Source organism: Quercus lobata, chromosome 11 (assembly GCF_001633185.2).
Source record: "Quercus lobata isolate SW786 chromosome 11, ValleyOak3.0 Primary Assembly, whole genome shotgun sequence".
NCBI classification, from domain to species: domain Eukaryota; kingdom Viridiplantae; phylum Streptophyta; class Magnoliopsida; order Fagales; family Fagaceae; genus Quercus; species Quercus lobata.
Window position 1 is genome coordinate 7,162,904 of NC_044914.1, and position 58,568 is coordinate 7,221,471.

The window sequence follows — 58,568 nt, forward strand, 5'->3', positions numbered from 1 at the left end:
ATCATTAAGGACTGCTGGAACAAGTAGTTGGTCTAAAGCTGTCATGAAGCTTAATTAAGTTGAATTACGCCTTCTTCTTTTTTGGATAATGAAATTGGTTTAAGTCAGATGCACTGTACTAGCTTCTGAGTGGCATTAGGAGACTTTAAGGTTTGCAATAGCTAGAATGTTTTAGTGTCAGTGTATGGGCTGGTAGCGGATTCAGTTCAACAGATTGATTTATGGCTGCCCTGTCTGAAAATGGTCACAGGCCATGTGCAACATGTGCCTAATTAGAATTGAGAGATGTTAAACTATTTGAATCATTGAGGGCCAATTGGCATTCTGTAGACAAGAAGTTAGTTACATTTTTGGAAGTTGAACTATTCTGTTATCTTATTCTATATATAATGCTTTGTTTTGATAAGAATGGTAGGTGTTTGTCAAATACGTCCAAATAATGTCTTGTTTTGTAGGTGTGCAAATTTCATACCCAAGCAACATTAATGTAAGCCACCAAAAAATATGTCACTGTCCGGCCCAAGCTTCACTGAAAACAATATTCACTGATGAGAATTTTGGGAGAAGGTTTTGGAGTTGTGGCAAATACAAGCAAAACGTAAATTGTGGGTTCTTTGAATGGGAAGATCCAGAAATGTGTCTGTACGGACGAAGAGTAATACATCAACTACAAGAATGCTTGGAGAAGATTGATAAGGATAAAGTTGATCAAGATGAGTTAGTTATGCTTCGTGAGAAAGAGAGGATGCTCTGTATTGAACAGGATAAGTTGAAGAAGTTATTAGCCGTACATCATAAAGAAAACAAAAACTTGAGGATTGCTTTGTTGTTTTCTTGGATTGCCTTTGTAATTATTGTGACTGTTCTGATTTGGTGCAAAGGGGCTAGAGTGGAGCACAAAAAGATGTTGCCATAAGTTTAGCTAATTTTGGGCAAAATGTATCGCCTTTTTTTTATGTTATTGTTATGATTTGCAATGTATTTTGTCATCTATCTAATAGATGGTATATTTTATGTTATTGTCATGATTTGCAATGCGTTTCCTTTTTATTATTTATTTTATTTTTGTTCGCTTGATATTATTTAAAGCAAAAGATGATATTCTGGTTCCTATCTCAATCTAAGAAGACACCAAATCAGGTATAGTTTGCTAAGAACAACAAAAATTACCAAGCCATGCATATTTAGAAAAATTATTACTATTTCACATAGAGTCAAGTATATAATCATAAATGGAACCAAAAATAATGAGTTCATAATTACCATGCTAGCTCTAGCAACAACTGCAGCCCCAACTGGCAACAGATACCATGTAGCTGCTTGCTTAAGGAGTTTTATTGATGTGTTGTGACGCCTAAACAGTCTCAATGCAAACCTAAACAAAAAATCCTCAGTCTCACGCACGGTCACAACTGGATTAGTTACCAAGTGGGGTTTGGGTTTAGAAAGGTTGTGGATTTCTTGGGTTTAATAAAGTTATACTGTATTAGTTGATTGGGTTTGGCTTGGGGGAATTTTCAGAATTTAATAATTACTAATCGCGAATCCATGTGTTGCGCGTGATAATTATTTTTATGGTGGTTTTATTATTATTATTTTTTTACAATTTAAACTAATTTAATAATGAGTAATGTATTTTAGAATCATATTTTTATTTATTATAGTAACAATCATAAATGTAATATAGGAACAATCATGAATCATAAAAATAAATTTTGTCATACCAAAATGAAAATAATACAATTTTTCTCAAAAATTCAAAAGGCAAGTTAATGAAAATATTCATTTTTTTAATAAAAGTTATTTATAACATTTTATGAATCATTTAAAAGAATGTAAATTTTGGAAATTATTCTTTTAGTTTTAAATAAACTTTCTCAAACCTTATTTTTTCAGCCTAAAATCCAAAACACTGAAAAACGTAACTAAAAAAATTAATAAAATTTAACAATAATTAATTAGACCAATTAGGAAAACAATTTGTTGTTTATAATCAATTATGGTTATTTTCTTTGCAGAAATTGTAATTTTGTCCACCCAAAACATATTATCAAATAAACAATTATTAGCAAAATCTAAGAATTAAATTTCAATATATGCATTGTTATAAAATAATAATAATAATAATAATAAAAATAAATTTGCAAAAACTAAAAGTTGTTACCCATCCGATTATTTTCGTTTGGCTAACCTTTACTTTTCTCCAAATAAATGGTATTATAGAGTACTTCTAATATAACTATTAAGAGTACTTTGTCTACCACAAAGGATTAAAAAATAAACAAAAATTAGTAAAGTCTCATAGTTTAACATCTAAATTAAACACTATAAAAAATTATGCTATGTAATAGAATAAATACCAAATTACAATAAATACCAAATTATCCAAATCATGATATGTAATAAAATAATATTATATTTTTATATGATATATTTGATCTTTATAACGCAATATGATAACATTTAACAATCAAAGAGAACCCCACCCCGCCCCCCCCCCCCAAAAAAAAAAAAAGCGCTACAACAACAAGAAGAACAATTTAAAAAACAAAACTAAATTGCATTAACTCAAAGTAGAGTTTTAAAGAATAAAGGGGCATATCACTCATTTCCAAAACATAACATAAGGAAAGAAACTACCGGTTTCAAAAATTAAGGGGGAATTGTTAACAACCCCAAACATAAAGGAAGGAAAGGGCTTTCCTCCCCTTATATATATATATATACAGAGAGAGAGAGAGAGAGAGAGAGAGAGAGAGAGAGAGAGAGAGAGAGAGAGAGAGAGAGAGAGAGAGAGAGAGAGAGAGAGAGAGAGAGAGAGAGAGAGAGAGTTGTCATTATTTTGTAATAAAATAAAAAAAACAAATATAATATGTATCACTTTGATATGAAGGGACAAATAAATATCAATTTATAATTACAAATTATTATTATAGAATAAATTTAAAGAAGTAAATTTAGTAGTATTATAGACTTTTTTTTTTTAAAATTTTACAATGAATTTTAGTTGGAGAAAATTGAAATTTTTACTTACTTAAAAATTTTAAAAACAATTAATTAATGATATACGAAGAAAAGAAAAATACCCACAGAGTTGCATATACTTCATTTGTTTTTGGAGGAAAACTTTTTAATAGTTATTTTTTATTTATTTATGAAAAATCTACTTATTTCCTGTGTTTGGAAATTGGTTGCTTCCTAAAAATAAACTAGAAAACCTTTTTTTTTTCGGTGGGGTTTAAAATCATTAATACATTTATGAGGAATAATTATACGCAGGGGCGGAACTACAATAGCCCTTCCACACACACCCAACCCCCCACCCCCCCCAAAAAAAGTTCTCAAACAATGCTCTGCCAAAAAAGAATTGATTACAAACTACAAAGTAATAGTCCTAGTAATTATAGAATTAATTAATGTATTTTTTTCTCAGTTTCATTTTCTTTTTAGTTTCATTTGTTTCTCAACATTGTCAACAATGCACTTAAAGTTTTGGTTCATAATTTGAAGACTTCATTGGATCCATTGGAAGTTTTTTATTCACTTTGGTAGATAACTTAGTAATTTATATTGCAAATAAAATATAGTAACAGATGAATTTTATTGTATGAAATATCGTCATCAAGATTTATTTTATACATTTTTAAGATTTTGAGTTTTTTTTTTGGTACATATATTATATCAAACTAGGCAACATTTATATAATTACTAAAGTCGAAAAGATGATTAGTCCTCTTTAAATAGGATGTGTGTGTGTAATGTATTATTATTATAACTTGGATATTATGTGTGTATATATTTATCTCAAAGGTATAGTACTCATGTTCCTTTCTTTCTGTTGATAACTGATGTTGTATGGATATTTTACAAATTTTGTTCATGAGGCTAACTTAGGCGGAAAGTTGTATGGGGAATTTTTTTTTTCATTAGTGGGCTCGACTTGTTAGCCAAGTTTTTTTTTTTTTTTTTTTTTTTTTTTTTTTTTTTTTTTTTTTAAAAAAAAAAAAATTAAAGCATGCAGGGACTTAACAAAGGAAATTGAAACCATTTTATTTTGGTTGAGGAAGTGTGAGTGTAGTGGTGAAGGAATAATCTCCCTCTTGACTTGATCATTCTCTCTCTTTGAGGAGTTTTTTAGGCTATGAAAGAAAATATAGTGTCTTGCTCTAGTAGTAAGAACATCATTGGGTAACTAATGATGACTCAACTTGTTGAAGGTTTACTTTCAGATGATGGAGATAGCAAATAATGTAAAACTACTGCTGGAGCCTAGTTGCAACTTTTGCTAACTTTTGCTATTCGGTATGTTCCTATTAGCACCATTTTCTAAAAAATAACTTACTTCTGCTTGGTTTCAAGAATTTTACAAACTAATTCAACCTGAGATTATAGCAATTTAGGAGAGATGGTAATAAACTTGCTCATAATTTGGCTAGGTATTCTATTAATGTCACAATTCAATTTAGGTTTTCTTCTCAAAAAAAAAAAAAATGTTAGGGTTGGAATTTGTTATGTTTATTTAATTATATATATTTTCTAAATAAATTTGCATAACCATTAGAGACTTTACCAATTGAACTAACTGGAACCCATTATATTAATGTATGTATTACTTTCCATTTATATTAGCATTTAGAAGACTTTATAGCACGTTTGTTTGGTTTTTTTTTTTTTTTTTTTGGTGGGGAGGGATGAGGTTTTAATGAAATTATGTTGAGATTTTTGTGGTTTTTGGGTTTAAAAAAAAAAAAAAAGATTTATGAGGTAGATTTAAAGTTTTATGTTTTGATCTTGGACCTAAAATCTCTCTCTCTCTCTATCTTTCCTGAATAAAATTTCAACTCAAGGAAGTGCTTTAAAGTATTTAGCTTTGCTTTTCTTGATTATTAAGCAACTTTAATCAAAGCTATGCTTAACGCTTAGCAAGCAGGCATTTCGCACGGCTGATAATCAGGGAACATAATCCTCTCCATCTCCGATATTTGGGACAAGTCATAACTCCACCTTCCGTGAATTTTGAACTCACAAGTCACAGCTCCACCTTTCCACACAGCTCCTGCTAGAAGAGACGTAACATTTGAACCTGAACTCAATAACCTCAAGGCCAGACCATTTCATTTCATGTAAGACCAGGGCTGCTTGGTGTTCTAGTAGAAGAGGGACTTCTAGCAATTTCTTCCAACTTCTAACCAACAGCAACCTACCATAATCTTCAACTCACACAGCTCAATCACATTTGGTACCCAGTTGCCTATATTCACCTCACAGCTATGACTTCTTTCAAGTTCACTTTCATTATATAGCCAAATCTGATTACAACCAAACAAGCATAATCCATTTTAAGAAAAACATAATGTCTTTTTGAGGGTTTTTTTTTTTTTTGGGGGGGGGGGGGGGGATTAAAGACAAATGAGAGAGAGAGAGCTGCATTTCTCAAGAAAGCACAACAGCTAACCAAGGTATAGGTTAATACATAGCAGAGTGAGAATTATACATACACATCAATCTCCTTTTCTATCACTAATTCAGCAAATGGAATACATTCATGTTGAAACACCAAAACCAAAAGTTTTGTCATACCTTTTCCTTTTTCTATCTTCAGAAAGAAATTCCAACTCATAAATACACAAGGCTACAATGCAATCACCTCCTTCTGCCTCTTTTTCTCTTTTTTCCAGTTTCTTTTTGTACTTTTTACGTTCTGCTGATTGTTTTCTCATTTAATATTTTTCTGATAGGATCACTCCATTGTCCTAGGTTGGCTCATGCAACACCTGAAACGAGCCTTGCGGCCAGTAGTCATTATCTCTGTCTCTGCGTTCTCCAGCATTCTGGCGACTTCCACGAAAGGTGGCCTGACATCAGGGTTGGCATCCCAGCACCGGGTCATGATATCACTGAGAACAGGTAAGCAGTCACTAGGTATTATTGGATGAACTCCCTTGTTAGCGACTGCAAATGCTGCCTGCACGACTGTCATGTTCTGGAATGGTAGCATTCCTGTTATGAGTTCCCAGAGAACAATCCCAAAACTATACACATCCACTTTCTGTGTGTAAGGCCTGTGCTGGATCATCTCCCTGCATAGCCAGATAAAAAATAATAATGCACTCAAGTAATCCTCAGTGAAGTTTCAAGAGAGAGAATACCAAAAAAGAATCAGTAAATTTGTCAGATCCATCGAACAAGAAATGTCATACCAACCATCAATGAATAGCAAATTGTTAAGATTCTCTAGATCAAAAGAGAATGGAAACATACTAAACAAGCAGATATTTAGTTAGTATCTAATATATTAATGTAAGAAGCAAAGCTGGTGATGAAAATGACAAAAAGATAATCTAAAAACTTCTCTTTTTTTGCTATTAAGAATCTAACAACTTTTCAGTTAGCAGTCCTTTGAATAAAATAATGATCAATGAAGTTCAGGAATATCATACAATACTAAATACCACTAAAAGATGATCAAACATATTTTGCTTTTACTTCGACCTGAACTACCATTACAACAAATCCAATTAATACAACATGGAGAAATTCAATACATATCAAAAATGAAAACCACATGACAAAATCTATAAGCCACAAAGATAGTCTCCCATTCACTAAAGGTAAAACAAAACAAAAAAAGCAAACTTTCTTCCAAAACCTCAGAGAGAATGGGAAACAAAGTCAATTACAATAGGCAAGTAGGATCAAAGCCAGACCAACTACTCTATAAGCACAAATCCATAACTACTAAAACATAAAACTAGCCGGCCGCTTTATTGCTCAGCAGAATATAATGATGGTTCTGGAAAAACCAAACTGCAACGTTTAAACCATTTTGCCAATCAACCTTATTCACCAGGACCCCAACCTCTCACTAGATAATAGCACCAGAAAATGCCGTAGACATATGTAAGGTTGAAATTAATCAACCATTTTGTTGGCTTTATTCCGTACCAAATTTACTTATATTTCAGCAATTAGTTACCCTGTATTTAAGTGGATTTGTTGTAAGGGTAGTAAGTGAGATAGAGTGATTGAATGCTCAAGAGTGTGCAAGAAAACAGAGTCTCGCGGCTACAAGCCGCCAGAAGCAGCACACGTGCCAAGCATGCCAGAAGTTGAAGCGTCATGCTAGCTGGAGCACTACAGGACAAAATAGGACAATTGGCCGTTCTGTTATCATGCGGTTGGATCTCGCAACTCAGTCAAGCCGCGAGTCCAAGCCGCGAGATACCCCTGTTTTGAAAAACCTGACGTTTCACATTCTTTTCTCACCCCAGTATAAATACCCCTTATACCCACAAAAGAATGAGAGCTTCTAGAGAGAATTTTGAGAGAGAAACCCTAGAGTAAAACAAGATTGATTCATCTACAATCTTTACATAAGAGTCTTTTCAAATTCCTCAACTCTCTTCCTCTCCATTGTTAAACCCTTGAGAGGCATTTTACCAAAACCTTTCCTCACCATATCCATTACTGTGGGAGGGCTGTTTGGTGTTCTGGGAAGCAGTTAGGAAGGAACCAATTTACATTGGTTGATGCTATGGTCAAGTAGCGGAATCCGGGAAGTTAGAAAAGAAATAGGTTCGATGCAATCTTGTTGGAGCAAGAAACTTGGAGGGCTTAGGTGCACTGGGTAGATTAGACTTGGAGAGTCTATTGATGTCCATGTATCCCAACTACATTTTCTAGTGAATTGTTTACTGCTTGGAGGGCGGCGGAGAGGTTTTACGCTAAGAGCTTCAGTTTCCTCTTCGATAACACATCACGTGTTGTCCGTGTGTTTGCATCTTCCTTTCCTTTTATCTTTGCCTTTTATTATCTGCTGTGGGTTGTGATTTTAAATTGGCTTAGATTGTTTACCAATTCTGTTTTATAGTTTTTGTTCATTTTCCTTACACTTGTTGTTTGACATAAAACTTGAATTGGTTAATTTGTAAATTGGGGGTCTAAACGTTCAAGGGTGTTTTTACACTATTTGAACTCTCAATTGGTATCAGAGCGGGTGCACTTGTTGTGGTTTAATTACCTAGGTGCGATCCTAGACTCCTTTGTTTTGGATGCTGTTATGGAAAATACCATGCTGAATTGTAGTTTAAGTGTTTGTGAAAATGACTCTATGAGTATGTTTGAAGGGTGTCTTAACAATGAACTCGTAGAGTTGTTAAAAACAAAGAAACATGCTAGAATATTTGTTCACATGTTGAAATATTTTGAAAATCAGAATCACATCTTACACAGTAGCATATCTGACTCCAAATCGTTGATTAAGAAATACAAAAGAAAGAATAGAATGTTGTGTGAGATGATTGAGAGTCTGAAAATGAAAGGTCAATCTAACAGAAGCATGAAAACTGATGATAAGATTCTGTTTGAAGGTTAAGAATGTTTGTCTCATGTGAGCTTATTTGTGCATACCTTATTGAAGGTATTTAATTCATGCTTGTGGTATCTTGACAGCGGTTGTTCTCGTCATATGACAGGGGATAAGTCACTATTTAAGACACTCAAAAAAAAGGTTGGTGACTATGTGACTTTTGGTGATGGAAGTCATGCTTAAGTTCTCGGCAAATGGACTATCGAGATACCTGAATTACCTCTGTTGAAAGATGTGTTATACATCAAAGGGCTGAAGGCAAATCTTCTAAGCATCACTCAAATATGTGATGAGGATTTCCTAGTACAATTCTCTAAGAAGGGATGCTTAATCATCAATGAAGAAGGGATTCAAGTCTTGAAGGGAAATCGAACTACAGACAATTGCTATGGAGTAGTTCCCACGGCACCTATTTCGTGTAGAAGTGCTCGTGTTGACATGTTGGAACTTTGGCATCACAAATTTGGACATGCGAATTTCAAACAAGTAGCTAAAGTGTCCAAACTTGAAGCAGTTGAGGGACTTCCTAAGTTTGGAAAGGTGAAGAAGACTATTTGTGGTGCATGTCAAATGAGAAAGCAAACAAAGGCAAGTCATCACAAGGTGAATGTGATTGCTATTTCTCGGTGTTTAGAGTTACTTCATGTTGATCTAATGGGGCCTACCAGAACTAAAAGTCTAGGAGGAAAGAGGTACATTATGGTCATTGTGGATGATTACTCAAGATACACTTGGGTTGAATTTCTTAGAGAAAAATCAGAAGCATGTAAAAGGTTGGAAATTCTGTGCAAGAAACTACAAAAAGAGAGAGGGGTCCCTATTGCCAAGATAAGAAGTGATCATGGGAGGGAATTTGAGAATGCAAGATTTGAGTCTTTCTGTGAAAAGAATGGAATCAAGAAGGAATTTTTAGCCCCCAAAACTCCCCAACAAAATGGAGTGGTAGAGAGAAAGAATCGGGTGATTCAGGAAATGGCAAGAGTCATGTTACTTAACAAGAGAATACCTCAAAAATTTTGGGGAGAAGCTGTCAACACCTTGTGTCACATTGGCATTAGAATATTTTTCTGAGTAGGAATAAAGAAGACCGCCTATGAGATTTGGAATGGAAAGAAGCCTAGAGTAAAGTATTTTCGAGTGTTTGGAAGCAAGTGTTATATCCTAAATGATCGGGAGAATCTTAGGAAGTTTGATGTGAAAAGTGATGAAGGTATTTTTCTTGGGAACTCTACTACGAGTCGGGCGTATAGAGTTTTTAACAAGAGAACTAAGACAGTGATGGAGTTTTTAACAAGAGAACTAAGACAATGATGGAGTCCATCAATGTCAAGATTGATGATGCCTTATCTAAGGTGGAGATGATTGATGATGGAGAAGGGCCGAGCACCAAAAAACCCGATGTTGAGGTCGAAGCTCTTGATATAGAAGTTGAAGAATCTACACCAGAAGAAGAATCAACTCCCATGAACCCAAGAATGGAAACAAGATCGATGTCTAGAACATCAAGTCCTCTTACTCCTCCGAAGTCCATCCTCCTATCTCATGGAGTGATGAAGTCTCTACATCAAAGAAGCCATCTTCAAGAGTGATTAAGAACCATCTAGAAAGCAACATCATAGGGTCTCTAGATGAAGGTCTTCGCCTCAGAAAAAGAAACATTATTTTGGCCAATCATGTAACATATCATTACTACCTTGCTTAATTTGAGCCAAAAAGAGTAGAAGAGGCTCTTCAAGATGATAATTGGGTTGAGTCAATGTATGAAGAGCTGAATCAGTTTGTGAGGAATGATGTGTGGGAACTTGCTCCAAGGCCTGAAAATGTTCATGTCATAGGCACGAAATGGATATTCAAAAAACAAAATCGATGAAGATGGAGAGATAATACGGAATAAATCTCGGTTAGTAGCTTAAGGATACACTCAAGTAGAAGGAGTAGACTTTGATGAATCCTTCGCTCCTGTGGCAAGACTTGAGTCTATTCGAATTCTCATGTCCATTGCATGCACTATGAACTTCAAACTCTATCAAATGGATGTAAAATGTGCATTTCTAAATGGATACTTGAATGAAGAAGTGTTTGTTGAGCAACTAAAAGGATTTGAGGATTCTCACTTTCCTGATCATGTGTTGAGATTGAAGAAAGCTCTTTATGGCTTAAAACAAGCACCTAGAGCTTGGTATGATCGGCTTACACATTACCTCCTAGATAGAGGATTCAAAAGGGGATATGCCGACCGGAATATGTTTGTCAAAAATGATGAAGATTATCTCCTTGTGGCACAAGTTTATGTTGATGACATAATGTTTGGGGCTACCATTGAAGATCGAGCTATTGAATTCTCTGAGGAGATGAAGAAAGAATTTAAGATGAGTATGGTAGGGGAACTCACATTTTTCTTGGGCCTTTAGGTCCAACAACAGAAGGAAGGTATATTCGTTTCACAAGAGAAGTATGCTAGAAATATTGTCAAGAAGTTTGGACTAGACTCCAAAAAACATGCCTCCACTCCCATGAGCTCGTCTACTAAACTGAATGTTGATTCTTCTAGAGTGGAAGTAAGTCCTACCTTATATAAGAGTATCATTGGGAGTTTACTCTATCTTACAGCTAGTAGACCGGACATTACATTCAGTGTTGGTGTTTGTGCCAGATATCAAGCTAATCCAAAGGAATCACACCTGACTGCGGTTAAGCGAATTATTCGATATATTAATGGAACTTCAGACTATAGTCTATGGTATTCAAAAGACTCAAATGCTTGTCTTGCCGGGTATTCAGATGCTGACTGCGCTGGTAGTGTGGACGATCGGAAGAGTACTTCAGGAGGCTACTTCTACCTTGGTAACAATCTTGTCTCATGGATGAGTAAGAAACAAAATTCCGTGTCTCTCTCTACTGCTGAAGCAGAATACATCGCCGTTGGAAGTTGCTGCACCTAACTTCTTTGGATGAAGAAATTACTTCATGATTATGGAATTCCTCAAGAGACGATGTGTGTCTTCTGTGACAACACCAGTGTCATCAATCTTTCCAAGAATCCTGTCCAGCATTCAAAATCTAACTCATAAACATACGTTACCATTTCATTCGAGATCTGGTAGAGGAAAAAGTTGTGTCTTGAATTCATACACATCGACAATCAAAAGGCGGACATCTTCACCAAGCCTCTCGATGGTCCACGGTTTGAATCCCTCCGTTAGACCATTGGTGGTGGTACAATTCCTTGAATCTCTTGTGTGATGTGTGCTTTACATATTTACAATGTGTTAGTCTTGTTTGTGTTGGGGCACACACTACTTTGTTGGCTTTTTGTATAGCATGATTCTGTTAGATGTTAACTGCTTTGTTTGCTTTTGTTGTTTTTTACATTGTTGTCTTTGATAAATCTTTTCTTTCTTATGTGTCAAAAATCCAAAAACCACATAAAAAAATAGAAAATCAAAAAGTTTGATTGACATTGTTGAGTTTTGTCTCAAAACTCGTTTTGCTCTGTACCTTTGTGCTAATGACTTTGTGCATTTTCGAGCGAAACTTGTTTCTTTGCACTCTTATCACGGTGAAAGAAATCTTGAAATCTATGTGACTGTTGTAAATAGATCTTCAAACTTGTCATGAATGATTAGTGAATGGTTATGTTGATCTTGAGACTTGCATAGACTTGTGCCTATATATCTTCTCACTCTTTATTTTTTTTGCTAAAAAGAGTTCACCAAATGTAAATCTCCAAATGAAAAGAGATATTGAGCTGCAAAAGCCTGTCGCACATATTAGTATTCGACTAGGAAAAAAGGAAAGCGACTAAAAATTAAAGTGAATGTTTATTCAAAAAGCCAAAGGCTATCTCATCAAGGTGAAATATCAAATATCACTCTCACAATGAGAGGTGATTGTCTTAAAAGGACCAAAAAGATCAAATGTTATGATTGAAAGTGAAGTCAAATGTAAAGCTCCAGGTTATGTTATCAAGTTCTGTGGGAGGTCATATATGCATACTTTTATAATTGAGATGAGTCTCATGATCTAATGTTAATTGTGTATGCCTTGGTTGAATTGATTATTGAAACTTCACATTACACTAAGGACAATCTCATTGTTGATATCCACACGCAACACACAAGTTTATATTCAATAAATGCCATATTCATTTGTGTGATTGTACTTGATAAAATGTGTTTTCACATGCTCAATCTTTGTTGATTCAAGCACAAAAATATTTTTGAGTGTTTTAAGTGTTTTTGGAAAGTATTTTGTTCTTCAAAAACTGAAAATTTCAAAAAACATTTTTGCCCTGTTTTGGCGACTCAGTCGCGGGTAAGTCAAGTCGTATGCCACAGTCGCGACGGGTCAATTTTGGCGACTTATTCGTGAGTGAAAGGTCCAGTCGCGAGGGGTACACAGAGATTTTCGTGGCTCAGCTTGCGGCTCCCTCGCGAGTAAGACTTCTAGTCGCGAAAAACACTTAGCAAAAATTTTTCAAATTTTCGATTTGAAGTGTTTTGGCGGGTAATCTTGGCGACTCTCTGGCGACTTACCTCAGTCGCGAAAATCAAGTGTTTTGCAAAATGAGTTCATTTTCAACACTTTTCTCAAAAAGGGGTTCTCATTTGCTTATCTTGCACTCTGTGTCTGTTCACTTTTTGGTCTTACTTTCACTAATTCAACATTAACGTGGTAATCTTCAAATTCTTTCACCAACTTGTTACCATTCAATCTATCTTCAAGGAAAGGTATGAGTTTTGTCCTCTACTCTTTGTTTTTCTCAGTTATTGCCTTTTCATCATGGTTTTTGTGCTCTATTTGGTATTCATATATCTCTTACCCGTGTTTGGTTACTTGAGTGTCTGATGTTCTCATTTTTGTGTGGTTTTAATCTGATCCACTTTATATTGTAGCTACATTTGGGTCATTATTGTCCCTCATTGTTATTTTATGGTCATTTCCATCTAGCTCTTAGGGTTTTCTTCATTATCCATAATTTGACACTAATCCACTGCTAATAATGTCTGTTGGATTGTGTTTTTTCTTTTCCTCTATTACATGATACAGACTGGAAATGTCTCCATTCAAGAAAGCAGCTGTGAAAGGAGGTAGTTCCAAAGGAAAGGAACCTGTCATTGATGTTGATGACTACTCACCTCAAACAAAAGGGACTCGTTCTTCATCAAAAGGGTTTGATCCCAACAAGTTCAGATCCTATGCTGCCTTTCAGTCTCATGAGAAGTATTTCCGAAATGCTACACCATTATTGGAAAGACCTGTTGACCAATCATCACTTCATGACACTGACATTCCGAAATGGTTTGCTCACAAGGATTGGAATTACCTTCTCTCTGATCTGGATAACGCTTATGAGAATTTGGTAAAGGAATTTTATGCCAATGCGATTGTGGAAGGAGAAGAACTTAAGTGCTGGGTTAGGAAAAAGAGTTTTTCAGTCTCTCCTGCTTATTTGGCAGAGATCCTTCACATCAACCGACCAATGTTTTGACACTCACCGGTTTATGATGATCTTTGTCCTGATGAGGAACTCCTTAAGGGGGGTCTTGGACAAGACTTGGAATTCTCATCTAATGGAAACTCCGTCAGTGTTTCCTCTCTTCCTCCAAAATTGAGAGTGCTTACAATTGTGATGTTTCACAATTTGTACCCCTATTAAGCACTGGGTATATAAACCTCGGACGTGCCTTGTTTCTTCATGACCTACTCTCTGATGTAGAAATTGACATCTGTGCTCATATCTTTCATGTTCTGCGCCAAACGGTTCTACAAACTGAGTCCCGAATATGTGTTCCTTTCTACTGTCTCATTTCAAGGATCTTGAAACTCAAAGGAATTTATCCAACGGCAGATGAATCTCCTTGCTCAAAACCGAGTCCAATTAACATGCGTACATTCAATGCAAGCATTGGTCATAGTCGGAAGAGGGCCAAACCGGAAACTTCCACATCTCACAGTGGTTCGCATTTCAACACCCTCTCCCTTAACGAAAAACTTGATCACATTGTATCCTTTGTACACGAGTTGAATACCAAGATGTCCGGACTCACATCTACTCTACACCATCACAACACTCGATGGGATATGAAGTTTACCTACTCTAAACTCAATTGGATCAGATTCAGAGGAAGCTAGAAGAGAATGTGTAGCTATTCCATGACAAAAAGGGGGAGATGATGTCATAAGGGATGAAAGGGGGAGTAATAACTTGATCAGAGGGGGAGGATATTACCTAAGGGGGAGTGTTTTTGCAAGCAGTTTCAATACTTTACTTTAAGTTGTTTTTCAGTTTAAGTTGTTATTCTGTGTATATTGTATTTTGTACCCATGTTGCTTTTGTAAGCTTTTAGGGTTTATGTTCTTTTCTTGTAGGCTTTATGGTATGCACCATGCTTTATGCAACCTCTATGTTTTTGTTAAATCAGTACTTCTATCCAAATGTCATGCATTTTCTGGTTAAGTATTGTCACTCTTGTGCCCTTGTAGGATTGTTCCTAGATGCATATACTTAGTATATTATGCATTGGTTAAATGTTGGGCATACAAGTGACTTGCATTGTTCTTGTTTGCTTGTATGTTCAAGTGTTCATTCCAAGTGTGAATGAGCATTGTGATCACTACCTTGTAGTGATTACTTGTTTGATCAAGCCATGGTTTGTTTCTTAACTTCATCCTTGCTTGATCATCTTATGCCTGTTTCATATGCATACAATGATCATGGTGTATTGTTGTGTTTCAGGAGATTCATGCTCATATATTCAAGTGCCCCACAGTTTCTAGAATTAAGTGTGAGTGAGTTTTGCTCAACTGTTTTCAACTCACATGTTAAGTCTAGAGTCTGTTTTAGGGTTTTGTCACGGAATAGCCAAAAGGAAAGATTATAAGGTTGAAATTAATCAACCATTTTATTGGCTTTATTTCGTGCCAAATTTGCTTGTATTTTAGCAATTAGTAACTCTGTATTTAGGTGGGTTTGTTGTAAGGGTAGTGAGTGAGATAGAGTGATTGAATGCTCAAAAGTGTGCAAGAAAACAGAGTCTTGCGGTTTGATCTCGCGGGTGACTTGCGACTGCAAGCCACCAGAAGCAACACACGTGCCAAGTATGCCAGAAGTTGAAGCGTCATGCTAACTGGAGCACTACAGGACAAAATAGGACAACTGGCCGTTCTGTTATCGCGCGGCTAGATCTCGCGACTCAGTCAAGCCGTGAGCCACCCCTATTTTGAAAAACCTGACGTTTCACATTCTTTTCTCACCCTAGTAGAAATACCCCTTATAACCACAAAAGAATGAAAGTTTCCAGAGAGAATTTTGAAAGAGAAACCCTAGAGTAAAACAAGATTGATTCATCTACAATTTTTACATAAGAGTCTCTTCAAATTCCTCAACTCTCTTCCTCTCCATTGTTAAACCCTTGATAGACATTTTACCAAAACCTTTCCTCACCATATCCATTACTATGAGAGTGCTGTTTGGTGTTCTGGGAAGCAATTAGGAAGGAACCAATTTACATTGGTTGATGCTATGGTCAAGTAGCGGAATCTAGGAAGTTAGAAAAGAAATAGGTTCGGTGCAACCTCGTTGGAGTAAGAAGTTTGGAGGGCTTAGGTGCACTGGGTAGATTAGGCTTGAAGGGTCTATTACTGTCCATATATCCCAACTACATTTTCTAGTGGATTGTTTACCGCTTGGAGGGCGGCGGAGAGGTTTTACGTCGAGAGCTTCGGTTTCCTCTTCGATAACACATCGCGTGTTGTCCTTGTGTTTGCATCTTCCTTCCCTTTTATTTTTGCCTTTTATTATCTGCTGTGGGTTGTGATTTTAAATTGGCTTAGATTGTTTACCAATTCTGTTTTATAGTTTTTGTTCATTTTCCACACACTTGTTGTTTGACATAAAACTTGAATTGGTTAATTTATAAATTGGAAGTCTAAACGTTTAAGGGTATTTTTACACTATTTGAACTTTCAACATAAAACTGCAGAAAACGAAGTTGATCCTCAGCACAATCACAAAAGCAGGCCCGGTTTACTAATGTATGACAAAGGGATAAGAATAAGAAATAGCAAAAAATTGGAAAGAGTAAAAATTAGATGAAAGATTGAGATTCTACTTTTACCATGATACCCAGGACTTTCCTATATAATAGCATCTAAACTTGAACGTTCCAAAAATGAAAGTCGTTCACAATAGGGAACTATATCTCAATGACAATATTTTATACCCATATTAGTCAAATTGATTGAATCCATTACTCCCTAGTATACCTAATCCAACTTTTTCATTAGATTAATAGAGAGTTAGGTTTCACAATAACATTTTATAGATAGCAATGTGATTCTAAAGCTTGGAAAATCGGAAGTAACTGACAGTGCACCAAGCCACCAGCCTACTAATATTTCTACCGTGTACTAATGACAACCATATCTGACCAACTTAAGCAGATCAGTCAAAATCTGATTACAATTAAATCCCATTAGCTCCATAACCCAAAGATTTACATATTATTATTTTTTGATAAATAGCAGAACTTAAAAAAAAAAAAAAAACAAAAAGAAGAAGGAGAAGAAGATGCCCCGAGTGTACAGGCTGTATACTATGAGACCATCACAATCACAACCCAACTCTCAAGTTAAAAACATCAATTAGCTTTAAGAAAGAATTAAAAGAAAAGAGCCCAAGAATATCTTCTTTTTTGAAAAGTAGCCCAAGAATATCTTCCGTAAGTAGACACAAGAAAATTCAGAGAAACAATCATATTAAAATTCTGAATCAAGTTTAAAAGGGAAAAAGGACAAACTTATGTCGCCTCTGACAGACACTGCAAAGTGGGAAATATTAGCAATGCACCTCACACATTTTGAAAAGGATCATCCAATTTGGTTGTAATGATGCTAGAATGACCACCATCAAACTTCTAATGAGATCTGAATTACGATAACCTCTCCACTATAAAGAGACCCATTACAATTCTCTTTTGACAATAATGGTAGTAATCAAAACTTTTCTCCTACATGCTGGTCAAAGTTTGAAATAAGCAAATGGAGAACAAGAATTTTACATCCAAGCACAATTTGAATAAAAAGAACGTATTGTTAAAAGCCAAGGAAATGAAACAACCTGAAGAGCTTATATGAAAAATATATCGAACAAGGAAAGCAAAAATTCTACACAGTAAGTTATCATAATCGCATAAAAAAGTCAACATCATCCAATTAAAATGCATCCAATCTCTATTTTGGATTTTTTTTTTTTTTTTTTTTGGCTTGATAAATATATTTGTAAAATGAATCATAAACCTGACTTCAACCTGTTCTTGGGGAGGAGATTGCATTTGAGCTAGGGCGTATTGGCTTTTTATGGTCATTGAATATCAAACTACATCACATGCTTTGAAAATCTAAAACTGGCTTTTAGAGGACAATTATATCCAGCTCTTAATTGTCAGAATTTTTTTTTTTTTTAACATCTCAAACACAGACACATTTAAATCTTAGAAGAATGACAACATAGTATTTAGTGAACACGTTCCCCTCAGACATTAACAAAAAGGGGAAGGCCATAATAGGTGTCATACTCTTAAAGGAAATTATGCAAAAATAACAGGTTCCAAGCTGATGCAGCAGGGGAAGCCTAATACTTAATGACTAAATAAAATTGAATATTATTTAAGCGGGTTAAAGACCCACAACTTCTTTCAGATAGAATGAGCCCCAAGGAAACCCTGGGCAATTGTCTTCTGCCACAGCAGACTTCTCAATGTAAAATTTCCTGTAGCACAAAACTTGTTGCGAGGCACATTTGGCTATTGTATTTGCCTTGTGATGATTGGTTTGCTACTGCTTGGAGTGGTGAATTCAATCAGATTAAGGTTGTATTTGAGAGCACTAGGCCAGGCTTGTATGCGCGGAAATGTGGGCTCAGTTTGGTATATAAGCAAGATGTGGAAATGTTCACCCAAACAATATGCAGCAGTAATCGCATAACTTTTGAGGGTTGTGATGGTTCCCGTGATGGTTCCCATGATGAATTTGACAATTGATGGAGAAACTGTGATGACTATAACGATAATGAACCTAGTGCAATTTGCAGCTCTTCTGAGGAAATTGAAAGTTACATCTCCTCAGTCAATGGTAATGATCTTATGTTACATACTTACATGCCAAATCCTATTTTGTTTTATGTTCTTTCTAGTTTTTAGCTGTTAGTTGCTAGCAAGTCAGTCGATTCATTTATCTTTTTCTTCTTTCTGCTGATCACACGCAAGCAATTATCCAATCATCCTATATTTTCTGTGTTCCTAAAAATTACCTTTAGATTTCCCCGCTTGAGTTCATTACAAATTGTCTAAGCCTCTACATCATCATCACTTACAAGAAGCTTAATAACTAGTAAAACCTTATTAGCCAAGTTGAGAATATTATCTGAATAAGAAATACATTCTCAAGCTTCACTCAATAAACTGCTACATTGCTTTAAGGATTTTGCTAAGGTAAATGCATGGCCCAGTCCTAGGTTGGCATCCTATTTGTAAGTGCCTGAGTATTATTTTAATTTTCATATTCACCTTGTGCTGGTGAAAGCAATAAAATTTTGACACAAGAAAACTACAGACTGCAGAGTACTTCCTTCTCTAGGACTGCCAAGAAGGAACTACAATTAGACTGATTATTAATGAGTGAATTATTAATTGTTTTTATTTTTGGGGGAAAACACATGTGAAGAGAGTTTCAAAGTAATTTATTCAAATTAAATTAATATCCTAGAGCGAAGTGTTGAATAAAAAATAAAAATAAAAAACAAAAGAATGGAAGAATTATTAGTTATACTAAGGAATTTCCTAAAAAAAGTTATATTAAAGAAAAATGTTATGTCTATAATATTTTAACAACAAATCTTATGTAGTAAGTTGTTATTTATTGTTACGAGTGAAAAAAAAGTAATTTAAGTTGTGAATTTAAATTAGAATTAATAACAATTTACTAATTATAATTTATTATGAAAAATAGATGTATAAAAAGAAATGAGGAATTTTAATAAATAAATAAATATTTTTTTGAGAAAAAAATAAATATATTTATAACTAAGAAACTTCCCTGAAGTTTCCTAATTTCCGATCAACTCATTTTCCAAAGTCCAATAAACCTTTCACACAAGAATGGTTGTCGTTTTCACTTTTAAAGTTTTATGATCCCTTTTTCTCTCCCTCTCTCTCAGGTCAGAACTTGGAACTAGCAACTAATGTTGAACAACCACTTGTCCTTGGCACACACTTCCACTATTATAAGCACCATTCTCTAGGGAATAACTTGTTTGCACTTGGAGTATGTATGTTTATTTAATTATATATATATATTTTTTAAATGAATTTGCACAATAAGCATATTAATTTATTAGTTACCATTTATATTAGCATAATCATTTAGCATTTAGAAGACTTTTTGGTACTTGTTTTTTGGGTTAGGTGAAATTATGTTCGGATTTTTTTTGTTTTATTTTTATTTTTTATTTATGAGGTAGATTTAAAGTTTTGGTCTTGATTTTGAGAGTTTTGTAGCTTGAGACTGAGTTTAGGAGTTTTGTGAGAGATTGGAGGTTACGTTTTGATAAAGCCAGAGATATGTGTTCGTTTGGATAGCACTTGCTGTGTCTGCGTTTTCTCGCTTTTTTTTTTTCTCATTTTAGTCGCAACTGTTGACCCGGTCTTCTGTGAACAGTGTATTTTTGTACTGTTCACGAGTCCTACAAACTCCACTTTTATTAACTTTTTCATTAAAAATGGGTCCCACAGTACTATTCACACATTTAAAAATGGGCAAAACTTAGGTACAGTTCCTTAAGTACAGTACATTAGGTTCCCTACTTAAAATCTTGACACCTGTCCAGTTTAACAAACCAAGCAAACGGCGTTAAAACTTAATTTTTTTTTTCCCTTCTTTCTTTTTCCTGCACTGCACTTGCAAGAGAACCCACGGCTTCATATTTCAGATCTTTCAAATGGTAGGATCTGTGGATTCCGCTGAAGAATAAAGAGATGAGCTATGGTTTCTACTCCAAATAAATCCAAATAAAGTAAAAAGCCAAAATTTACTGTGGGAAATCCAAATAAATCCAATAGTCACGGGCTCACTGCAACTAAAACCATATAAAATAATAAAAATAACCATGAAGATAGTGGAGGTACTCCTTTTGAGAGAAGAAAAAGGAAAACAAGGAAGTCCATCAGCTATAAACTTGTCCTCATCTCAGCCGATCAAAAGCTATGCTTTCTACTTTCCCACGGTGCTCACCAAAAAGCAAACAAAAAATCTCCAGCAAAAAAATAAAAAAGAAAGGAGAAAATAAAGAAGCCGGCGATTTTTTATTGCCGGAGAAACTATGGAAACCCTTACTTTAACTATTCTAACACTAGATCTAGCCGGAAACCGGCGGTCTGGCAGGAGAAGAAGAGGTATGTCACCACGGTGGAGCCATCGGTCTTGAAAACGTTGAGCTCTGCGAACGATCTGAGAGTGGCGAAGATCGGTCCGGCGATGGAGAAGGTGACAATTTTGAGAAGAGGCGAATCGTTGGACTTAAAGCTTTCTGTTTTTTTCCCCTTTCTTCCTTATTTTTTTGTTGGGGCTTTGTTGTTTGCGTTTGATGATGATATCTATTTATTCTTCAGCAGAAGGCACTGATCCTACAATGCCAAGATCTGAAGCCATGGGTTCTCTTGCAGTTGCAGTATAGGAAAAAGAAGGAAGAAGGGAAAAAAAAAATTAAATTTTAACGCCGTTTGTGTGTATTGTTAAACTGGACAGATGTCAAAATTTTAAATAGGGAACCTAATGTACTGTACCTAAGATACTGTACCTAAATTTTGCCCTTTAAAAATTATTTTGTTACAGTGTTTTTAGTTTTCAGTTTTCAATTTTAGCAAAATAAATTCTATCTAAACAGACGACAATGACTTAGAGCATTAGCGTAAAAGCTCCAAACTAAAAATTTGCTACTGCCAACGGTAGACTTCTCAATGTAAAATATTTTCTTTCACAAAAAGTTTGCAATGTAAACTGTTTTAAGGAAATTGACATATTCTCCACTGTTTGGCTGGAAGTATGGAATTATTGAGAAATAGCCATATTGTTTAGCATGCAATGGAAAACTCATATTCTCAATATATTTGTGGAACTCTATATAACCATAGAAATAACAATTTCCATGAATTTACAAACAAAGAAACAACAGGAGCATTATCAGAATCTGCATTCTCCAATTTGATACCAAACCTGAACATTATCAAACCCATTTGGTGGGGTTTGCAAATCAATTTTGAGAAAAGGGTCTTGGAGGAGTCTAGGTGGATCAACAATTAAAGGAGCAAGGCTTGCAATCTTAATCTTTTGGAGTGTTTAAGAGATCTGTTTTGTTGAGGGCCAAAGGTGGAGGAGCTGTTTGTCAAGGTCCAAGTGCTGAACATGAGATGCATCATGCACTTGCAATAGCAAGCATACTCATATTTTAATACAAGTAAAAAAAGTCAGTAATTCGAAGTTAATGCGCACATAGACCTGCAAAGAAGAAACATCAACAACATTTAAATGTACATGAAAAGCGTACCATGCAAACATTTTTTTTTTAATAGGATTTTAATTTACAACGTTTGTTTTTTATCATAATTCTTTATCATTAAACTATAACACTAATTAAAAAAAAAAAAAAAAAAAACTATCGAGGATAAAATCATGAGAGCCATAACACGAGCCAATAATTAATAAAGCATAGACTAAAGATTATCATACAGCACTAAAAGTGAAAATAGAAATACAATTTACTTAAAATTGTCAAATCATGTGTTGAAAATACAATTTCACCCTCTCACAGAACAGTTATAAGTTATGTGCACCGATAGGATAGCAATAATCGGCGTACAGCACATAACTCTTTGCAGCTTTTTAATTTTCTTTTTCTTTTTTCTGAAAAAAAGGATGAAAGCTAGTATCAAGAAAGTGCGAGAATAATGATTTGCATGTGTCGGTAAGTTTGTCCCTTTTGCCACGTTAAGAGCATTCATATTTGTCGTACCATTCTTATGAATACTGTTTCAGATTCTATTTTAGTTGGTTCATTAGAACGAAATATCTTGATGCCGGTTAATATCAGTAAATATTGGTGTACTGTTTGATAAGTACCATCATAATATATATTTACCATTTTGATATATATTTTTTGTCATACCTATAAAAATTACCATGAATCTTAAAGTTATAAGCCCATATTTAATATAAATAATTATTATTATAATAACTAACAAGTTTTTAAAAATATAATAACAATAATATTTACTAGGCTCAAAAAAAAAAAATCACAGAAGATGAAAAAGACACAAAGCCTGCAACCTATTAACTCTCCTTTTGAATTGTATTATTATAATGCTAGTCACGGGGAGTGGCTCACAAAACCAAAACATTGGAACAGATATGCCAAAATATAAAGATCAATGAAAAAAGGTGGAGGGTAACTGAGTAAAGAAATGGGCGAACAACTAAGAAAATGTACAAAGAAAAGAAGAAAACGGAGAGGAGGAAGTGCAGAAGAAAAGAACTGAAGAAGGCCAAGTTGCTGAAGCTACTAACGAAGTGAGATGAACTGCGATGGGTGGCTTTATTCAGGTAATAGCTGTTAAAACTTGAAATGGTAAAATTTTTCTGCATTTATCAGTAGATTCAGTACCGGCCGAAATATGTCTACCGGCTGAAATTCACCGAAACAGGCCGGAATGGCCGGAACGGGCCGGAACAAACCGAAATTTGGTCCAAGGTGGAACAAGAGGGTGATTCGTACTGGTTTAAGGACTGGTACGAAATTTTCCGGCCGGAATGGAACGGTATTAATAACAACGGGTCTTACAAGTAATATATGCTGATATGTTTTAGCATCAAAACTTCAAAAACCTTCCATTATCCGGACTTGTAAACTCAAAAAAATTAAAAATTGTGTTAAAGTATCCTCACAAATTTTGTATGATAGTGTAGCACAAGTGTAAAATTAAATAATACTTTTTTAATGTGTTCTAAGAGAAATAGAGATCAGAGAGAGGAGTGGGAAATATTTTTATATTATTTTTATTTTATTTTATATTATTTTAAAGTATAGTATGATAAAATAAAAGTTGAGATGTTAAGTTCATTGTAAAATGATATGATATTGTAAAATAGTATAATATAAATGATAAAGTTGTTTTTGAGGTAGTAAAATAAATTTTTTTTCTTTGAGAAACTTGATGCGAATGTTTTTTTTTTTTTTTTTTTTAAAGAGGGAAGCTTACAACTTGCGCCAGCTTCCACTAAACACTAATCAGAAAGAATTGTTAACTTGACTCAAAACAGAGAATGATGAAGTCGTGGACACAAACACGCGGAAAAAGAACACAGTCCATTCCTTTATTTAACAGGCCATTTTCTAATCGTAATTAAATCCAGCTTTATTTCAAGAGGGCTTCGAGCATTACAATCAGTCAATCACTACTACTTAGATTTCAATTTCAAATCTGTAAGTCATCATTTCTCCAACATATTCATCAGTTTTGTTTATTTCCTTTCACTTCGTCCTTGAAATTAAAAATCCACATCAAATTGTTTTGTTCTTACTAATTTACTTTCCTTTATATATATTTTTCTCTAGTTTTAATTTAATGTACTTTTTAAATTTATATTATAGTTTAAGATTTACAAGTATATTTACATCAGTTTACATGAACACTCAAGGAACCTCATTGTCATCGTCATCTTCTTCTTCTTCATCACCTTGACAGAGTTTTAGAAAAATTTTTGCAGGACTTGTATTTGCTGCTTGGCTAAGGATTTACGTTTGACACTTTCTGGACAACAAAGAAAGAGCTTGAGGAAGGAAAATCAATTTTGTTAGAGCTCTTGAAAGAGTAAAAGAAGAAATCAAGGTTTGTTATCATCATTCCCTCAAAAAACTATGCATCCTCAACGTGAAGTTTTTTTCTCTTCAGTTTTAATTGAATGTACCTTTTTCAAATTTTATAATAGTTTGAGATTTTCTGGTATATTTTTAAAGGTTTCCACGAGCAGCCAAGGAGCCTCAACCTTGTCACCATCTTCCCCTATGACATCTTGGTGGAAATACGATGTGTTTCTTAGTTTTAGTGGTGTAGACACCCGTCGAAATTTTACGGATCATCTATTGGCTGCTTTGAAACGGAAGGGCATTCTGACCTTTAAGGACGATGAAGGACTTGACAGAGGAAAATCCATTTCATCAGAGCTTTTGAAAGCAATAGAGGAATCAAGGTTTGCTATTATCATTTTCTCTAAAAACTATGCATCTTCTAGGTGGTGCTTAGATGAACTTGCAGAGATCGTTAGATGCAGGGAAGAGAAAGGATTGACAATTTTGCCAATTTTTTATGATGTGGATCCATCTGATGTACGAAAACAGACAGGAACTTTTGGACAAGCTTTTAATAAATATGAAGATAAAGAGAACATAAAAAAGGTAGAAACGTGGAAAGGTGCTTTGAAGGAAGTGGCCAATCTCTCTGGTTGGCATTTACAGGATAGGTAATTTCTATAACAAATTTATTTCTATTGATATATAAGCCATAGTAATTCTTTCATATCCCATATAAATAGCTATTATAACCAATCATGATATGAATGGATTGAAATATTACATATACTAGTTAAAACTCTGTTGTATTTTGGGAGGTTTGATACTTGATACTCTTACAAATAGTCTGTGAGCCCACCCTTTTTTTTTCTTTTTTTAAGAAGAGCACCTTTGAAATGAATAAGACGGACCTAGTTGATTAAAGAACATAACTTTCTATGAATAATAAATTTATTGATGTTGTTTTTTTTTTTTTTTTTGGTGAGTAAACAGTAATACTTATTAGAACACACACGAAAATAATAATATTAGTGTTTTAAACCAGATTTATAGCTCTTATGTGTGTGCTTTTTTAAAAAAGAGGGTAATTATCCCACATAAATCTAATAATATTATTTATCATTTTCAATATATGTAATTTTTAGAAGAATTACAATTTAAACCAAAATTCTTGAGAATTAAGAACAATTTAAACCAATTTCTTAAGAATCATAGTAAACCAACATAAGAAATTGCATCACACGATTTACACCTAATTGGTCGAGCCCCAAACCAAACAAAATCAATCCAAAATCACAACAAATAATAAAAAAATTGAGCCCATAACTATTAACTCATAATCTAAAATCTCACATACACATGTTATCAAAAAAGAAAAAGAAAAAAATCTTACACACTCTCTCTCTCTCTCAACAAACCCAAAGTCGAACCTCAAGACTAAACCAACTCAGCATTGGTCTACCTCCAGAACATTGCCGAGGTGTACAAGGTCTTCTTCAACTGCTTTGATGCCAAGGAGTTGAGCGCCATTCAACTCCCTCTGATGTTGTCAAAAATTGAAGAGAGTGTTATTACATGACTAAATTCTCTTATATATACAAGGAAAATCAAGAAAATATCACTAAAGTTAACTAATTGAAACTAACAAACGAACTAATTGTAACCGCTTTCAAAAAAAAAAAAAAAAAACTAATTGCAACTACAAAAGCACTTTTTGAAAATATGGAAAATTGATTGACAATTTCTAAGGGAAAAAAATTGGAAGAATGGAATGTTGTTGGATCTGTGAAGGGTGTTTTTGTCAAGCTAGTACCATAAAATTGCTCATATCACAAGTGTGAAAAAAACTCTAAATTGGACAGAATTCTAATGGTTTCATTCTAGTCCAAACTTTAAGAGGCACAACCATAAATTACCACCCGTTTGTTTTGAAGAAAAATATTTTCTTAAAAATGTTTTCCTATTTTTAAGTGTTTGTTTGCATGTAAAATGTGATCAAACTTGTAAAATATTTTTCATTGATTGTAAATCTTTTATAAAAAGTTGTAAAATTTTTTACCTTTAAAAACTTGGTAAAACATTTTACAAAAACACATAGTGACTCCCCCTCTCCCATTTGGTGGCTAGGTCACCGGTATGGTGCTCAGAACTACCATGCCGACAATCTGTGCTGGCGGTCTGGTGGCCAAAGACGGTGTTCCAACAACCTGTGCCGCTAGTTGTTTTCAGAAAGATGTAGTTTTGGCTCAATCATTGTTTGGGTTAAATAAAATCCTTGAAGCACGTTTAACCGTATTATTCATAAACCAATTGTTTACATAATTTTATTTAGTAGAAAAATGTTTACATAATTTTGAAGAAGTAGAACGGGTAGTAGTTTATAATTAATATTAATCCACCGATATATAAATTCAAAGAATACCTTCACTTAAAAGAAGTAAAAACAAACCTAATTAAAGTATTCTTTCTTTTTCTTTTTTTCTTCTTTTTCTTTTTTCCTCTCTCTTCAACAATGAAAATCGCATGCCTTAATTTGGGCTCGACTCAGGAGGAAGAAGATAGGTTTTGTGTTAGCACAAAGGCTAAAATATTCTAATTCTTTTTTTATTTTATTTTTAGAGATCATTACGTTCTCTTCACTCATACTATACGCAATTAGAAAACATTTTCAGCTTTTTGGCTGTCTACACTGCTAAATTTGTGTAAGCCATTGATAGTAATATTTTGGAAGAAAATTATTCAACTTTCTTAGAGTATGGTGAATTTAAATAGTGGATTTTATCATGAATTTAAATAGTGAGATCCAACATTTATCTGAAAGAAGGAGTACAACATTATTATATTCTAAGAGTATTGCATAATTTCCCTTGGAACAAAAATCAACAGCGTTCTACTTTATGTGCCAATTATATTATACCATGTGTTCTTGTGCCCACCCATCCTTTTAAAGCTTTGGTTACTTTAGAAAGGAAAAAATAGGCATGCAACAAGATGTAATTGGTATAGTATAAAGTGGAACACTTTAATAGGATGTTAGAGCAGATCATCCTAAGTTTGAACCTGGTACAATGGCAATTTAGGACGAAAGATTTTTATTCTTTTGTTCTTAAGCAATCTTAAAAGGTCATGGATTTTTATATTTAGCATGTTTAACTTTTAAACATTCCAATGAAGTTACTCTCAGCGATCAAGCATGAAGTAAGACACCTAATTTTTTTTTTTTTTTTGGTCAATCAATATATCTCTAACCCAAATTGATTTTGGATTTAGCGGGCTAATATCATTGCTAAGCTAAGAAATGGTAGTGGTTGATCACTTACTTTCTCTGCCTCTTTTGCTAATTTTCATATTTTTTTCGGTTCTATGATTGGGAAGACCCACATGTCTTGCGCAAGAACGATAATTGTATGCTTTATAAGTAATTAATTAACAAAACTGTATGGATCTGTTATAAATAAATACAACAAAAAACTATAGCTCCCAATCTGTTCATTTGACTTGTACATTTCTTCTCTGGGTAGTTTTATACTTGTTGCTTTGAGCTAATAAACTCATATTTGCTTGCGAAAGAGTATCACTACCTAATATTCTTCTTCCTCCCCAATGGATTTATGATAGATTTGTTCCATCACGTAATTGTTGTTCTATCTTCTCCACAGGCATGAGGCAGAATTTATCGAGCACCTCGTGGAAGTGATTTCGCATAAGTTAAATCCAAAATCCTCAAGCTTTACCAAAGACTTGGTAGGAATAAATTCTTCAGTGGAGAAATTGTTCACTTCGTATTTTGGTCTTGCGAATGAGGTTTGTATGATAGGCATTTGTGGCATGGGGGGGCTCGGAAAGACAACTCTTGCTAGAGCTGTTTATGATAGGTTCTCTAAACATTTTGAAGGTTTTAGCTTTATTGCTAACATTAGGGAAGTTTCAGAAAAAGGTGATTTGATTTCACTACAACGACAACTTCTTGAAGAAATTTTGGAGGAAAGAAATAGCAAGATATGGAATGTTGATCGTGCAGTTGACATGATCAAGAATAGGCTATGTCGTAAAAAAGTTCTACTTGTTCTTGATGATGTTAATCAATTAGACCAATTAGAAAAGTTGGCAGCGGAGGATGGCTGGTTTGGATTGGGTAGTTGGATCATTATAACAACTAGAAATAAACGTTTGTTGGTCCAACATGGTGTGCATAACATATATGAGCCTAATGTATTGAAAAGAGAGGATGCTTTAAAACTTTTTTGTTTGAAAGCCTTTAAAAATGAAAACCCCAAAGAAGATTATAAGCAACTCTCCCAGGATACTATACACTATGCTGGTGGTCTTCCATTAGCTCTTGTTACTTTGGGTTCCTCCTTGTTTGGAAGAACAATGGAACAATGGCAAAGAGCATTGGTCAATTTAAAAAAAAATCCTCACAAAGAAATATTTCATATTCTTAAAGTAAGTTATGATGGACTAGATGAAGTGTCTAAGGAGATATTTTTGGATATTGCATGTTTCTTTAGAGGAAAGACTGAAGGTCGAGTAATAGAGTTATTAAAGTATCGTGGTTTTGATGCGAGAATTGGTGTAAAGGTTCTGATGGAAAGATGTCTCATAACCATAGAAAATGAGAGATTGTGGATGCATGATTTATTACAAGAAATGGGCAGACAAATTGTCCTAGAATCACATAAAAAGCCTGAAAAGCGTAGCAGATTGTGGTCTTTTGAAGATTTGCTTCATGTATTGAAGAAAGATACGGTAAGAACAATGACAAAGCTAGAATTCAATTTCAGCAACCAAGATTAAGTAGGTATAATAATAACATAATTTTGTTCTTAATTGTTCTTTTAAAAAAATTATCCAATAGAAAAGTAAACTTTTTTTTTTTTTTAATAAGAGAAAAGTAATTATCTAGGTTCTTAGAATAGACAATGTTTGGTCAGAGGATATTCCGGATTATATCCAAGGATAATTTGTTCTTATATGAGCTTTTAAAATTTGTATGGAAAACTGAGTTGATATTTTGATCTCCTTTTGACTCAATTTAAAACTTGAGTATTCAATTATTCTTATCTTTTATTGTATAATTAATTTACCTATCCTTTGCTATTGATTTTTAGGCAGCAGGAGCACTTCAAGCCATAGTCCTAAATCGTTATGAACGGGAAAGACAAGACTGGAACTTTGAAACCTTTTCTGAAGCTTTTTCAAAGATGTGTGATCTTAGATTGCTTATAATTCACAATGTGCACATCCCCAATGGTCTGAATCATGTTTCTAACAACCTGAGATTTCTTCAATGGATTGGGTATCCTTCAGAATGTTTGCCATCCAATTTCCAACCAAAAGAGCTTGTGGAACTTTGTTTACATGATAGCAAAATGAAATATCTATGGAAAGGAGTAAAGGTAATTTTGTTTTATTCTTTTTATTGTCTTTCTATTATTTAGTATTTTTCTTTCTTAGGAGTGGCTACACAGCATATTTGAGTTTCCTCCTTTCATTAATAAAATTTCCTTAATTTTAAAAAATTATTTATCTCACTAAAATATAAATTCTCTATCTAATGGGAGGATTTGTTTTTTTTTTTTTTGGGGGTTGAACAGTATTTGGACAATTTGAAATGCATGGATCTTAGATATTCCAAGGACCTTATTGAGACACCTGACTTCAGAGGAGTTCCAAGACTTGAGAGATTACATCTTAGTTGGTGCAATAATTTGGTTGAGATCCACCCATCTATTGGGCAACTCAGTAGGCTCATTAGTTTAGATCTAGAATACTGTGTCTCTCTTATTGATCTGCCCAGCATGTCTAGTGAAATGGAGTCACTTAAAATTCTTAAACTCTGCGGTTGCTCAAAAATCAGGAAGATTCTGGAATTTAAGGGAATAATGAGAAGCCTATCAGAACTTCATTTGGATAAGACTACTATTGAAAAACTACCCTCATCAATCGAGTGTTTGACTGCCCTTACTTTATTGAGTCTAAGGGATTGTCAATATCTCACACGTCTTCCACGTAACATGGATAGTTTGAGTTCACTTGAAAAACTTGTTGTTGTCGGATGCTCAAAACTTACCTACCTGCCAGAGCACCTTTGGAATATAAAGTGTTTGGAACATGATTGGAGTCGAATTGCATTTAGACAGCCTTTATACAGAAATGTTTCTGTGAGGTGTCGGTCACTTTCCCCAAGCTCTTCCGGATTGTATCCAACCATAAATCTATCTGATACCATCCCTGAAAGCATTATCAGATTTTTTCGTGCAACTCATGGAGACAATTGCAGGCGGTTGATTACCCGATCACTAAGCGGGCTTTTGAATCAGGTCGCTCTCTTTCTTTAAGATATAAAGAAACAATTTTTGTTACTTTCTCTAAATAATTTATGAGATTTGCTAAATGAAAAATATCTTGAATTTTCTCACATATTACGTATATAACTGCTGAAAATTGTACTTCCCTAGAAGTATCACTAGCTCTTCAATCACTTATAATTGAAACTCTTACCTGTAATTAAATCATCAAGACTTAAGTCACTTCCAAGGCTTTCATTAAATATTCTTGAAACTCAATCACCACCAGCATTGTGACTGCCATTAGACGGTGAATTTGAAACACTGCTTCATTCTGTGTCAAACCATTTGAGATATATAAGTTTGAAGATTTTTATTCCCTAGAACCATTCCCACTGCAGGGACGGATTCAGGTGGGGCCCAAAGGGGCCCAGGCCTCTGGGTTCAATTTTATTTTTTAATATATATAATTATAATATATTTTATTTTTGTAGTTGGACTTCACTTTCAAAATCTCTGTGTCATTTTCTCCTCAATAAGTCTAATTACCTTCATTCAAATAGCATTTATTTAACCCAAAAAATTAACAAAAATAAAAAAAACAGTCACAATGATGATTGTATTTTAGAAAAAAAAAACTATTAATTTTACCAACAAAGGACTAAAAAATCATGTGTTATTCAAAAAACTAAAACTAAATTTTTTGCAACTATAGTAAATTGGTATAAATATCCGTTGACAATAGCAAGTTGTTAGAAATAAAATACAATATTTTATTAAGATTATGTCCCTTCATTTAATTAAAAAACTCAAATTCCTCTATTATTTTAATGAATTGTTTATATTATTTTAAACGAAGTGATAAAAAAAATAGAACATTTGATATTGGATATATTATAAAGTGAGGTGGTAAAATAGATAAAGTAGATTTTTGAAATGCTAAAAGCTTAAATTTTTAGCATCAATACTGTGAATACTCAAACTTTAACAATAACAAAAATCTAGCCAACCTAGTATTAAAAGGAAACATTATTTTGTTTTTGTTTTTGTTTTTGTCTTTGTTGGAATATGATTCTGATATGTTCCTATTACTAGAGAAGCAACAGTATCTGCAAGGTAGGGACACATCTGAGGTTTCAAGACTCCATAGAAGGCTATTTTTCGATACAATCAATGAAATTCTTCACCGAAATAGACAATTGCCGCCTTGGAAGCCCAATGCATGGACGAGTTCTGCTTCACTGCAACAAATTTCGTCAGAATTTCAGTGGATTCAAAAGAGGGAAGCATCAGAGGACTTGTTTGAGGTGATTTGTGGTGTGTTGAGAAAGGACTTAGTAATGGCGGATACCATTAGTGGATGGGTGAACTGCCCGATTGAGATGTCTGAAGTGGATTTGGATATCGAACGGCTGATATTCAACGATTTGATCGGCGAGACCATCGGATATCTCGCTGTTCTTTCCGGGGATTGTAATAAAGTCTCAGCACTTCAGGTGGGGGCCCACAGGGGGCCCGGGTTCCTTGGGTCCAATTTATTTATTTATTTTTATTTTTTATTTTATAATTATAATATATTTTATTTTTGTAGTGGTGTTCTATTTTCAAAATTTTAGGTTACTTTTTCCTCAATAAGTTTAACTAGTTTCATTTAAATAGCATCTATTCAACCCAAAAAATTAATAAAAACAATAAAAACAGTCACAATGAAGATTGTATTTTAGCAAAAAAAAAAAATTATTATTAATTTTACCAACAAAGAACTTAAAAATCATGTGTTATTGGAGAAGTTAAAGATAATTTTTTTTGCAATTATAGTAGATTAGTATAAATATAAGTTGACAATAGCAAGTTGTTAAAAATAAAATATAATATTTTATTAAAATTATATCTCTTCATTTAATTAAAAAACTCAAATTTTTTCTTTTTTATTATTATTTTAATGAGTTGTTTATATTATTTTAAATAAAGTGTTAAAAAAACATTTGATATTGGGTATATTGGTGCTAAAATTTTTAGCACCACCATTGTGAATATTCTAACTTCAAAAAAGAATCGTAGTAGGCTATTGTGTTATGATGATGCTTCTGAAATACTAATCGAAAATATGGTAGGAGTTGTTTTGATTTACCTTTTTTTTTTTTCTATTTTTTAAGGGGGGATTTAGTCATTTTTAATCCTTTTATTTTTTTAATGTTTAAGAAAATATAATTTTATGAACGTGGCTTTTGTTTAAAGTTTACAATCTATTATTTTTTGGTGAATTATTTTCTACTTTGTGGTTTACTTAATGTTTCGGTGAATTATTTATTTTATTTTATTTTTAAAATTTTTGTGTGGTGCACAGGGGCTCCTTTGTCTGGAACCATCACCAGCACTGCCCGGGCAGAGCAGTTGGTCACAACCCTGGTCGCAGTGGCCTCAATATAATGAAATCAGCGTTGGAATGACATTGACAATATTGAATCGTTACCTACAGGTAATCCTTCTCTCTCTCTCTTTAATTGATAAATGAAGTATCAAGTGTTTTTATTTTGGGGGTGTACAGGGGCTCCTTTGTCCAAAAACTGGATATGAAACTTCTATCAGAAGGAAAGAGGACGGATTTGGAATTGCATTTCAGATAATTATTCCTGGATGTGAAATGCCGTGGTGGATAACTCATCAAAGGTCAGGGAACTCAATAAGCATAGGGCTGCCTCCAAATTGGTGTAATAGTAAGTGGATGGGATTCGCACTCTGCGCTTCTTTGGATGCATCATATTCACATATTTCTGTTGAAGAGTTTGTCGTTGGCGAAACATTTGGACTTAAAGCTCGTGTGATAGCCCTTGGTGATATGCCTCACTGTTATTATACCACTGAAATTTCCTGTAGCACAAAACTTGTTGCGAGGCACATTTGGCTATTGCATCTGTCTCGTGATGATTGGTTTGCTACTGCTCGGAGTGGTGAATTCAATCAGATTGAGGTTGTATTTGAGAGCTCTAGGCCAGGCTTGTTTGTGCGGAAATGTGGGCTCAGATTGGTATATAAGCAAGATGTGAAAATGTTCACCCAAACAATATGCAGCAGTAATCGCATAACTTTTGAGGGTTGTGGTGGTTCCCATGATGAATTTGACAATTTATGGAGAAACTGTGATGACTATAATGAAAATGAACCTAGTGCAATTTGCAGCTCTTCTGAGGAAATTGAAAGTTGCATCTCTTCAGTCAATGGTAATGATCTTATTAAACATCCTTATGTTACATACCTGCCAAATCCTATTTTATTTTATATTCTTTTTAGTTGTTCAGCTTAGTAGCTAGCAAGCCAGTCGATTCATTTATCTTTTTCTTCTTTCTGCTGATCGTGCGCAAGCAATTATCCAATCATCCTATATTTTCTGTGTTACTAAAAATTAACTTTAGATTCTCCCGCATGTGTTCATTGCAAATTGTCTAGGCCTTTACATCACCATCACTTACAAGAAGCTTAATAACTAGTAAAGCCTTATTAGCCAAGTTGAGAATATTATCTGCATAAGAAACAGGTTCTCAAGCTTCACTCGTTACATTGCTACATTGCTCTAAGGATTTTGCTAAGGTAAATGCACGGTCCAGTCCTAGTTTGGCATCTTATTTGTAAGTGGCCGAGTATTATGTTAAATTTTCATATTCACCTCAGGCTGGCAGCTGATTAAGTGCAACTAATTGATGCATTCTTGCCCTGACTGAAAATGGTCACGGGCCATGTGCAACATTTGCCTAATTCAAATTGAGAGCTGTAAAGCTATCAGACTCAGTGAGGGCTTGCTGGCATTCTGTAGACAAGAAGTTAGTTAAATTTTTGGAAGTTGAACTATTCTGCTGTCTTATTCTATATATAATGCTTTGTTTTGATAAGCATGGTAGGTGTTTGTGAAATACGTCCAAATAATGTTTTGTTTTGTAGGTATACAAATTTTGTACCCAAGCAACATTAGTGTAAGCCATCAAAAAAATTGTTACTGTCCAGCCCAAGCTCCACTGAAAACAATATTCACTACTCATGAGAATTTTGGAAGAAGGTTTTGGAGTTGTGGCAAAATCAAGCAAAATGTAAGTTGCGGGTTCTTCGAATGGGAAGATCAAGAAATGTGTTCCCATGAACGAAGAGTGATATGTGAACTACAAGAACGCCTGGAGAAGATTGATAAGGATAAAGTTGATCAAGATGAGTTAGTTATACTTCGTGAAGAAAACAAAAACTTGAGGATTGCTTTGTTGTTTTTTGGGATTGCTTTGTTGTTTTCTTGGGTTGCCATTGTAATCTATCTATATTATAATTTTATATCTTCAAGCTGAAACTTAGCATTTATTACTGCTAAACTCTTGTTGTGCCACCTCATTGCCACATAATTGGCCACAAAATTATTATCTTTCTTATTTATTTTTTATTCCTATTTTTTTTACAAAAAATATATAAGTAGATTATTAAATTTACACATTCATCTTAGATAGTTTTAACATTACATATAATTTTGTCTATACATATTCATTTACTTTAATTTAGAATTTCTTATTTATTCCTATTTTTTTACCAAAAATATTTAAATAGATTATTGACCTTTTTTTTTAGAGAGTTTCAACCTATGTTGTCCGCTCTCAATGATAGCTTTTATTATCAGACCAAGACACCAATCAATTATTGGTGTAGGCAGAGATTGAACTCCAGATATCTTATATAATCATCAGAGATTTTACTAGTTTAACATTATATATAATTTTGCATTTACATATTTATCAACTTTAATTTAGATGTTCATAACTAAATTATAAAATTAATAAAAAATTTAAAACCAAAAATAATGTCTATACATATCTATACTATATATAATAATGGAATTTTGTAATAAATTTTATAAAGCACTTTATGCACTACATCTTTAGCATCTTTCCTTATTTTTTGTTTTGTTTTTGTTTTTTTTTTTTGCAATTCTTCGTTTGTTCAACTTTTCATCTTCTTCAACTATTGTCTTTTTAGTTTAATCTTTCATCCCCTCCAAGAAATATTTATCTTTAAAATTTTCATTTGATTCCCTTTAGATTTTAAATTTTTTTCCTTTATATCTTTTCAAATTCTACAGTTTCACTTTGTTCAACCTTTCATCTACTTCTACCCTTCCTCTTTCATCTTAATTTTCATATAAATTTCTTCTTACTTCATTTCCACCTCTCTCCTCTATTCCTTCCAAGTTGGTCATGATAAAAAATGTCAGTACACACTCTCTTTCTCCAATTTTGTTTCTCATTTGGTGGATTTTTTTTTTTTTTTTTTGGTAAATTTGGATCAACTTTTATGCATATTAAGGTAGTTTGGTATTCCAATTCCTGATCACAAATTCTTTTTCTTTATCCTATTGGTTTGATTTGATTTGGGTTAATAATTAGTTGTTTTACAAGTTAGAATTTGATTTTTTTTTATAGTAATAAATTTAGATGTTAAACTATGAGACTTAACTAATTTTTTATTATTTTTTAGTCCTTTGAGGTGGACAAAATACTCTTAATAGTTGTACTAGGAGTACTCTATAATACCATTTATTAAGAGAAAAGCTAAGGTTAGTCAAACAAAAAATAATAGTATGGTTAATATAACAATTTGCCGCTAATATATTAAACATAATATTTACAAACAGTGAAAAGAAACTGCACAAAAACCATTGTTTTCGGCTACACTAACTGTTCTTCATTAGTTTGTCTAGATTGTCCTGTTGTTTTCCAAATAAACTAAAATATGATAACAACACAAAAATATGACATATTATAATATATTTTTTCCCCAATTTAGATCAACATCAAACACTATTCATTAAAAGTATTTAGTGTTGTAAATAAAATGATAAAATATATATATATATATATATATATTTGCATCAAGGAACATATATGAATTAGTTAATAATAGGATAATAAGGGAACAAACCTCTAGTCAGAGATCCTCCTTTGGACAGTGAATATATTTTTTTTATAGAAAATATTTTAAAAGTAGAATTCTAAAAAAAATATATATTCATCAATCTAAGGTAGATATACAGAGAAAATTAAAAAAATCAATAAAAAATGAAAAAAAAAATAGAGAGAGAGAGAGAGAGAGAACTTTTTTTGTATGGGAAAAATATGTATAGAATGGGAGAAAGTGGAAAATTTATAGTAAGATGATAGGAATAAGAAGAGCCAAAATAAAGAAAGATGAAGGGGCAAAATAATATGTAAAATTCAAACCGCCCAAGATGAATATATATTAACAATACTTTTGTTTGATTTTTCATTGATTTATTATATAAATTATAATATCAAAATTAAAATAGATGAATATTTAAAGTTAAAACCACCTTAGATGAATTTATAAAGCTAATATATTTATATATTTAATATTGTAAAAAAATTAAACGTAAAAAATGAATATTAAAAAGACTAATTATGTGGCCAATGATGTGGTGATGAGGTGGCTCAATAGGAGCATAGAAATAATAAATGTTATGCTTCAACTTTTAAATATATTTAGTGAGCTAACTAACCCATGTTTGACTGTTTGTGCATTAGTTGTCATAGCCTCAGTAGTACCTACAAGATTTATACATCTAAAATCTTAAGCGTGACATTTATTACTACTGAGCTCCTATTGTGCCACCTCATCACCACGTCATTGGCCACATAATTATTATTTTTCTTATTTATTTTTTATTCCTATTTTTTTACAAAAAATATATAAGTAGATTATTGACTTTACACATTCATCTTAGACAGTTCTAACATTACATATAATTTTGCTTCTACATATTCATCTACTTTAATTTATATTTTTTTTTTACAAAAAATATATAAATAGATTATTGACTTTACACATTCATCTTGGGCTATTTTAAAATTACATATAATTTTTCCTTTGCATATTTATCTACATTAATTTAGATGTTTATAACTAAATCATGAAATCAGTGAAAATTTTAAAGCCAAAAACAATGTCTAACATATCTATACTATATATAATTGTAAGGTCACAATTTTTGGTTCCTAAGCTTAAAAGGTAAAAGGATCTAGGCCCAAAGAGCCTAATACAATGAATTTGTAGAGAGTGGATTAGAAAATTAGGTTCTAATGAGTTGGGTAACAATTATAATGGATCCAGATGACAATAAAGTAAAGATAGACTGGTTTTATCTAAAGAAAATCGTCCTCAGTACAATCCGAGGAGATCAGTTCTTATATATATCTCTTGAATTTGATTACAAGCACAGCTCTTGTTCTTACAGTGTTTTTCTCTTAATTCTCCGATCCCCTCCCCTCAAGGTCTTCTTTCTGTTTTATACTCTCTTCTTTTTTTTATCTCCACCTTCCATGTGTAGATTAGATCGCTGGTGTTGATCCTTGTCCCATCAGCACCTTCTTGAAGTCTTTAGGAGTAGCTGTAAGGCTGAAAATTACTATTCTAGTATCACTTCCTCATTAATGTGACCAGAGAGTTAGCTACAGAGCATTCAATGCGGTGGTAGCAGCTTTTTCTTAAATATTTTATGGCTTCCCTCTGTCTTGTGCTTCTATGATGCGTATCGTCATTAATAGAATCTCCCGAAATGTTGCCCTGGATAGCAGACCACACCTTTGGACCTCGGCTTTGCTCAGTTGAGGAGGCATTCCTCCTCAGACCACCCTCTCGGACTCTTATGACCAAACCTCACCTTTTCACTCACTAATGCGGACTCCCATGATAGTGTTTATCCGTTCTCGAACAACTTATGTCCTCAGATTGGGCCCCCAGCCCAATATATACATAGATATATACTACCGGGCCTATCACCCCTATAATAATGGAAGTTTTATAATAAATTTTATAAAGCTCTTTATGCACTAAATCTTTAGCGTCTTTCCTTATTTTTTGTTTTTGTTTTTTTTTTTTTTTTTTCTTTTTCACAATTCTTCCTTTGTTCAACTTTTCTTCTTCTTCAACCATTTTCTTTTTAGTTTAATCTTTCATCCCCTCCAATAAATATTTTTTTTTAAAAATTTCATTTGATTCCCTTTAGATTTTTAAATTTTTTTTCCTTTATATCTTCTTAAATCCTACAGTTTCACTTTGTTCAACCTTTCATCTACTTGTACCATTCCTCTTTCATCTTAATTTTCATATAAATATCTTCTTACTTCATTTCCACCTCTCTCCCCTATTCCTTCCAAGTTGTCAACGATAAAAAAGGTCAATACTCACTCTTTTTCTCCAATTTTGTTTCTCTTTCGAGGGTTTTTTTTTTTTTTCCCGGAAAAAATTGTACTTTACCACCCTAAACTATACCTCAGATTACACTTTGTATCCTAAACTATTTGAATGCACAGTTTGCACCCTAAACTATGATAAAGCCAATTGATATGGGGAGATTGGAGAGAGTTTTACTTGTACTTGTACATGTGTTTTTGTCTTTTAACTTTGTTCCACTTAAGCAAAACACAAGTGCTTGTCACATGCATGAAAGTTCCATCTAAGATAACTGTAAAACTAACATCAAGGGGCAAAGGATAATAAGTGTTATAGTTTAGAGTGTAAATTGTGCATTCAAATAGTTTAGGGTGCAAAGTGTAATATGAGTTATAGTTTAGAGTGGTAAAGTGTAATTTCTCCATTTTTTTATTATTGTTTCAACCACTTTTTTTTTTCTACTAATGGTTCTTTTTGTTATTATTGATTTAATTGTCACATCACACTTGTTTATTTTTTTGGTAAATTTTTATCAACTTTTATGCATATTAAAGTAGTTTGGTATTTCAATTCATGATCACAATTTTTTTTTTCTTTATCCCATTGGTTTGATTTGATTTGAGTTAATAATTAGTTGTTTTGCAAGTTAGAATTTTTATTTATTTATTTATTTATTTATAGTGATCAATTTAGATGTTAAACTATGAGACTTTACCTTTTTTTTTTTTTTTTAATCCTTTAAGGTGAACAAAGTACTCTTAATAGTTGTAGTAGAAGTACTCTATAATGTCATTTATTCAAAGAAAAGCAAAGGTTAGTCAAATAAAAAAATTGGATGGTTAATATAACAATTTGCTACTAATATATTAAACATAATATTTACAAACAGTGAAAAGAAACTGCACAAAGACCACTGTCTTCAGCTACACTAACTATTCTTCATCAACTTGTCCAGATTATCCTGTTGTTTTCCAAAAAAACTAAAATCTGATAACACCACAAAATATGACATTATAATATGATTTTTCCCTAATTCAGATCAACATCAAACACCATTCATTAAAAGTATTTAGTGTTGTAATAAATAAAATGATAAAAAAAAAAAAAAAAAAAAAACCAACAACAACAACTTGCATCAAGGAACACATATGAATAAGTTAATAATAGGACAATAAGGGAATGAACCTCTAGTCAAAGATCCTTCTATGGGCAATGAATTTTTTTTATAGAAAATTTTTAAAAAGTAGAATTCTAAAAAAAAAATATTCATCGATCTAAGGTAGAGATACAGGGAAAATTAAAAAAAAAAAAATCCAACAAAAAATGAAAAAAAAATTGAGAGAGAGAGAGAGATAACCTTTTTTGTATAGGAAAAATATGCATGGAATGGGAGAGAGAGATGAATTTATAGTAAGACGATGGGAATAAGAAGAGCCAAAATAAAGGAAGATGAAGGGACAAAATAATATGAAAAGTTAAAACCGCCCAAGATGAATATATATTAACAATATTTTTGTTTGATTTTCCATTGATTTATTATATAGATTATAACATCAAAATTAAATTAAATAAATATTTAAAGTTAAAACCGCCTAAGATGAATTTAAAAAGCCAATATATTAATATATTTAATATTGTAAAAAAATTAAACGTAAAAAATAAATATGAAAAAGACTAATTTATGTGGCCAATGACGTGGCGATGAGGTGGTTCAACAAGAACGTAGCAACAATAAATGTTATACTTCAACTTTTAGATATATTTAGTGAGCTAAGAGCATCCCTAGTGAAGTTGCTAAATTGACAAAAAAATCAATTTAGCAACCAACTCTTCAAAACTGTGGCTGCAGCAAAGCAGCTAACGTTAAAAAAAATTAACTTTGAGCTACAATGGGCTGCTCAAAACTTAAAAACAAAATATATATATATATATATATATATATTTTAATGTAGTGTTAAAAAAAGAAAGTATTTTAATGTATTGATGATTGTGATTGTTAGTTATTGTGTTAGATATATTATTTATTGTGTTGTTCATATTATTTTAATGTGTTGAATGTTAATATAAAACATTTGCTGTAGGGTGTATTATAAAGTGAGCTGTTAAAATAGATAAAATAGTATTTTAAGTTGCTAAAAGCTAAATATTTTAGATGTTTTACTGTGAATGCTCTAACTAACCTGTGTTTGACTGTTTGTGCATTAGCTGTCAAAGCCTCAGTAGCACCTATGGGTTGTGATGAACCCTACGGTACAAATTAAAGACATGACCAACATAGTCAAACATTAGAATCCCTTTCCCTCTCCCTTGTGTGTGTGTGTGTTTGTTTCTTTAAAAAAAACATAGTTAAACATAGAATCAAGTACATAATCATACATGGACCCAAAAATAATGAGTTCATAATTACCAACAAATGCAGCACCAACAGATAGCATGTTGCTGCCTACTTCAGAAGCCTTATTGATGTGTTGCATGCGATGCCTAAACAGTCTCAAATGCAAACCTAAACAGAAAATCCTGAGTCTCACGCATGTTCACAACTGGTTTAGTTACCAAGTGAGGTTTGGGTTTAGATAGGTTGTGTGGATTACTTGGTTTAATTAAGTTTAACTCTATTAAGTTGATTGGGTTTGGCATGGGAGTATTTTCATGATGTAGTAATTATTCTGGGGTGGTGTTTTAGTCATTACTCAATGAAATATTTTACAAATCAAAAGATTTTGTTAGGGTTTAACCGAGAATTTATAGTAGAGGGGGTACTAGCTAGCTTTGCTCATTTCAAACCATAAAAGGAAAAATTACTTGGTTTCAAAGGTTTGGGTGATTATGAATTATAGGGATAAAGTACTTAGCAATTAGTTGGGAGTGATTTAGACATTAAACAATAAAATATTTCAAGAATCAAAAGATTTTGTTGGGATTTATCAAAGAATTTGATAATAAAGGGGTATATCGCTCATTTCCAAAACATAACAAAAGGAAAGAAATTACTCTATTTCAAAATTTAAGAGGAGAATTGTTAACTACCCCAAACATAAAGGAAGGAAAGGACTTTCCTCCCCTTTATATATATATATAAATATATATATATATATATAGAGAGAGAGAGAGAGAGAATTTTATTTTGTTTTGTCCCTAAAATGAAAAAATTGTTATTGTTTTATAATAATAAAAAAGCAAATATAATATTATGTATATCACTTTTGATATGAAGGGACAAATAAATATCAATTTATATTAATTACAAATTATTAATATTATAAAAAAAATATTTAATGGAGTAAATTTAGTAGTATTTCAGACTTTTAAAAACTTTTTCAACAATGAATTTTAGTTGGACAAAATTGAAATTTTTACTTAAAAAATTTCCAACATTTTTCTTGTAATTAATCAATATGATGAGGATGAAGAGTATGCAATTGATAAACTTACCAGTCACCGGTTGTTCCTTGGCCCAAGCCACATCTCATCTGTATTTGATTTGGTAGCCTTTTTATTTTTGCCTTTATTTATCATTAAACAAACATAAAAGGAGAAAATAACAAAAAGTAAGTGACTGCATTATCCAGTTTAAGAACACAGTGGGTCAAAGAGTGAGGCTTTCACACACAGAGCAAGAGCTAGAGTGAAGGGTGTCGGAGTCCAGATTCATGTCACACCAGGGTTGTTTTTTATTTAGTTTAATTTAGTCCTCGGTGACATGGTAGGAATCAAATTGACATATTTAAAAGGTTAAAAACTATATTAGGTTAAAAACTAAATTAAAATACAACGTGTTAAGAACCAAACATATATTTTACCCAAAATTTAAAAACAATTAATTAATGACATATGAAGAAAAAAAATACCCACAGAGTTGCATATACTTCATTTGTTTTTGGAGGAAATTTTTTTAATAATTATTTCTTTTTTTTTTTTTTTTTTTATGAAAAATCTACTTATTTCCTGTGTTTGGAAATTGGTTGCTTCCTAAAAATAAACTAGAATTTTTTTTTTTTTTTTTAAAGTTCAAAGTCATTAATATTTTTATAAGGAATGATTGTACGCAGGGCGGAACTAAAAAAATGTGTGGGACATTTTTTTCATTAGTGGGCTCTTTTCTGGACCTAAAATCTCTCTCTCTCTCTCTCTTTTTCCTGAATAAAATTTCAACTCAATGAAGTGCTTTAAGGATTTAGCTTTGCTTTTCTTGATTATTAAGCAACTTTAACCAAAGCTATGCTTAACGCTTAGCAAGCAGACATTTCGCACCCTCTCCATCTCTGATATTTGGGACAAGTCACAACTCCACCTTCCGTGAATTTTGAACTCACAAGTCACAACTCCACCTTTCCACACAGCTCCTGCAAGAAGAGATGTAATATTTGAACTTCCAGGGCCGCTTGGTATTCTAGTAGAAGAGGGACTTCTAGCAATTTCTTCCAACTTCTAGCCAACAGCAACCTCCCATAATCTTCAACTCACACAGCTCAATCACATTTGGTACCCAGTTGCCTATATTCACCTCAGAGCTTTGACTTCTTTCAAGTTCACTTTCATTATATAGACAAATCTGATTACAACCAAACAAGCATAATCCATTTGAAAAAATAAAAATAATAATAATAATGTCCTTTTCAGGGTTTTTTTTTTTGGGGGGGGGGGGGGGGGATTAAAGACAAATGAGAGAGAGAGAGAGAGAGAGAGAGCTGTATTTCTCAAGAAAGCACAACAGCTAAACAAGGTATAGGTTAATACAAAGCAGAGTGAGAATTATACATACACATCAATCTCCTTTTCTATCACTAATTCAGCAAATGGAATCCATTCATGTTGAAACACCAAAACCAAAAGTTTTATCATACCTTTTCCTTTTTCTATCTTCAGAAAGAAATTCCAACTCATAAATACACAAGGCTACAAATGTAATCACCTCCTTCTGCCTCTTTTTCTCTTTTTTCCAGTTTCTTTTTTACTTTTTATGTTCTGCTGATTGTTTTCTCATTTAATGTTTCTCTGATAGGATCACTCCATTGTCCTAGGTTGGCTCATGCAACACCTGAAACGAGCCTTGCGGACAGTAGTCATAATCTCTGTCTCTGCGTTCTCCAGCATTCTGACAACTTCCATGAAAGGGGGCCTGACATCAGGGTTGGCATCCCAGCACCGGGTCATGATATCACTGAGAACAGGTAAGCAGTCACTGGGTATTATTGGACGAACTCCCTTGTTAACGACTGCAAATGCTGCCTGCACAGCTGTCATGTTCTGGAATGGTAGCATTCCTGTTATGAGTTCCCAGAGAACAATCCCGAAACTATACACATCCACTTTCTGTGTGTAAGGCCTGTGCTGGATCATCTCCCTGCATAGCCAGATAAAAAATAATAATGCACTCAAGTAATCCTCAGTGAAGTTTCAAGAGAGAGAATACCAAAAAAGAATCAGTAAATTTGTCAGATTCATCAAACAAGAAATGTCATACCAACCATCAACGAATAGCAAATTGTTAAGATTCTCTAGATCAAAAGAGAACGGAAACATACTAAACAAGCAGATATTTAGTTACTAACTAATTTGTTAATATAAGAAGCAAAGCTTGTGATGAAAATGACAAAAAGATAATCTAAAAACTTTTCTTTTTTTGCTATTTAGAATCTAACAACTTTTCAGATAGCAGTCCTTTGAATAAAATAATGATCAATGAAGTTCAGGAATATCGTACAATACTAAATACCATTAGTAAGATGATCAAACATGTTTTGCTTTTACTTCGACCTGAACTACCATTACAACAAATCCAATTAATACAACCAGGAGCAATTCAATACATATCAAAAAAGAAAACCACATGACAAAATCTATAAGCCACAAAGATAGTCTCCCATTCAGTAGAGGTAAAAAAGAAGAAGCAAACTTTCTTCCAGAACCTCAGAGAGAATGGGAAACAAAGTCAATTACAATAGGCAAGTAGGATCAAAGCCAGACCAACTACTCTATAAGCACAAATCCATAACTACTAACACATAAAACTAGCCGGCCGCTTGATTGCTCAGCAGAATATAATGATGGTTCTGGAAAAACCAAACTGCAATGTTTAAACCATTTTGCCAGTCAACCTTATTCACCAGGACCCCAACCCCTCACTAGATAATAGTACTAGAAAATGCAGTAGACATAAAACTGCAGAAAGCCAAGTTGATCCTCAGCACAATCACAAAAGCAGGCCCGGTTTACTAATGTATGACAAAGGGCAAAGAATAAGAAATAGCAAAAAATTGGAAAGAGTAAAAATTAGATGAAAGATTGAGATTCTACTTTTACCATGATACCCAGGATTTTCCTACATAATAGCATCAAAACATTAACGTTCCAAAAATGAAAGTTGTTCACAATATGGAACCATATCTCAATGACTATATTTTATACCCATATCACTCAAATTGATTGAATCCATCACTCCCTAGTATACCTAATCCAACTTTTTCATTAGATTAATAGAGAGTTAGGTTTCACAATAACATTTTATAGATAGCAATGTGATTCTAAAGCTTGGAAAATCGGAAGTAACAGACAGTGCACCAAACCACCAGCCAACTAATATTTCTACTATGCACTAATGGCAACCATATCTGACCAACTTAAGCAGATCAGGCAAAATTTGATTACAATTAAATCCCATTAGCTCCATAACCCAGAGATATACATATTATTATTTTTTGATAAATAACAGAACTTAAAAACAAAAATAAAAACAAGAAGAAGAAGAAGGAGGAGGAGAAGAAGATACCCCAAGTGTACAGGCTGTATACTATGAGACCATCACAAACACAACCCAACTCTCAAGTTAAAAACATCAATTAGCTTTAAGAAAGAATTAAAAGAAAAGAGCCCAAGAATATCTTCCTTAAGTAGACACAAGAAAATTCGGAAAAAAAATCATATTAAAATTCTGAATCAAGTTTAAAAGGGAGAAAGGACAAACTTATGTCGCCTCTGACAGACGCTGCAAAGTGGGAAATATTAGCAATGCACCTCACACATTTTGAAAAGGATCATCCAATTTGGTTGTAATGATGCTAGAATGACCACCATCAAACTTCTAATGAGATCTGAATTACGATAACCTCTCCACTATGAAGAGACCCATTACAATTCTCTTTTGACAATAATGGTTGTAATCAAAACTTTTCTCCTACATGCTGGTCAAAGTTTGAAATAAGCAAATGGAGAACAAGTATTTTACATCCAAGCACAATTTGAATAAAAAGAACGTTTTGTTAAAAGCCAAGGAAATGAAACAACCAGAAAACAAGCAGAAGAGCTTATAGGAATAATATATCAAACAAGGAAAGCAAAAATTCTACACAGTAAGTTATCATAATCTCATAAAAAAGTCAACATCATCCACTTAAAATGCAGCCAATCTCTATTTTGGCAATTTTTTTTTTGGCTTGATAAATATATTTGTAAAATGAATCATGAACCTGACTTCAACCTGTTCTTGGGGAGGAGATTGCATTTGAGCTAGGGCTTATTGGCTTTTTATGGTCATTGAATATCAAACTACATCACATGCTTTGAAAATCTAAAACTGGCTTTTAGAGGACAATTATATCCTGCTCTTAATTGTCAGAAATTTTTTTTTTGTGGGGTAATACAATTGAGCTAACGACATCTCAAACACACACATTTAAATCTTAGAAGAATGACAACATAGTATTTAGTGAACACGTTCCCTCAGACATTAACTAAAAGGGGAAGGCCATAATAGGTGTCGTACTCTTGAAGGAAATTATGCAAAAATAACAGGTTCCAAGCTGAAGCAGCAGGGGAAGCCTGATACTTAATGACTAAATAAAATTGAATATTATTTAAGTGGGTTAAAGACCCACAACTTGTTTCAGATAGAATGAGCCCCCAGGAAACCCTCGAGAATTGTCTTCTGCCACAACAGACTTCTCAATGCAAAATATTTTCTCCCAGAAAAAGTTTTCAATGTAAACTGTTTTGAGGAAATTGACATATTCTCCACTGTTTGGCTGGATGTATGGAAATGTTGAGAAAATAATCATGTTGTTTAGCATGCAATGGAAAACTCAAATTCTCAATATATTTGTGGATCTCTATATAACCATAGATATAACAATTTCCATGAATTTACAAAGACACAACAGGAGCCTTATCAGAATCTCCATTCTCCAATCTGATACCAAACCTGACCATTATCAAAAACCCATTTGGTGGGGTTTGCAAATCAATTTTGAGCAAAGGGCTTGGAGGAATTTAGGTGGATCAGCGATTAAAGGAGCAATGCTTGCAATCTAATTTTTTGGAGTGTTTAAGGGATCTGCTTTGTTGAGGGCTAGAGCTGGAGGAGCTGCTTGACAAGGTGCAAGTGTTGGTAAATTGAGGAAGTTTTGGATCTCGGACATGGGGCTCACAGTGTGGAGGGGGTAGGATTTGAGGCAAAGGCAGAATAAAACTTGGATCTGAGAAAAGCCAGATCCAAGAAAAGATTATAACCAGGAGAGTGAGAGAGAAGGAAGTAGAAGAAGATTGCGATGGTACTGTATCTTAATCTGGAAGCCCTATGATAACCTTCTTTTTGTCTCAGATTGCAATGTCAAGGCCAAAGCATAAGTCATTTCCCCCATTTTGAGCTTATTTTCTGTTGACAGGGTTTGTCAGTTGCACCAAATGTAAGAACATGAAGAATAACATATTGTGGAAAATATTTATGTCAAAGCAATCAAAGCCTAATTGATTTTGAAATCAAAACAAAAGCTGTCCTTGCATTAAAGAAATGTGTACAAGATCAATTAGGTAGTGAACAGAATAAAAGAATTTTTTATCAGATATTTTAAATAAGTACAAAATTCTACGCTAGTATTTTTTGCATAAACTAAGCAACTTCATATCTTGAAGAAGAAACAATTTCTAAAATGGTCAATGACACAAAATCCTACTCTCAAACTTACAAAGAGTAGCCATATCCAAAAGCAGAGCAAGATACATGTGCAATAGCAAGCAAACTCAGATTTTAAAACAAGTAAAATATCTGTAATTCATAGTAAATGTGCATTGCTAATTTTCTACCTGCAAATAAGGCACATAATCAACATTTAAACTTATGTTAAAAGCATACTAACCTAACATAGAATAGTCATATACATATAATTAATATACATAATGCATATATATATGTGTGTGCGTGTGTGTGTGTGTGTGTGTGTATGTATGTATGTATGTATCTCCCCCAGGAAAGACTATCAAGGGATAAAATCATGACAGCCAAAACATGAGCTTGCAAAACATTTTAATGAAATAAAACCAATACAGCAAATAAATCTTAGCAGCTAATGGGTTAAGGAGTCTTACGGAGCCATCCAGCGGTATGTCCCTGTCTCAGGTGTCATTCCTTCAGTCTGCACCTCTATCCGCGCAACCCCAAAGTCAGCAATTTTAATTGATTTGTCTGCGAAAATCAACAGGTTATCAGATTTTAGGTCCCTATGGATCAATCCAAGTCCATGAACATAAGCCATCCCCCTTGCTACATCCAAGGCTTGCTTGACAGCTAATTTCAATGGAACTGATCGGTTTGAGCGCCTTGTCAGGAACTGCCGAACTGAACCACCCTTTGCATACTCAGTCACAATGCACCAAAGCATTGGTTTCCGGCATGCACCGATGAAGCGAACTATGTTTGGATGCTTAAGTGTAGCCAACATCATCACTTCCTGCTGAAACTGTGTCTCCATCAACTGAGCCCTTCCCAGGTCATTTTCTGGCCTTTCCAAAATTTTGATGGCAACATCCTCACCATTGTAAGTACCTCTGTACAGTTTCCCAAAAGCCCCTTGAGCAAAAGCATCGCCCATATTAAGCCTCCTTAAATCAATTGTCCAGTCATCAAAATTCTCAAGCCCCTCAGTAGGGGTATTACTGTCCATTAGAGCTCGGGCCAGTGCATCATCACTGAGAGCATGTGTGACTTTTCCACGACGATTAACGCTGTGTTGCACAGAGTAATTGTCATTAGCTCGCCTCCGCAAGCCTTGGTGGTTCAAAATGCGAGTACGAGAATCATTTGATCCAACACTGCTGTTATCTATAGACATTGCAACAGAGCCTCCGCCAGTACTTGTTTGTAAACTGCCAACACTGTCAATTGACATGTTGGTACCCTCACCAAGTTTCTGGTAAAACCCTTGGGACAAGTCGTAATAGTTGTTGTCATTTTTGTTAAGGTCTATTATTCCTGCGAACTTTGGACCACCCTCCAACATTTTCTGACTGACAAGCAAATCTAGCAAGCCTCCTTATTTCTTCTGCATCAGAAATTGCAAACTCAATCCACTTAATTAAACCCTGAAACATAAAATTTTTATACAAACATTTTCAGCATTGGCCTCTTATACATCACAATCCCATAACCAACAAAAATCCTAAATTTGTAATCAACTTAAACTCTGAGGCATATAAATAATTTCATTAGAACCTAATATCTCCAACAGGTTGTGTGAAATATGTTGGAAGATAATTTTAAAAAAATATAAAGATTCAACCGTGCAAGCATAAAAATATTTGGCTCAATCAAGCATTCGAGCAGAGTTATTTTTTCTTACTATCACATGTCTCTCCCATGTATTATTAGCCTGACACTAAACCATTTCATACCTTTTCTTTTTTCTTTTTTGTACTCTAAATTCTAGATAAATAATAATTAAGTGAAGAAAAAAAAGGGTCTTTATAACAAAATCCCAGATTATTATGAAACACAAAATCAACAAATTTTGTTAGAAATCTAAAGCAAACCCACAATTAATTTGAAGCCCCATAACATAAAAATTCAAGATTTTCAATAAACCCAAAAGAAGAAATTTTAGCATAATGAAAAGCAAACAAACAGGCCCAACATAACAAACAGTCCTTAAGGCTCAGAATTTCTCGTGTAGCCAAACAAAACCCACAAATTATAAGACCATAATACAAACTTATAATTACACAAACAAACATACACACACTCAAACCAATTTCGCATCATCACCACCAAAAATAGCATTATAAAAAATAAAAATAAAAACTTTCTAAAACCCAATTGAAAAAAAAAATTAACTAAGTTACAAAAATCAAAATAATCCATCTACACAAAGAAGCAAATACAAAAAGTCAAAACTCCTAGAAAATACTGAAACATCAAAATTCACATAACCCTAAAAAATAAAAACCCTTATTTTGTTTATCTCCGATTTCATTTCCTAAACACAAATTCACAGCAAAATCGGAAAACGAAACCCTAGAACCCTAAAAAGTCAGCGGTTTTGACAGATAAGAGCTTCGAAAAGGAACGGAATTGTGCATGCAACGAAGCTTACCTCGATGGAGAGAGGTTTCCGATTCTCCGATCGAAACAGAGAAAGAGTGAAGATAAGAGAGAAGAGATCGAGCTCCGATCAGAGAGAGAGAGAAGAGAAAAGGTGAAGACTTTTTTTTTTTTGTGTGTGTTGTGTTGGTTTGTGTGTTGAGAATGGAATGAAGGAGAGAAAGAGAAGAGGGTCTGGGAGTCTATAGAGTCAGAGTCAGAGAGGGCTTACTCAGTCAGTCTTTTCTCTCTCTCTCTCTCTACCAATTCTTCTGGTCTTCGATGATTGCTATTTGCTATCTATGCTCTCTCTCTCTCTCTCTCTCTCTCTCTCTCACCTTCCTTTTCTTACACATTTCCCTTTCTATTTCTTTATTTATATATGGAATATAGACATATGGAGGACTATTTAGGCCGTCCACTCTATCTGAATTACCTGGTAACTGATTTTGGTAACTAAAACTAGCTACCTGCAAGTAAGTTTTACTAACTAGAGACTAGTTTAAAAGATTCTTCTTTCTAGTGAATATCTTGTGGATTATGCGACAACTAGTTTGAATTAGTATAAAAGATTCTTCTTTCTAGTGAATATTATGTGGATTACGCGGCAACTAGTTCGAATTAATATGAATTTAAAATATTCTTCTTTCTAGTGAATTCTGGATTAGTCAGCAACTAGTTTAAGTGTATGAGTGGGATTGGTTGCTTGTAAGTTTTACCAGTTAGAGACGATTTTAAAAGATTCTTCTTTCTAGTGAATGTCTTGGATTACTCGACAACTAGTTCAGATTAGTATGAGTTTAAAATATTCTTCTTTCTAGTGAATTCTGGATAGCCGGCAACTAGTTTAGGTGTGTGAGTGTGATTGGTTGCTTGTAGGTTTTACTAGTTAGAGATGAGTCTAAAAGATTCTTCTTTCTACTGAATGTCCGAGATTACCCGACAACTAGTTTGCTAGTAAGTTTTACTAGCTAGGCACAAGTTCAAAAAATTCTTATTTCTAGTGAATCCTAGATTTCTGAGCAACTAGTTTAGGTGTGTGGGTAAGATTAGTTGCTTCTAGATTTTACTAGCTATAGATGAGTTTAAAAGGTTGTTTCCTCATATCAAAAAAAAAAAAAAAAGAGAGGTTGTTTCCTATTTTATCAAATATATGAAAGTTTTACAAATGTAATCAATTTGCTTTGTCAATTAGATCATCATTAGTTCGTTATATTTAGAATTTGAGCAGTTAATTTTAGATTTATGAAAAATCAGTTTTTTTGTTTGTTTGTATTTTATATTAGAGTTAAAGGTCATAATACGTTACACAGTTATTTATGTCATGTGTCGTATCTTCTTAATTTTAACTTTAACTGTTCATTTATTATTATAAAATCTATTAGTATGTACCGTTACATTTAGTATTTTAAACAATTAATTCTAAATCAGTGAATTTTTATTTTTTTTTTGGTTTTATTTTAAATTAGAGTTAAGGGTCATTCTACAATACATCACTTTCTTTTGTTATATACTATATATTCTTAACCTTGACCATTCATCTATTACTTTAATTTATTAGTGTGTATTGTATAATTCTAAATTAATAGATTTAATGTTCTCAAAAAAAAAAAAAAAAAGATTTATAAGTGATGTATACATGGCAATATTATTATTTTAAAATTATCGATAATAAATAATGTACACATAACGTGATCGATTGTAAGGACTCATGTTAAAGTCAAATAATGATAGTTGTAAAGGTGACATTTTTTTGTGGCAGTTTTCATCATCCCTCACATGGGTATCGAGTCTACCTTGCGGTGCAGTGCTCCGTAGACCGCTCTTAAAAGCCCTTGTGGAATAGTTTTGGTCTAGATCAACCTTGGGCTAATTTGAAAATCTAAAGTTTCTTTGCACCAAAATGTTTTGGATCTCAAGGCTAGAGTTCTAACACCAGATGGGTACCTCCTCAGTCAGTCATGGCTATAGAATAGAGCATCTGTGTTAACATGGCTGAGTGTGGGCTCTCTCTTCTGGATTTGATTTTCCCCTGAGCCACTTTGTTAGCTTTGAGGTGGATTATTGCCTATTGGAGAGCTTTGGTTTTTTGGTTTCTCAAAATTTTCATTGATACTTCTCCTTAATTTGAGGTGGTTTCCTTGTATTGATAGTATATTGTTTGTAGGTTTTTTTTCCTAGAGTTTTGATCTCTTCCAACATATACTACTTTTTTATTTTCTCTTTTACTTGTATTTAGTTGTTATTAAATTTTTCTCCAAAAAAAAAAATTGTTATTAACTATTATTTTCTGTCTTTATCTCAAAATAAAATCAGTTATATTCCTGGGAAATACTATGATAAAGAGTCTCATAAAAATTGATCAATCAATTCTATTGACAATTATTCACCAATACAACATTACAGGCGCTTTTGAGTTGGTCTCCAAAGAATGCTTATGTTGGTTCTTTTTCCTCTTATGGTCTTTCAAGTTTTGAAAGTGTAATTTTGATGGAAGGCTCATTGTTCAACCCTTTTCTGGCTTGTTTTGCTGTTATAATATCTTTTCTATTTGTTAGAGAGAGAGAGAACTTAATGAAGTATATGCCTTATAAGGATCTATTGTGAATTGGGAATTAGAAACTTATATTCAAAGAAAAATTTTATTACATTTTTTACAATCTGATAGGTTAAAAATGATTTATACTAATTGAGTGAAAATTATAAATTCAACACCTATTATTTTATTTTAAAAAATTAATTCACTCATATATTCAATTCAATTTATCGTATAAATATAAATCATTGTATAAATCTCATGATTGTCAATATTATATTTTGGCCACCCTCGCTTTACTTGCAACAGTCCTAATTTAAATTTCAAAAATTATATTTTTACCTTGAGATCAAGCAAATGTCAAAATTTGTCCCATTTGAATGTTGAATTAGCCAATTTTATGGGTCCATAGGCAAAATGGCCAAAATATTTTAAGTTGACCAAACTTTGACCTAGTTAATTGACAATCAAATGAACTCAAAAGTTCACCTAACCACCAAATTCTATTATTTTGCATCAAAATTCATACTTCCAAACACATCCCCAAAGTTTGATCAAGTTTAAGCAAGGTTAACCCATGACTGATTACAATTTGACCAAAAATCTGATCATTTCATTGGGATAAATTCAAGTCTTTGTTGAAGGTAATTGAATTCACTTTAAAATGATTGCTCATAGGCCAATATCGAATTTAAAAGGATTAAGATATTGCAAAAACAATAAATTAGAAAAACGTCAAACACAACCATTGTTTAGCTTAATTAGAATGATATTAAGTGGAAATTTAATGGGTAGATTTTGCATTTTTACCAAAAAAAAAAAAAAAAGTTAATACTCAATGGACTAGGTCTAGCCCACGAACACACGCACCCTTTGAGTAGATCCATTGAGTCAGTCCTTCCCCCTCCACTAAGTGAGTTGCTCCTTAAGGCTCAAACTAATAGCCAACTAATATATAAACCTATCTAAAGCCCAACTCTTTTCATACGTGGGACTCAATGATTTCACCACGTTAAGCCATGTTTGAGCGAGCACCATTTCAAGGATGGCAATTTTGCCCCACCCCACCTTGAGTCACCCCCGCCGCGAGGATATGTTTAGACATTTTAGCCCCGCCCTGCCCTACCCTGAGTTGATAAGAACTATAATTGTAAATTTTTCATACTTTAAATCCCTACTATTTAAACAAATAAATCAATACTAACTTATTTAAATGCATGGATATTAAGAATTTTATTTTTGTTAAGATATTGTCTTGTTAAACACTTGGATAAAATGATTCAATTATTTGATGGGATAAATTTATTTGTAATTTCAAGTATATTTATATTAATAAAATATGTTTTATAATAAAAAAAATTGTTATAATTGTGGGGCAACTTAACATGAAGTAAAATTTTACAAGGTAGAGCCCCCATGGAATCCAAGAGGTGGGGATGGGGCAAGGAAGTTTTTCCTATCATACAAGGTTGGATAAGGATGAGGCATGACAAAGCCATGCGAGACAAGGGTTAAGATCCCATCCTTCAGTCCCACCCCTTCCCATTGCCATCCCTACACTATCTATCTATTATCTATATTTATACTACCATTTAAAGAGCTTCCAAGCCATTTAAACCGTGGACTCTAAGCCATAAACTCTAAATATTTAAGGCGATTCCAAGCCATTTAAGCTGTGGACTCTAAATAAAAATCCTAATTTTTAGGTAAATTTTTTTTTAAGTTTTTTTTTTTTTTTTCCATCACATTTCTCCATATCACATAAAATTAGGCACTACCTCTCCTTACACTTTTTTTATTATTTTTTTTGAGGTTATATCAACTTGGGTTTATTTTTGATAGAGTTGAACAAAAGTATTTTATATTAAATGATATCACATCATCCTAATCAAAATCCAATAAACGAGAGACATGTGTGCAAAAATAATTACTCACTAACACATGTCTTTCATTTGTTAGTGGGTTAGTTATTTTTGGCTAATATGTCTGACATTTATTGGATTGTGATATTGCTGACATGGTATCATTTGATACTAAATACCTTCTCGAGTTGAACATGTGCAAAAAAGAAAAAGGTGAGAGAGAAAAAAAAAAAAAAAAAGAGGAGAGCTTTTATAAGTAACCTAAAATTTTAAATTTTAAAACATAATAATTTTACTTAGATAAGTGAAAAAGAGTAATAGATAACTAGATATTCTTTCAACTACATAGAATAATCTCATAAAAATAATAAATAAATAAATAAACTACATGGAAATATGGGATAAGGATAAGGCTACGTATTTTTTAGTATAATTACCGTGGGTTTTTTTTATATAGGAACTTAAGTTTTTTTTTTTTTTTTTTAGAAAATTGAAATGAATGTTTTTTTTTTTTTTCTTTTAGGATAAATATAGATTAAAAAAAAAAACACAAGCTTACATGTTTTTAAAAATAAAGGGGTGGTTTGGTAAGGTGTTTTGAGTAACAATTTTCAGTGTTTAAACAATATTACACGTATTTCTATACATTTTTTTACCTATACATATTTCCAAAAAATACAAACAACGTTATAAGAGCAATATTACCAAACGGCTCCAAAAACTCTTTTTTGTGTTGTTTTTTACTCACTTTTTTTACTCATTTACTTTTTCAATGTTAAATAAATAAAATAAAAAATAAAAACTGCTTATCAGTTATCACTTATCATGTAGGTGTTATTCTCAAAACTTCCCAACAATCATTTGCTATAAAAATATGATAGTTTTTAATGCCAACCACCATAAACTTCTAACATAGAGAAGGAAGGTACACCATGAGAGAGAGAAAAAAAAAAAAAAAGTGGTAGATTATGTCAAACAGAGATTATATTTCAGATTAGCGATGTTATGTGATTTTTATATTGTTGTGTATGTGCTATTTACTTATTTGATTTCTAGGCCATTGAACATCTTAAAATTATAACGTACTCTCTCTCTCTCTTCTTCTTTTTGTTTCAACAAAATGATAATTTGATTAGGCTTTTGTTTTACATTATCTTGATTTTGCTCAATAAATTTCCTATCTTTCATGAAGTTTCTCCAAAAAAGAAAAGCAATAGGATCCTAAAATTTTTGCGGGTGATTACCTCAAACTTTATGACTATCTTATCATGCGAGTTTCAAGCCTTCAAGACTTACGAATATTTTGTTGGGTTTGCTTTGTTTTATTTTACAATATTGATGTAATAGAAATTTATCTTCAAAGTCTTTTAAGGCTTTCCTTCCTAGGGAAAATTTTCATTCTTTTTTTAGCACATTTTTGTAATCTACTTATTTGGGCATTTCCTTTGTATGTATGTAATTATTTTACGGGTTGAATTATTATCTATCGTTATATTTTTTTTTTGTTTTTTTGTTTTTGAAGGGGGGGGGGGGTGGGGGCGGGGGGTCGTTATATTTTTGTTATATGTCTTTTTTGGGTGGCTTTAATTTAGGTATAGGAGGTCCACACAAATTACGAGAGAGAAATTTAATGAGAACTTCTTATAAGATAAATTTACTCTTTTCACATATTTATGAATAAAAAAAAATTATAAAATGTAGCAACTTCGAATTGTTGGTGAAATAATGTTTTGGCATAAATCTCATCATACCCTTATGTATTTTGTAATTGAAAATTGTAACAACTTTGAATTATGATGAATGAAAACTATTAACCATTACAAAAAAAATAAATAAATACATAAAAATAAAAGAGTCTATGTCTTTGAGCACGCACATGAGCGCATGCTCAAATGCTAGTATATTATAAAAGCTGAATCTTTAAAACTAGTAGATACACAAAATGGTGGCAAGTGTCCCTCTAGCAAAGCCTATAACAAAATATGTTTGTAAATCTACAATGGCGCCATTTAGCAAACAACTATTTGTACAAGCCATAAGTACTTGACACATCATAATGAGTTTAGTTAAATACTCATAATTAAATGACTGTTATACATATTTGATATTCGTAAAGTTTATTACTTAAATATTTGTATTTAATTCAAGATTAAATGAGTTTTCTTAAATTACTCCAGTTATTTAATAGTTTTTAATAAAAATATGGCACTAAACATGTTAAGTTTTAAAGAAGTACTATGTTCACAATATTTTCACAACAAGTCTTAATTGGTAGGTTGTTATAAGTTTTTAATTTGAATCCACCACTGAAATTACTTTCTTGCTCACTAGTAACAACAAGTAACAATCTGCCACATAAAATTTGTTGTAAAGTGTTGTAAAAATACTGTGAATATAACATTTCTCTAAGTTTTATGTTTCTTCTCTACCTTTCTTCTGATTCCTTTACCTATTAATTTATTATAATAAAAGAATAGATAACCGGAGCCTCTAGTTTTTTGTTGACCTCATGAGAGTGTGCCACCTTAGTTTTGTAGCCTCTAGAATTTTACACTTCAATTTTATTTTAAAAATTATATAATTTTTATTGTATGAATATTACAAGAACTCTTTGGAAAACCTGACTCTTTTTTAGATACGCTTCTTTTGGCTCAATATCTCTTGCTCTCATTCATTCACTTACTTTGCTTTCCAAACCATAATGCAGCCTCTTCTATCTCTCCACCCTCCGTTAAGCAGAGCACCCCGCCTTTAAGGTCACCCTCAACTCCCTCTCAATCCATTATCATTGCGATTCTAGTCGGTTCATTCCTCCTTTTCTTTTAGGCCCCGTTTGGGAGTTCATAAGAGAATGGAATGGAATTGAATGAAATGATCATAAGGGAATGGAAATGAATGGAATGTATTTAAGTAAGGAAAAGAAATGGAAAAGAATGGAATTAAGTAACCTTGATTGGATATTTTAAAATAAATGAATGGAAATGAATGAAAATGAATGGAATGTAAGTAATCTTATTAGGGAGTAACATGGAGGGAATGGAATGGAATCATTTTATGACAATATTACTATTAGACTCCTATTTTAAAATAAAGGGTTGAATATTTAGGGGTATTTTGGGAATTTTAGTAAAAAAAATCATTAAATCTAATTTCATTCCCTCTCATTTCTCTCGATTTCAGGGGGAATGAAAATTTGAGATTTTAAGAGAATAGAGAGGAATGAGTGTTCCCTCCTACCCATTCCATTCCCTCCCACTTAAACTCCCAAATAAGGGAATAGACTTTCTATTCCCTTCATTAAAACTCCCAAACAAGGGAAGGATAGGGAAGAATATTCTAAATTATTCTTTTCATTTCTTTCCATTCCATTCCATTCCCTCCTCTCAAACGAGGCCTTAAGCTTCGCTTGAGAAGAGGGAATGTAATGGAAAGGAATGAAAATAATCATTTTAGAATATTCTTCACTTCCCTTGTTTGGGGGTTTAAGTAGGAGATAATGGAATGGGTAGGAGGGAACACTCATTCCTTTCTATTCCCTTAAAATCTCAAATTTTCAGTCTCCCTGAAATTGGAAGGAATGGAATTAGATTTAATGATTTTTTTACTAAAACTCCCAAAATACCCCTGTATATTCAACTCTTTATTTTAAAATAGGGGTCTAATAATAATATTGTTATAAAATGATTCTGTTCCTTTCCCTCCATGTCGCTCCCAAACAAGATTACTTACATTCCATTCATTTTCATTCATTTCCATTCCTTTATTTTAAAACATCCAATCAAGGTTACTTAATTCCATTCCATTCCATTCTTTTCCATTCCTTTCCCTTACTTAAATACATTCCATTCCTTTCCATTCCCTTATTATTATTCCATTCTATTCCATTTTTTTCCCTTATGAACTCCCAAGCAAAGCCTTAGGTTTGATTCTTTATTTATTTATTTTTCACTTCAAGTACTGAATAGTTAGTAGTGTCATCAACTTCACTACCATCAAAAGTGAAATTTAAGAATACTATGCCACATGTTTAGTGGGGTGATTGATTTT

General features: G+C 32.9%; 4 protein-coding genes across 6 annotated transcripts in view; 2 read left to right on the top strand and 2 right to left on the bottom strand.

Annotated features, from left to right (window-relative positions):
• Positions 1-941, top strand: part of LOC115968523 (TMV resistance protein N-like) — an 11,228-nt gene extending 10,287 nt beyond the window's left edge. Inside the window, exon 10 of the mRNA XM_031087933.1 lies at positions 456-941. Within this exon, the coding sequence (XP_030943793.1) occupies positions 456-916 (461 nt within the window). The 3' untranslated portion in view covers positions 917-941. The remainder of the gene's footprint in view (positions 1-455) is intronic.
• A 4,757-nt stretch (positions 942-5,698) lies between these two features.
• On the bottom strand, positions 5,699-6,170 carry LOC115968525 (serine/threonine-protein kinase STY13-like). The gene has a single exon (XM_031087938.1). The coding sequence runs from the start codon at positions 6,074-6,076 to the stop codon at positions 5,741-5,743; it is 336 nt and encodes a 111-aa protein (XP_030943798.1). The 5' UTR covers positions 6,077-6,170; the 3' UTR covers positions 5,699-5,740.
• A 16,641-nt stretch (positions 6,171-22,811) lies between these two features.
• On the top strand, positions 22,812-34,887 carry LOC115966333 (TMV resistance protein N-like). The gene is made up of 11 exons (XM_031085581.1): positions 22,812-23,023; positions 23,668-23,903; positions 24,188-24,309; positions 24,438-24,940; positions 27,929-29,018; positions 29,381-29,668; positions 29,867-30,592; positions 31,666-32,055; positions 32,907-33,038; positions 33,108-33,780; positions 34,496-34,887. The coding sequence occupies exons 4-11, from the start codon at positions 24,486-24,488 to the stop codon at positions 34,885-34,887; spliced, it is 4,146 nt and encodes a 1,381-aa protein (XP_030941441.1). The 5' UTR covers positions 22,812-23,023; positions 23,668-23,903; positions 24,188-24,309; positions 24,438-24,485.
• An 8,560-nt stretch (positions 34,888-43,447) lies between these two features.
• On the bottom strand, positions 43,448-50,468 carry LOC115968524 (serine/threonine-protein kinase STY13-like). Of its 3 annotated transcripts, none has more exons than XM_031087935.1 (3): positions 50,137-50,468; positions 48,137-49,129; positions 43,448-44,120 (listed from the first exon to the last, which is right to left on the bottom strand). In XM_031087935.1, the coding sequence occupies exons 2-3, from the start codon at positions 49,045-49,047 to the stop codon at positions 43,781-43,783; spliced, it is 1,251 nt and encodes a 416-aa protein (XP_030943795.1). In that variant the 5' UTR covers positions 49,048-49,129; positions 50,137-50,468; the 3' UTR covers positions 43,448-43,780. The 3 variants fall into 3 exon arrangements, with proteins under 3 accessions (XP_030943795.1, XP_030943797.1, XP_030943796.1); XM_031087937.1 differs by having other exon boundaries at positions 48,137-49,086; positions 50,137-50,458; XM_031087936.1 differs by having other exon boundaries at positions 48,137-49,089; positions 50,137-50,458.
• Positions 50,469-58,568: the final 8,100 nt, after the last annotated feature.

Excerpts from the sequence above, each read along its gene's own strand:
- LOC115968525 (XM_031087938.1), bottom strand. The coding sequence starts at position 6,076 with ATGATCCAGCACAGGCCTTACACACAGAAAGTGGATGTGTATAGTTTT.
- LOC115966333 (XM_031085581.1), top strand. The coding sequence starts at position 24,486 with ATGACATCTTGGTGGAAATACGATGTGTTTCTTAGTTTTAGTGGTGTA. Across the intron at positions 24,941-27,928 it reads GGTTGGCATTTACAGGATAG|GCATGAGGCAGAATTTATCG; the intron begins GTAATTTCTATA and ends TCTTCTCCACAG. Across the intron at positions 32,056-32,906 it reads ATAAAGTCTCAGCACTTCAG|GGGCTCCTTTGTCTGGAACC; the intron begins GTGGGGGCCCAC and ends TGTGGTGCACAG.
- LOC115968524 (XM_031087935.1), bottom strand. The coding sequence starts at position 49,047 with ATGTTGGAGGGTGGTCCAAAGTTCGCAGGAATAATAGACCTTAACAAA. Across the intron at positions 44,121-48,136 it reads ACATACCGCTGGATGGCTCC|GGAGATGATCCAGCACAGGC; the intron begins GTAAGACTCCTT and ends CTGGCTATGCAG.